Source organism: Pungitius pungitius, chromosome 7 (assembly GCF_949316345.1).
Source record: "Pungitius pungitius chromosome 7, fPunPun2.1, whole genome shotgun sequence".
Lineage (NCBI taxonomy): Eukaryota > Metazoa > Chordata > Actinopteri > Perciformes > Gasterosteidae > Pungitius > Pungitius pungitius.
The window spans coordinates 17,669,464-17,721,147 of NC_084906.1; the positions used below are offsets into that span (position 1 = coordinate 17,669,464).

Below are 51,684 nucleotides of genomic sequence, written 5' to 3' on the forward strand. Positions count from 1 at the left end.
TATTTTGATCGTGTCTCTTTTAAAAGTCCCTTTTAATGTTAAAACCATGTGGGTTTCTATCTGCTCGGCTGGAGGCAAAAGGCCCCTGCGATTGCTCCTACGTTCCTCCAGCCCCTGCAGGTAAACAAGATAATAAAGTTAAATTCAACACAGGCTGTAGAAGCAAAGGCCGAGCCTCTTGCTTCCCACGTATCCACTTCCACTCATGTAAAACCAGCTCGGGTCTCTTCCATGTCTGTGTCAGGTTCACGGCCCATTCCCTCCGCTCATTAAGTCGCTTCTTGTCTGTTGGTTTAGGGAAGTCGAGCGGGGGCACCAACTAACCGCGGCTCCATCGTGCCTCGTTCTGACTGTCACGCCCACTGGTTTCCATCCATCTGATGATCCCGCAATTACTCCCAGCTTCAGTTTAGCGTAATTCAATTGCTGAACTATTACCTTTCGGATGGGGCCCTCTTGAACAGTGAACCGAGGCCTGGAGGAAGCACCTCACAAGGGACGCTCAGTTAAGAACGAAAACATCTCAACATGGGATTTTGATATGAACCTGTCGATTTGCGCCGTGTTCTCTTTGTACAAGATCCCGCCGCACAACACTTACTGCATATTGCTTTGGGTTATTCACAGCATGCGGATAGTTGGGTGACCAAAGGCAATGAGAATGTATTCATCCAGTGGAGCGTCCATTTCATCGGCCTCATTAACCCCATCGGGCAGACAAGAGATATCTGATGAATAGGGCCTCGCTGTTCACCAGCACAGGAAGAGCTCAGCGAGGCCCCGGTCGCCATAGAGATAACGTCTCATGATGTAACAAGGCAGATATATTGTTCAGCCTTAGGGATGATGTATTCAGAAACGACACGCACATGCATCTTAAGAGAAATAAAAGAGAGTGAATCACCCCGGAGGAGAAGAAGTTAAATGGATTAAATGAATAGCCGTGCGTGTGAAACACCTTCATGTTTCCCATTTCCAGTTGTGCGGCGGCCCGTCGCACGCACAACTTTCAATACGTGCGAGTGAGTAATCATGTTTTAAACGAGGGATGACAGTGGCTTTCAATGCCGCTGCCAACAAAACTCCCACAAAACGTCCCCATGGGTCCAGTCTGGGCTTATTTAGTTATAAATACATGTTTATTTTTGTGCAGCCATTCTCCAGCAGGGACACGCTGCTGCGGCGGCACGGGGGCCCCCGGCTTAACCCCTCCCTGCATCCTCAGCGCCGCGTTTGCATTTCCCTTTTTGTGGAAGATTCGGGAATAAATGCAAATTTCCCTGAAGGCTCTCGATATCCACATAAGCCACATTTATATAATAATGTTGGAACGTTTGGAAAATCTCAAATTGATGATGTTGGAGGGTCATTTGATCAACCAAAATAACACAGATTCAGTAACGTCACTGACATTAAATCAATAAGTGAAAACAAAGCAGTATACCTGTGCGATTATATATTTATTTACAATTTCTCTAGGTTGGAGCCTGTAGATAATTCATGTTTAGTAAAAAGGTAAACAGCTTTAATCACACCCACATTGGACACATAAACAGTCAGGGTTAGCCGACCAGAGAGTCGACTTCCTCGTCCTCTTTTGGAGTAACGCACAGATGGTTTAGATGCGGGGGGGGGGGGGGGGGGGGCATCGCACAGATCCAGCTGTTTTTCATTGCAGATGTGTTTTAAACGTGCAGGAGGTGCCTCGGGCCAGTGGTTCACCATGGGATACCCCCCCCGAAGTACACCGCCTTTCTCTGGTCCCCCCGCTACAATCACTACCAGGTGATATTCTGTCTGCCCCCCCCTTCCGATCAGCTTTGTGTTCTGTCTGATCTGGTCCTCCAGGGGTCCGCATTCTGTACAGGAGGCCGCATTCACAGATTAACCTCGTCCATCAACACAGGAAAAAAGGGGGGGGGGGGGGGGAACACAGGAGGAAGCTTTGAAGTGGGAACATGTTTGGACCTGGATCCGTTTGGTCTGAGAACCCGATGGCCGAAGCACAGGGTGAAACAAGACGTGACCTCCAAGCAAAAAACACCCGAGCATATCTGTGCATCCTTCATACAACACCAAGCACGTCTCATAGCATTAGTATGCACAGTAAGGGGGGGGGGGGGGTGATTGCACAAAAACCTTAACATTAGCGCTGGTGTTTCCAACTTTACAAGAGTAAATTAAAAAAAAACGTCTTGTTTTTAAATAAATTAAAACACCATTTTCAAAATGGTCGTCTCGTCCTCCTTTGATTAATAGTATTTGAGAAGTTAAAAAAAGACAGAGGGCAGAGTAGATATTTGATTGGCAGTGTGGTAGTGGTACGGCACATTAAGTCCAACGGTACGTTTCTAAACCCTGCAGTGAAAATCCTTCACAAAACTACACAATTCAATTCAAACACTCTTCAAAAAAGCGTCACCACTGTCGAGGGTGACTCTGCTCACAAAATCTGCCTTTAAAGCTTAAGTCTCCGTATCCTTCACTCCATTTGGATTCAGACCAATTAATGAGACGATTCAACAGGACTGAACTAAGACACACACACACACACACACACACTAAGAAAAGAGGCACTGGAATGAAGCAGATCTTCGGCGTGCCTTTGCCAACATTCATGGGGATTCCTGCCTTTCTTCCTCTTTTTCTTTCATCACCACAAACACGTTCGGTTCTCAACATACAGAGATAAAAATAAAAAATACACAAAAGCAGGCTAAAGCTACATTAAGTGATTTATGTGATAGCCAGTTCAAATCGATCTGGTAAGTCAAACAGTTGTTAGTACTATGAAATCAACACCCCCTAACCCCCCCCCCCCCCTCCTCTCCCCTCCCCTATGACCCGGTGCACAGCGAGAAGGCGACTCAGGCTGGTCAATATCAAGGCTTACATTAGTCAGGTCGGCACAGGGAGGGGGGAGGGGGGGGGGGTGTTTCGGGGTCTTTCGCTCAATGCGGCTGTAAGCGCACGCGGTTCAATACGCTCCTCTCGCTCTCTCTCTCTCGCTCTCTCTCTCTCCCACAGGAGGAAGGGAGTTCATCGCGGCGAGAGGGGGCTCGGACGCCATGTCGCCCCCTCAAGTCAGTCTAGTGGTTGTTGTGATGGTGGGAGAGAGGGGTGGGGGAGGGGGGCTTAGAGGCTGCGAGCTGCAGACCCGATAGTTCAGTTCCATTCCTTGGGACACACACACACACACACACACACACACACACACACACACACTCCCAAATGGGACACTCGTCGAATGCACAATCGAAGGCTGAAGCACCGGAGTCTGATCCGGTCACATGTTTGACGCATGCAGGCTGCAGCCTCCGTTCCCCGCAGCCCCCCCCCCCACCCCCAAACCCATCACACAGGACCGTGGTTGTGGTTATAGTTGTAATGGTTCCCGCGTTCGGAGTCTGCAATCTGCAGGCTGGGTTTCCTCTCCGGCTCCTCGCTGTCCGCCGCGTCCGGCGCTTTGCAACGTGGAGGACGTTTCTTAAAGAAGTTTGACACAAAGTGCACCTAGAGAGGAGAGGAGAGGAGAGGAGAGGAGGGAAGAGGAGACGAGAGGAGGAAACAGGAAAGAGAGGAGTTTAACTTCGGTCATGTGAGCGATACAGAGGAGGTAAGGGCTGGGCTGGAAACTGTGATTATATGAGTCTCTGCAGGTCTATGCGCAGCTGTAAAGTGACACACACACACATATCTGAGAGGAACACACAGAGCGCAGGCACAACCCCTGAAGGCCATAAAACACTGTGCCCAAGAGGGTTTCAACACTGTGAAGGCCAAAGGAGCAGGGCTCACTTCCCAATCAATCACACATGGACACACACACACACACACGGACACACACACACACACACACACACACACACACACACACACACACACACACACACACACTACAAACAGTGTCAGTAACAATCAGGACGCCCAGCTGGATGAAGTGAGCAGAATGGACTTTTGTGTGTTGGTTTGTATCAAGTCCCACTTTTCTGCTGCCACTCACTCTCGTTCTTCTTCTTTACTGCCAGACTGAAGCAAAGCTCTGCACTCTGAAGGGCCTATAACTAATAAAAAGATTTTTTTTAATGATCTGGACCCACTTACGCTTGCTCTTCCTAAAGCCAGAAAGCACAGGAGCACGACTCAATGTTTGAGGCCGGAGCTTCTTCACAGTTAAATGGCCGAGTTAGTTGTGTACAATTTCAACCTTTCTGTCAGTTGCCCAGAACCGTGACCATCTCGATTCACAGGGACCCGAAGCGAAAGGCGCACTGATTTAGAAACGGCATTTAGGAATCCTTCAGTTTCGCAACGTTTGTCCTTGAGGGGCGTTGCCGTGGAGACTCACATTGAGCACGGCAACGAGCGCTCCCTGCAGCAGCCCCACCAGCACGTCGCTCCAGTGGTGCTTGTAATCAGAGACTCGGGTGTAACCCACGTACACCGCGAAGGCCACCAGGAAGAACTGGATGGTGGGCCGGAGAAGTCTGGCCCACTTGGCCACCAGCCTCGCCTGCACGTAGAGCTGTAGGAAGTGAGGGGGGGGGGGGTAGTGGAAGGGAGAGAGAGAGAGAGAGAGAGAGAGATAAGGGGATAGATACTACACTGCAAACATTACAACACCTGACAGACTCACAAGTCTCTCACAGCGGCCTTTGAACACGAGTGAACTTTTGGTGCTGCTGCTCCTTCGAAAAAGTGGGGCTGAAACCATGTGGCGAATGGTACCGGTCCTTGGATGAGACCAGCTGGTAGGGCACAACTTGCCCTGTGTACTGGGACGTTGTTCCCCTTTTCCTGCTTTACATACGCAATAAAGAGAACGTGTCCCTGTTTTCATGTCCCTCGTTTCTATTTGCATAGTTGTTCCCATTACTTTTTATACGTGAAATAGGTCACAGACTACATTTAGTAATTGGTGTTCCTAACATATTTTATTTAACCCTCCCAACGCCGTGTATACATGTCATTTAATACGCAGTGACATAATGCAGCGGTCACATTTATGGCCCTCTGAAGCTTTCAGGGTAGATGGTATCACGCCACCGACACCAAGCACAGAAGAGCCACCGCGAAGCGCTCAAAAAGCAAAAAGCGACGCCTCCAGCCGAGGGATTTCCTTGTTTACCGTGCACAGAGATCAGAGCTCACGTGCTTGTACTCACCGCCAAGAAGAGCATGCAGTACATTCCAAACGAGGAGTGGCCGGAGTAGAAGGACAATCTGGAGAAGAGAATCAAAGGGGGGGCATTTAAAACCGTCCGACACAGTCGGCGACATTAAACGTGTCCGATCGTCCCGCCCAAAAGACACCAGCATGCACTGATGGGTTGAGTTATACATCAGGTATTCTACCACGATCAGGGATGCACAGACACCTAAACGGGCTGATACTCGAATAGATGTAAATGACTCGATAAGGACCGGTATGAGCTTGGTACCGATGCACTCAGGCCTCATATCGCCATGGGGACCGTACGAGTCAGGCCGGTTCATCCCCCCCCCCCCCCCCCCCCCCCTCCCCCGGGTCCACGTCGCGGGGGGATCTGCCGCTCCTACCTGGACTCTGTGACGTCACGCGGCGCCCCGGTGCAGTTGATGGCCTGCACGTACCCCGTGCAGACCTTGGGGGCGCACACGGCCATGAAGTTGGGTCTCGGGCGGCCGATGGTGAACTTGGCGAGGTCGGTGAGCGACTGGCTGACGGAGGCGCCGAACAGGAAGGTGCCCACTACCTTGTAGAGTGCAGCTACATACTGGTTGAAGTCAGAATTGGAGTGAATCCTCTTGCTGTAGACCAGGTAAGCCTCCCCCGAAGAGATCTGAGGGGGGAAAAAAAAAAGAGTTTTTCCTTGAGGCCCTCTTTTTTTTTTTTAAAGCATCATTAGATTTTAGGAGGGGGATGAAGTTGATCTTACGATGATGACGGTGCAGGAGATGGTGACAGCCGCCAGCATGCCGTGGGTGATGGTGTCTGGCTTTAGGGGGTACATGATGCTCTCGTCGTCGCAGTAGACCCCTCTTTGATAGGGCTTGAACACGATGGTCATGATGATGAAGGGCAGTGCCGCTGCAGCAGAGAAACAACAGTGTGAGCGGTTCGTTTGCCGCGTTTGGAGAAGTTCTGTGCGTTCTGGTGCAGTAAGATGAACGCAGCAGAGATCTTAAGGGGGGGGGGGGGGGGGGGGGCGCGCAAAAAGACCAGAAGGCAAGGTTCATCCAGGTGTTAATTGACATTGTAATTCTAGAAGAAAGAAAAGTGGAATAACATTTTTTGTGCCCTTTTCAGACATCATTTCAAAAGGGAGCTGGGATGTGAAAATGTTTTCCTAAAAAAGGATCGCCATGGAGTTTTCTCCCTCCCTTTTGGACCTCAAAGTCTAAAAACATAAATGACAAAAACAAGCCCTACGGAGAATGAAAAAGGAAAACATTCAGCAAGTTAAACGTCTGGGTAAAAATGCGGAGCGGGGAATAACAAAAACAGAGAGTACAAAATAGCATTTATGTACACACACACACACACACACACACACACAGGCATGTTGGCATGTGCACAAATCAAACATCACAAACATCCTCAGACACAAGAGGGAACATACATTTACGAGACAGACACAACTGCAGCTCTTTTGAAGGATGTGGCTGAGTGAAAAAAAACAAGGCCGACAAGTATAGCAGACATCTGTCTATCTGTCTATGTGCAAAGGCACATTTTAATGAATACATTCAAGTTCCTCCCTAATTGTAATGACTGAGGGAAAATTTGGTGGGGAAAAAAAAAAAACACACACACTGAGGATACTTTAGATTTTGAGAGATTCTCTTCACTCTCAGGATCCATTGTGGGCCACAGCTTCAAGCTTTTAACCATTAACTGATAGACGGAAATGATCACAAGTCGCAGCCCTGCGGAGGAATGCGTCTGATGTCCACCGCCGGTGTCCATAAATGGCGGCCAGACAGTCTTGAGGCCACGGTGGAAATGCCCCACGGCCGCGTACAAGAAAAAACACACGTGGGCACCCTTGAAATGTGCTCTCATTAGTGGTATTGTGTTTCTGTGTAAATGAGCGGTGCTCCCTCTCCCATTCTTAACAGTCTGCGGCTGATGAGAGGCCCGAAGACCAAAAGAAAAATAAACAACTAGGCGGCGGATGGGGATTCAGGCGGAAAGTGAACTCCGCCCTAAAAAAAAAAAAACCTGCTGTGAATGGAGGAATACCGGCACCAGACAAGAAGGTGGACGGATCGCACGTTAGCCGCTCATTCAGAGAAACAAATCCAAACACAGGCGCACCCCGATGGCTAAAAGCGTCTTCAGTGAACGCTGGATGACACCCAACGTCTCCCTCCATCCAAGGGGGACATGAGGGGGGAGTTACATGCTCCTCACGGGACAGCGTCGCTTTGTGCCGAGAGGAGCGGAGACAACGGTGCTCCGTGAGATGAACACAGCCTCCTCGCACATCGACTCACGGGAGCCCGACCTGCGAGGAGTTTGGGCTTCGAACCAGACAAACCGGGAAGGAGAAACCACCAATTGAGAGGCGGGGGGATTGCAACAGGACACTCAAAAACACTGAAAACTGATAGTTTCAACACAAAGTGTTAAAGGGGAAAGATCTAAAAAAATGTTCTTCTAAGCAGAGTTAAACAACTCCTGGACGTTCTTAGTGCATGAGACCACTTGTGGATGTCTGCACCCATGGGTGCAGACATCCACAAGTGGTCTCATGCACGTCTCCTGCATTTGACGCCCCTTCTCTTTTGGGTGCAGCAGCAGCTGGATGAAGCCTGTTCCTGCAGAAGCGACCTCCCACAAGCCACCGGACGCCGACTGGGTCGCTGGTGTCACATCTACCAGCCGCGTTGGGGAAAAAAAAAAAAAGGGCTATGGAAAGTATTTTTTTCCCACAAATGTTTCCCTCAGGCACCACAATAGTGGTGTTTGTGTCGACCAGAGCACAATGCATGTTCTCCTGCATTGAACCAACATCCTGCTGGACCCCGATGGTGAATTCAATGATGTGGCAGCTTCTGCAGCTGTATCCTGCTTTGCAGCTGGCGGAAGACGTTCCACAACTGATAGTGTCCTTAAAAAGGACCTTATTTCCAACAGCTGTCTCTCAATAACGCTATTTTCAAAAAAAATTTTTTAACTGTGGCTAAAAAATAAAGAAAAAAGACAAAGAAAGAAAAAAGTCTTAAACGTGTTCACTGTTCAGACTCATGTGTCTGGTATGGACCCAAATGTAATAATCAACTGTCTGATTTGCTATTTGGTAGCATAATATTATAGGGCATGAAAATAAATATCGTTCTTTGGGTTTAGAGGCATAAATCCATTGGTTCGGGGGGGGGGGGGGGGTATTATGACAGGAAATCTGTTTCCACTCAACATATTTTTTCCGCCAATACCAACTTTTTAAGGCCTGGAGTAATGTGTGCATTCAACACAACCTTAAAAATCAACTGGAACAGTAGACTAAAGAAAAGACTTTCAATCCAACGCATATTACTGCAGAAGTACATTTATATAAAAAGGGGGTGTCACGGGGAAGTTTATTTACTTAATACAGCATGGTAAATGTCCCTTTAAAAAGGGCCGGAGGACATATTAATTTCTATTGATGTGGTACAGCAACTTCAAACTGTTTTATGAAGCTTTTAGCACCTGCCAGAGCAAGCCATTCATCACGGAGCAGCCAGGGGAGAATTAAAGGGGGGGGGGAAAGGCGTCGGGGAGAGGTGTCGGGCCGCTAATGAAATATCCCACCTCCTTCAGCCTGCCAAGCGCTCAGCTGTTGCGACATTGCATTCGTGGGCGTCATTTGTATTTACCTGTGAATTAGCCTCTTCGCCATGACTAAACCATCTTAAAAAACAAACTCGGGGCCAGTCAGCCCAACACATTCCAGGGGATGAGGGAAGTCGGGACACCGGGCCTTAAATAACCCTCCCATGGCTTGTAAAAAAAAAAAAAAGACTGTGCTGACACGTGCTTTCAGCTCAAAAAAACCCCTCATAAATCACAAGTTTGGATTGAAAACAAAAGCGCTCGTATTAAACGACGTCGAGAGTCTGGATGTTCGTCAGGGGGCGGAACGAGTGGTGCATCCTGAGGTGGGCCTCATGAGAGGTGCCTCTGATCATATCTGCAGAGGAACAAAGCAGCCACTCACACTGCTCAAAAATAAACCCTTTGGCAGACGAAATAGGTCACTGGGACACCACGAGCCGACCTCCGCAGGCCGAGCCGCCTGCGCCTTCTCCAGAGACCAAGTTGATTTATGCGGCGGGAAAACGCGAAAAGAACGTCGACGTGGAGGCGAGGTTTGGGGGCGTGGGAGGAGAACCTTCTCCTCAGACACCTGCCTCTACGGACGCAGAAAGGAAATCGCTGCCAGTTTGGAATGCAGCCAGGAAGCGAATCTCCAGCTGCCAGTCAGGCCCCCGCAAAAAAATAAAAAATAAAACCTGCCCCGAGCCTTTCCTGCCTCACGTTAAAGAAGTTCCATTTTAGAGGCTTTAGTTGCATTCTGGGGCTTTTTTCATTTGACCTGGTGGGCAGATAGGCCTCCGTCCACAGTGGCATCTCGACGACTCGGTGTCTCGGCGGAGAGCCGAGCCGATGCCGATGATGATGATGATGATGATGATGATTTGACACCACGGACAAACAAAGATGCCAGTGAGAGAGAGGGCACTGTCCTCCGTTCCTTCCGACACTGCTGATTCACATCCTCCATTTCGGCTTTTTTTTCCCCCCCTCCCCCTCGTCTCTTATTCAAAGTCCTTCATTCTTCTCCCTGGAGCTGCGTCTCTCTGTCTGTCTGTCCCTCTTGATCGCAGCGTCCTCCCACACACTTCTCCTTCTGTTTTAAATATAGAGGCCTCCAGGGGACGGCGCTTTACTTAGCTGGCAGATGTGCAATTACGAAAAGGACCACTTGGACCACAATGGCACCCTCGGGGCAGCGGTTTGAGGCCTTTTACGTCCGGTCTCTCTCTCTCTCTCTCTTTTTGGCCTTTTCCTTTTTCTTCCTTTTTCTAATTGCAGTTTGTCTCTCTTTGTCCCAGGTCACAATGGCTGCTCACGGAAAAAAGCCAACGCCTCGATCATCTCTATGTTGCTTCAGCGGTTAGAGACTTGAGTGCTTCACACCTACTGGTCCATGTTTCCCTGACACAACCTGCTGCACCTGTAAAACCATGTGGACGGGCTATTATTCTCCTCACTTGGAACAACATTTAGTCTTGGGTTTTCATTATGCTTATTTTCAAGGCCTGTAAAACCTGTGTGTGTGTGTGTGTGTGTGTGTGTCACAGGGGTGTTCTCATGCCCCGGGGCTGCTCTATTTGGTCTAAAACGATCCCTCAGGGTCACAGCTGGAACATTTGCTCCTCCAACGAATCCCATTTCTCCTCTTTCCAGGGCGAGGGTTCCTTCTTTGAGAGTTCCTTCTTTCCTCATCCCTCTTTCCTCATCCTAGCTCTCGTTTCCCCTCCTCGCTAACCCCGCTCTCTTTCTTTAATGTTCACCCCCCGGGTGTCTTTAATCGTTTGCCCCATCCGCCTCCCCAAACTCACACTGTCCCTCCCCGGCTCTCCTTTTCGTTTCCCATTCAAACACGCACGACTTAACACGCCATCAACACGCCGTTACAGACCTTTACAAGGTGGCTCACGGCTTAAAACAACTAGAGGCTCCCTCTTCCTAACGGTCCCCCCCCACCCCCCCGTCCAAGCTGGACTGACTAATACGGAAGGTATGTGCTGAGCCTACAACCTCTGCCGCCGTTGGGCCTGAGGAATTCCACTTCGCACGAGGAACGCCCAACCTCCGCCAGCCAAGCGCCGGGCCCTCCTCCCGCCGGGGGCCCGTTCTTCGTTTCTAAAACACTGCCGCCTCGCTCCGTCCATCATTTATCGCCTGCTCGGGGTCTGAGCACTGCAGAAGGAGACGGGGGGGGGGGGTGGCAGGCGAGGGAGGAGGAGGAGGAGGAGGAGTGGTGGTGAGTAAGGAGGTGGGGGTGGGGGGGTGGGGGGCTAAATCTGGGAATCAAAGAGTCTGGCCGTGTGGAGGGGATCAAAGCCGTCGGCCACACAGGTCTAAACCCGAAACCATGAAAAGGTCCGCAGTGACAGTTAGAACGACCATCAACGGGGCTGAGCTTCTCTGATAGGTCGCTAAATGTGTTGCTGTATCGTCTGCACATCATTTCTATATATATGTAGACACACACACACACACACACACATTTATATACAGAGTATTCAGTATGCAAATGACTATGTTTAGCGGTTGCCTGAAAGCCGTTCTTGTTTCTCCTAATTAGCACCACACGATGCAAAAGTTCTGGTCCCTGTCCACAGAGTAATCTTCCCTGACTCTGGCGTCCCTTTCCTACGCACGTTTGCGTTTCACCGGAGAGGATGAACACGCTTTGAAGGCCTTAAGCTCCTCTGCTTCTAAATAGACTACAACAGAACAGAGGACGGGACCCGGTTTTTATGAGATCGAAAAACAAAATAAAAAGTGATTGAAGCTGTCGATTTTCATCTCATTCAGGTCTTTAAACAAATAAAAACGACACCAAAAATGCCAACAGTGCCTCTCCCGCACATTCCTCCATTTTCCACCAGCTCATTTTTTTTTTTTTTTTTATTTGTGTACTTTTACGTCTCAAAATGAATGTGGTTTCTCATCCACTGTAGTGACTGAAGAAAGACTGTGGAGGTTTACCCCAAATCCTTAAGCAACTAAGGTCATTAAGCCCGGCTCACACGTCCCTCAGGAGGGACGAGCCCTGTTTGTTGAAAGGGCTTCAGTTTCCATGACACAGCCCTCCCCAGGAAAACAATTCCCATCAGGCGTCTTTGCAGCCTTTTTCGCTGGGAACTCGGGGGCCATCAGTCTTCCCGAACACAGCGGCGCGAAGAGGTTCCGGCTCCCTGGGGACGCAGCGGCACCAACAAACTCGGCACGGGCTTCCAGCGCAGGGGGGGGGGTGGGGGGGGGGACGTTCACACGCCCCCACAATCCAGGAGGAAGGTCACGCGAGGGAAGACGCAGCAGCTCTTTGTTTACTGCCGTGGGGCTTTGTGAGCAAACTCTGTTGTAGATCCGGTATAAAACTAGACGCTCTTACAACATTGTATAACTTAGTAAGTGTGTGTGTGTGTGTGTGTGTGTGTGTGTGTGTGTGCTCAAATCCACAGGAGCAACTTAAAACTAATTTATTGACCCGTAGTCAGTCGTGTCTCTAAATGGAAAAAGAGAATCACATGACCAGGAAGATGTCATTTCAGCAGGTCTTTCTGCCTACGGAGACAATGCGTGTGTGTGTGTGTGTGTGTGAGAGATAGACTTTCAACAGAACTGGTTTGTCATTACTCGGTGTGCAGCACAAAGCACACACATGGAAAAAACTAAGTTGTCCTGCACTCATTTGTTGCCTGGAGACCTTCTTAGTCCCACATCCTCACTTTGTGAAGCTTTGCTCATAATCACACGGCTCGCAATTAGCACCTGATTCATGCAGAGATTATTAACCGAGGTCCGCAGCAACACCTTCGGGTTAAACCCCGGGGCCTTCCCCCCCCCCCCCCAAAGGAGGGATAGAACGAAGAACGAATGGAGGAGAAGAAGGGAGGACGGAGCTTCGAAAAACAAACAATGGACCCAGGACCAAGGCTCATGTTTGCCTACAACCAGTTTGTGTCTTGCCTTTTTGGTCACATTGTTAAAACACAAAAGGAGGACACATCCACAACAGCTTGATTAGGGCAGGGAGTGCATGTCAGTCACATTATAGCCACACCCTAAATATGACAATACGTTATTAAATGAACTTCGTGCCGTAACGAAGAACATTTCAAACCAGCCATTGAGAAAATAAACTGGAGGTTTCCAATGTTGACTGAGGTAATAAATAAAGAGTGAAAAGTCGGGTCATTTTCTAAACACCCGGACTATCTGCTGAGGGAGGAGGGATCAACTGCTGACGTTTAAAGGGACTCGCACACGGACGTCACTTGTGTTCACATAAATGTTTACACCAAAGAAATGTAAACAGCTCCAAAACGCAGACCGAACCCATCTCACAACCCTCCGGTTAGCGCGATCCCAAGCCCTCCCGTGTTGCTGCGACAACGATCACACAGGCTTGGGGTGGGTTGACTTAGCACTTTTATTGTGGTGGCGGACGTGGGTGGCGAAAGGGGAAGGGCGATGCCCCTCACCCCACCCCACCCCACCCCACGGCCCCCGAGCTGCCAAACCCAAACACAGACTCTAATCCCAGTCCTGTGACCGCAGAGCGGCGAGGCTTATCAAGCTCAGCAGCCTGTGGACGTTCCCACATACGAGGGGGAACCCCCCCCACCCCCACCCCCCCCACGGCGGGACATTCCACACGCACACAGGAGCTCTGGGATCCACGGGAGGAGGCTTTTTATCACCGTTTGGGCTCTGTGAAGCACGAATGCACGTGTCGTGGGATCCATCCCAAACGACAGCGTGGCTGCCACTGTGGCGTGTTTGGGGACCGCTCGCCGTGGCGCTCGGGGCCTGCTCTGCGGCTCTGCAGTCCGGACAGAGAGGACACATTCCATCACAACAACAGCAACAACAGGTGCTCCCATCAGACGCTCTCTAGGTTTCTCTGCGCAATAGTCAGTTTGCTTCCTGCGTTGCTGTCCAGTCAGTCAGGAAATGGCGTCCGTGGCAGCGGCGTGTGTCATGTCGCAGTTATTTCCATTCATTAAAAGATTAGACAAGATTCCTCAGAGGAGGAAGGAGACACAACGACTGTGGTTTAGTTGCCAGCAACAAACTAGTCCTGAAGAAAGCTGAAGTTAAAAAAGCCAAACACTCCTCGTCCGTGGAGCGTGGATGGAAGCAGGAGCCTGAGAAATGAACCGTACGCGGGATGTGGAGAGGATTCCTGGCTTACAAAATATAGAATAACCAGCACAGACACACACACACACACACACACACACATATCGAATTTCCATAAACAAACATTGAGCTTCCTGAGACTCTGTAAAGTGCTGCAAACTTTCTGCTGAGTAGTTTGGAGCATTCTGCAGGCCTGGAGGTTATTTCCTCCTGGGTTTCACTGTCCCATTCCAGCCTGGACAGTATTTCATGTGGGATAAACACACGGGACGACTTCTCTTTTTGAAACTCGCATCATTTGCATTTTTATAGAAGGGAGCGGTGCATTAAGCTGACTTTTAGCGGTAATGCTTTTGTTTATCACGGTGGTCTGCTCACCACTGTCCGCATATAGGCATATCGTCATGTCGCATGCATTGTAAATGACCGGCATCGTTACACTCACCGACCACAACGCACAGCACGTCCATCAGCACGTACAGCGTCTTCTTCCTCGGGTTCTTCATCTTCTTTCCGTTCATTTGCTTAAAACAATCAACAACTTGGAACTACTTTCTGAAGCCCATCGGCTTTGGAACAGAAGCGCAGTCACCGGCACTCCGAGCTCTTCCGGGATCCCCTTCCCTTCCGTACCTGTGCCGACATTGACAGCAAAAGAGTGTTTGGCGACCGGTGGGTTAAGGACGCGCCTTTGGGCAGATCCGCAGACGCACTGGAGTCTCGCGTCCCTCCGCGCGCATTAGTTACACTGCTTTTTGGGAACAAAACCAAACCAAACCAAACCAAACCAAAAAAAAAAAAAGAACAGGAATGGGGAGATCGTCCAATCGCGCAGCGCCGGAGGCGTCCGGAGAGTCCAAGTGCACGCACCGAGCCGCAGAACTGGTGCCTCCTCCCACTTCCTCGTCTGGCTCCTCTCCGGCTCGCTCCTCATCGCCAGCCTCCATGAAACGTGCACGCGCGTGCTGGCAAAGCGCGCTGGAGAAAAGCGCTCAGTGGTTCAGCCTTTTGTTTTTCTCTCTCTCTCTGCTGTGTAACTTTGTTTTATGTCATTTAAATTGAGAGAGGCGGTTAAAAAATACTTTAAACGGGGGGGAATAAAGGATTATCTTGTGAATAATTACTTTCATTGCACCTGAGCTCATTATCTGGAATAATGTGGAATTAATCAGTGGATTTAAAAGCACTGCAGTGGGGCTGTGGCTTTAATTCATTACTTAATGAAACAATTACCAATTCATAATTAATTGAGCAGTGACCCAGTTTAGCCCAAATTGCTGAACTCCTCACATAGATGAGAACCCTTTATTATCTCATTCCATCACACACACACACACACACACACACACACACACACACACACACACACACACACACACACACACACACACACACACACACACACACACACACACACACACACACACACACACACTTTTTGAGAAGTTCTATGAGATCTATGTTGAAACTTACCAGAGAACAAGCGTGTTCTAAATAAGGCGCAGACACATTAGTGAAACCATGACGTCACTGAGCATACATGGGGGGGGGAAGGAAAGCTAGAGGACAAAAACTATGGCTTCATTAAAGCAGGAAGACCTGCTGGGGCTGCAGAGGGCATTAGCATGACTTAGCATCGGCATGAGTCCATGAAGTCATGATGCCACCCCCCCCCCCCCCCCCCCCATACCCCCCTGCCCCAAAGTCGAGTACCCGAGTCTGTTAGTTCCGCCCCATTTGAGTTTAGGCAGACGACACAAAGGGACTTGTGTATTTCTGCTTCGTTAGAGTCACTGGAAGGAGGTGGAATTAAATGCACTGGAGTATGTAACGCTGTCAATGACAACTTGAGTTTGGGAGTGAAACAATAACATGGAGAAGAATATCAGATGTGTGGAGGAACAACCAGGCCAGAGTAATGTTTGAGGGGGGGGGGGGGGGGGAATTGATTGGAAAACTGAGCCTTTTCTGCCTCCATCTGGTTGTTTCCAAAAGCAACAGCAGGCAGAACGTCCCATAAAAGGAGACATGGACCATCTCGGCCACAGGTGTTAACATGGATGTGGAGAACTTCTCCACTAACAGAGTGACCCCATTGTTACGGCTGCCTGACGCCAACGTCATGTGTGGAAATGGAAGGTATGTCGAGCAGGCAAGATGATGTCAAGAGAGTGACATTGTGAGCGTGAGGAACCCTTTGTTTTCCATAAGTGACACTAATCGTCTTCCTTTTGAGGATCTCCTTTTTAAAAATATTCTGGTGTTGATTTCCACGGCACCCATTGGTCCCTTTTCTCTCATTTGTAGGCCTTTTTGTTCTTTTGCCTGATTTTAAAATAAATATCCTTTTAAAATTAATTAATTAGATGGTAACACCATCTTAACGTTCAAAGTAAGGAAAGTATTAAGTGTCCTTATTAGAATAGATGTACACAAAAAGGTCAAATCGATGCCTGTCAAGATTTGCTCTCCGTTGTCATGGCCACAATGAAAACACAGCGGCGACGAGGCATTGCTTCCAAATATCCAGGAATTTATAAATTAGAACGGGATAACAGAGCAAATGTTTCTGATATTCTTATTTCTACAAAGGCGTCCATGAATTACCTTTAGACACCGTCCGTCTGTGTTGGATCTTTAGTCGTCCTCTTACCAGCAGAGGGCGCTATAGCCATATGTACACACATGACAGCACCAAAGAGGCATTCAATAGATAACAGAGATGAGCACAGTCACAATTTGATTTCAATTCAGGTAAAAATATCTTTCTAGGCTGTCTGATGTAAAGCAATGAGACAACTGGAACTGAACTGCACATTTTGGAACCCTAATCAGCTTGGGAAGTGTCCTCCTCGTCTTAAGAATACCTGTTTTTTTGTCTGAATGAATGTTTGAATAGATGTGCAGGCAACACGTTAGAAAAACTCAAATCACGTGGATGGACAAATATATCTTACATGTTTACTTTGTAACTGCTGTCCAGTGGCATGTCCTTCTATCAGAGGCGATGGAGACACTGCGGGGGAGAGGAGGGGGGGGCTCAGGACTAACTCTGCTGGGGACAGAAGGGGAGACAGGAAGGACATTTGGTTTATGATACGTGTTTTCTAAAGGGTTTCACATTTGAGTTTCATAGAAATTTGATGACACCACAGCTTACTTCCTTGAGTCGAATTAAATCCCCAAAAAATGTTAGCAACAGCACAACATAGAAGTACCTGAAGTGCCCGATGGGTCGGGTTGACTTTAATTTTCAAGAGACGCACACAAATTGTGGATCTCAGTTTAAATTGAAATACGTTACCAGTAATGAGTTGATCAAATAAACATGTTTATCACAATACTTTTTCTTGTGTACATGAAGCAAACAAGTAGCCGCTTTGAAAAATAATTTATAGTTCATTTTGTTATTTCACATAGTTCTTTAACAAAATATAATTATAAACAAACACAACAGAAGCAATACAATATATAAATTGCTAGAAAATGAAAGTAAAAAAAAAAAAATTAATAGAAAGCAGTGTGAAAGCTGAAAAACGCCCTTTTCCTGCCCTCAGCTCCCAAACACAAAACATATGAGACCGGTTTGGCTTTTAACGAGTTTCACAGGCAGAGCTCCCACATCTACAAAACAAACAGAACCAAGGAGGACGAACACTGAGCAGAACCATGTCCTTCCCTGTGACTCTCCCTCTACCTTTTTAGAGCGGGACCAAAATATCCCGACATTTCATGCAGAAGAAAATACCACATGTGTACAACATGAATAGATACGCAAATGAAGTCATTGAGCATTTTAAAGCTCATCCGTGTGCGGCTGTTTAAATGCAGATAATCAAATATTTAATGCAATAATCTTTAGTTTTGTATTTACACCATCACGTCAAGATGTTAAGTCTCTAAACTATTCTTAACCTGGAAGAAGCCGATTCCTCGGAGATATGAGACAGTAAGTTAATCATTTATTTTGTAGTCCTTCACTTGAAGGTCTGTCTGTTCTTTAGGAAATACAAGATGCACTTTCAGATGTTAAATGACAACGGAGTTTATGAATAATTGACAGGGTTATGGACGATTTGAAACACTGCTTTCAATATATACATAAAATAATTAGAAATTCCAAGGCTTCTACATATGTGACGTCTCTCTCTACGTCTGGTAGAAGTCATTGAGAAAGAGAAATCTGTGATATTCTGTTAAACCCACAATTCAGGGTCGACTTCTGCACCTTTGCGCACAAATCACATGTTACTTGAATGTAGATATAAGAACCAGTACATTTCACATTAGATCTTTGGACCCCAACCTCTGTCATCACCTCTCTGAAGAGTTCATGAATTCAGTTAGTCGGTTTGTCAGCAGGATTATTGAAATTATTTTTTCATTAAACTTGGTGGGAGGATGTTTCACAAGGGAAAAAAAAAGAAAAACCCAAAAGAATCCCATTCAAGTTTAAAGTGGTCCCAAATCACAGGGGGGAATACATCCATTATTTTGAACTTATTCCAATAAACGGCTAATACGCGCCTGTTCTGACGCTCACTGACTTTGGGGAACATTTAAGTCGCAGAACCTGAGGAAGAGCGATTGCATTCAGTGACTTAACTATGTTCGCATGTACAGTTTATATTTACACATTTTATTTTAAGTCCACTCTGCAGGTCAATCCGGGTCTTCATGATACCTGATATTCAACATGATGAAAACGGCGATCAGAAATCATGACAACGCACCTTAATACACCTTGATGTGGACTTCAAATGAGGAACCAAAAATAAAATAAAACCTGCCAAAACACTGAGCTTGTTTCTCCAACCATGTTCACATATCTACCTCAATAGTTCCGTTTCAGCGCTTCATATTTAACCAGAATTATTACGACAGTTTCACCCTTTAAGCCCAATGTTTTCAGACGGGTGTGATAGGAGTGCAAATAAAAAAAAACAGGTAGGAAGAACCAAAAAAGGGAGGATGAAAATACCCAATGGATCGAAGACGTTTAAACTTAAATGTTTAAATAAAGTTTTCTTCACATAGTTTCAACGGAGAGATTTTACACAGATCTCAAAGTGCCGAGCGTTGAGCAGAACATACCAAAGCAAGGACGCGATTGGTTCCACACGGGCGAAGTTTTTGATTAAACGGGATGCATTGCCACCCTGATAAATAAGAAACAAACTGGTAAACATAGTTGATCATAGATTCTGTTCATAGACACTAACGGACCGCGAGCCACTTAAAAATAGCTCATCAAAAGCTCCGCCGTGGTGCAGGTTGTAGTAAAAACTGTTCATGAATGCCTCAAAGTGGGATTAACACTTGACTCAGTTTAAAAAGAGTGTTCAGACAGACGAGTAAGACGCCGCCCCCCCTTCATCTCAGCTAGTAGGTCCATCCTTTTTTCACAAAGTTAGGTAAAAGCTCTTTTTGTCACAGGTGACGTCCGCACAGGGGAAAAAAAAAAAAACCTTCAGAGTACAACCCGGTGCAGAACCTCCCATTGTCCCGTCACTGTGTGAGCGAGCGAGGGACGCTGGACGGGAGGAGCAGGCCGCCGAGGGCCTGGAAGCGTGGCGGTCGGGCCGGAGACGAGGGCGGCGAGGCGGACGGCGAGCCGGATTCCGCCGAGCCCGCCGCCTCGCAGTCGGGGCCCTCCGAGACAAAAGGTCCGCCGCACATGTGCAGCTGGTAGAAACAGGAGCCCGGTAGGCAGTGGTCGTCATGGCAGGACAGAGGGCTGCCGCCGCCGCCGCCGGCCCACCGGGCCCGGCGCTGGACGAGAGCTGAGGGACAGCAGGTGTCTGAGGCGGGGTCCCGCAGGTCGTCCGTGGGCGGGAGGGAGAAGGGGCAGCCGAACAGCTGCGGGGGGCGCTCGTCACCGCACGCGCCGGGCGACCCCGTCCCCGGCTCGCCATCTGAGAGAGAGAGAGAGAGGGGCGCAGGAGGAGTCCATGAAGATGCCCGATCGACTGGACGTCGGAGTTCATTCCACTTATTAGTAGAAAAATAAACCCTTGTCAAATACATCAACTTAATCGTTATATTTATGATCATTTTATACATTTTGTTCTCTTAATATACAATGTAATTTCTAAAAGACACTACAGCTATGGTTAAATGTTTGCTACATGAATATTGATCTTGAATTCAAGGTCCATTTGTATACAGCAGAGTGATTGAAAATGATCAAGTTAAATCAACATATCTGTTAGATAATTAGTGGCATTAACTGAATAGCCAGAGGAGCCTCTATGGCCGCCTACATTAGCGTTGTGCTTCTGGGAGGTTTAATCACATTGAACTGAATTGCCTCCGATCGGCTCTTCTTGCCTTGTTTACCTGCAGGCCGGGCCTGCTTTCTGTGGCCTGTCTGGACCGAGTTCACGGCTTTAAGAGAAAGCGGGGAGTTCGTCTGAGGCAGGGGCGCCTTTCTTCCTCTGGAGCACCATGTCAACAGGTGTGCATGCACACGCAGGTACAGACATGCACACGTGCACGCACAAACACAACCACACAGGACACACAAGCAGCAGGAAAATAGGGGGGGGGGAGGGGGAACAAAAAGGAGGAGAGACATAAAAATGATAACATAAGATAATGAGTATGTGATGTCAAAAGTAAAAGTCAAACCATGTGATCAAAATAAAACATTCAATGGGAGAAAACTGAATGTATGCGACATAATGGGTGATGTAAATGGCTTCTGTAAAGAAAAGAAATGCACATCTAATAGCTGTGACACTCGCTTCATTATTACTTGTGTTGGTCATCTACAAAGAGAGCGTCCAGGACCCGAGCCCCCACACGCGGCGCTGGTTTACCTTGTTTGTGTGGATCCAGGCCGGACTGTGCGGGCAACGGGGACTGCCGCTGTCCAGTGTCCACCGAGCTGAGAGACAACGAGCTGTTGCTGCCTTCCAGCTCCCCGACCTCCCCGTCCTGCTCTCCATCCTCCCTGCGACACACCGCCGCCGTTAGCAAGTACTACAGACGCAGGGCGGGTGACAAAGCAGCGTTCCCCCAAGTGGTGATCGAGGCTTTGAAACGCAGCGCTCCGGGCAATACGTACATGCTCCCCGACTGCAGGCTGAACTTCTTGCGGCCGAGCCGCGTGGCCTGCTGGGTGAAGTACTCGTGGCGCTCAGACTTCTTCCACATGTAGTAGTACGCCACACACTCCCCAACGGAGCGCGTCCGTACCTGAGGAGGAGTCACGTCAAGTCGGGTTCCACCATCAAACTCGACAAAAAAAAAAAAAATGTCCCAGCACTCACCTTATTAGCCTGAATGAGGTGGAAGTTTTTCCCGTAGACCCGAAAGCCGTGCTCAAAGCTCCTACACTCCTCCTCGCTCCAGGCACAAAGCTCTTCTAAAAAATAAAAATAAAGGGAGAGAAGCACGGAGGAGTATTTCAGCAGTGCTTTTCATTTAAAAGAAATAACATTTTAAATTAAAAAGAAATGACACCACAACTCACAAATTTGAATCTTAATCAATATTATATTGGGAAACAAATTAACACATTACAAAGAAATAAGCCAGATTTTTCCATTCTGAATCAGAATTACACAAAATAAATCCTTGCGTTGAGGGCACCCCCTAATGTTCCCCTTTTAACTTGACCAAACCAGCTGCAGGAAAGATGGGACGTGTGAAAAACGTGACAGTGGGGTCACGGCTCTTTTCACACGTGGGATTGATGTGTTCTGCAGTCTATGGAACTCGTGGGTTGATTTCAGGGTCCTAAATGAGTACACATTCCCCTCTTTAGAACCGGTTTCATTTTTAGTTTATTTGTGAGGGTTCTGATTCTAAAGGCTGTGGAAAGTGTGTTGCATCTGCAATTTCGTTAATTGCGTTTCTGTATGATATCGCTTTGTACGGACGACTCTGACTGTCGTTCCTCCCTAAAGACTTTTCAGTAGCGCTCGTCCGCCGACTGCACCATGCGAACGATTCACTTGAGCATTTGGGAGCCTTTGTTTCCCTTTATTCATCTGCAAAACGTTGATAAATTGCTACTTGCTAATTTCTGTGCATAAAACGAGTAGCTTGAGGGAGGATTATTATTGTTCCACTTGTTGTGTTTTTGTAAAGCTCCCTTGGATGGAGCGAGTGAATTTTCTACCAAACAGCGGTCAGAGATGAATTAAGGCAAAACGAATGAATGAACTTGATCAGTCGTCGTCTCCGTCACTGGGTGGATTATTGCCAAAGTTCAATGGGAAGTACGCTGCAGGACAGGAAGGTTCTTACCACTGAACACTTTCACGTTGAAGCGTAATCGTCGCAGCGCCTCCTCTGCATTAAAGTTGCATTTCACCAGCTCATACAGCGCCTGCCGATCAAGAGAAAAGTAGGACGATGAGACGAAGAAAAAAAAAAGGGGGCGGGACTAGGGTTAGACCAGGATCCTCTCGCAACGGCCGTGCCTGTTGGTTGTCCCGCACGGTGTCCCTCTGCGTTTGCGTGCGCGCCGTCCCCTGCTGGCCACGCGGCCTCTGTGCGTTCAGCAAGAAGTCTTCCACCTCAAGGACGGAGAGAACTCCTGGTCTCCACAGACACTGGTCTTCACCGCTGCAGGCTAGAGGATCAAAGACAGAGGGAGATAAGCGGCCGGGGAACACTGACAAGGAGACGGTGCAGGCAGACGGAGGCGCGGCCGGCTGGAGACGACGGAGGCACGTTTCCACTTTGAATCATCTGGAACGACGTTCTACAAAAGGTTTGCTTACCTCTCTCCTGGTAGGTATATGCACTGAGTGGAGGGATTTTGGCCTGATACATAGAGCCAACCATAATCTCCTGTCAAAGAGAATTCAAGAGGGAAAGTCAGTCATAGCGCTCAAATGGGACGTATTCAGTTCAGAGACTGAGGTCCAGAGTTTCTCTCTGAATTGACAATAATATCTGGGGTTCCTGAGTTTAAAACACATTTTGCTGCCGATCGTCACATAATCTTGGTGAAACAAATTGCAAAAGAATAAGACTTGCTTCCTGTTGCTGCCCCTGTGGCCCGGTCTTCAATGTAAATTAGAATGTGTTGTCGATTGACTTAACTAGTTAAATGAAAAGGTTGTATAAATAACATGTGAATTAAACGTATAGATCAGACTCAAGTTGTCTCGACCGACTGATCGGGAGCCCACCTTGTGTTCGTCATTGGAGGGAATAGATGCATCGTCAGAGTCCTCGTTTGATGAGCTGACTAACGTGTCTTTGTCTTCACCTGAGACCAAACATCACAGAGGGGTTTAAGGAAATCATTTCAAACACATTTGGCACGTCGAAAGATTTAAAAACAAATACAAATAACAGTAACTTATATTTCTGTCGATATGTGTATATTTCTGCAACTTTTTTTCTTCTTCTTATTATTATTATTGAAAGCCACCCAACACAGCAGTAGGAAGCATAAAAATGCAATATATGTAACGCAGTACGAAATACGGATTTAGGAGGAACCAGCGATCATCAGGGGAAGATTTATAAACTCAGTCTATGATTGAGTCTTTGACATCATTAACATGGAGTCAGATACCAGGAAGTCCCCTATATCACATTTCACAGAAGTAAACATATGAAAGCTTTTATTTCATTTATTGACACTATAAACTCTGGCATGTCATGTTATTGGAATGTAGCCGCCTGGCTACAAGTGACACGCTGCAGACTCAGCAAAGCACGGGTCTTACACTCAATGATGAGGAAATGTTCCAGGGCTGTTTTGTTTCTTTTTATTTCCCAGACTCGCTATAGAGTTTCATCAGAAGAAAAACCTTAGTGTGCATATGGCGTTAAGCTTCTACATCGTCATAGAAACGTGTGTAAATACGTGCCTGCGTGTTCGTTACAGCGGAGCAGATCTGAGGCATTCGAGGCGACCGACGGCCTGAGATCATCCGCCAACGACTCCTCTTCCTCCTCCCCAGGAAAGATATCCTCCGTCATTTGATCCAGCACAACACAAATTAAGAGCGCAGTAGAGCAGCAGCGCGTGGCAGAGCACATCCGGAGTCCAAAAACGGCACAGCACGCACTGATAGGCAGTCTGAAACGAAGCGCGTTTCACCTCACCTTGTCCGGCGGCATGTCTGGCAGGCTGGCGGCCACGTGACAGGTCTCCTTCTCCGGATCGGACACCGCGTAGCCATACAGAGCCAGCAGCTCCTTCAAAGGAAGCTCACCGGCCTGCAAACACACACACACGGAGGTACTCCTCATCAGACGATTCGTTCTATTCGTAATTTCCAGAGCAAACATTGACGCTAGGTGAGGATGTTTTTTTTGAGCGTGTACGGGCGGCATCCGTCAACAGGTGTTACCTTGACGCAGAGCTGTCAAGCTCTAACGTCGACTGCGCCGGGGTGGGGTGTTTGGAACGTGTTTACCAAATTGAAATCAAAGCAGAAATCTCCAGCACAGGCGCGTGAGAGACACGAGGAGCCGTGCGGCTGTCAGGTTGACGTAATCAAAGAGAAAAGAATGTTTGGTTTGCGGCCCCTTGGCGTAAACGCGACGGAGATGGCTGAACCGTACAGTGTGGGACCGCGCTGCCATCCTCATTGGGGGTCGAATGCGCTCCTCTTCATCGGCTGGGGGCCTCACATCACTGTGCCGCGTCCGCTCCCCACTGGGTCACAACCGCCGCGCCTTGCTTCAGGGGCTTTTTGCCCACCTGCAGACACACACAAAAACAAACAACAACAATAGAATGCAGAGTGCCATGTCAGCGCACACACGAGTAAACGAGGGATCACGTAGGGCCGGGGCCACATCAGAAACCACTGTTTTCTAACAGAAGAGCCAGAGGGACGGAAGTAGAACCCCAGAGTGCAGCTTTCCATTGAAACTTAAATCTTTCCAAATGGCCGACAAAATTATTGAGACAAGTCTGCAGATTTGTCTTGAGATACGAGTTATAGGCCGGTGCTTCGTATTAAAACACATCCACTTTTCCCATGCTTGTTTTCATGTTCCTGTAAAGGTTTAGGGCAAGAATGAACGAATCGACGCCAGCTAAGGCCACCTAAAAGTTGTGTAAACAACAACAACAAACTTACCTAACCACGTATAGACCACGAGACAAAAGCCCCCGCAGCGCACGTAACGCTGAGAGACTGATTGCATGCTACTTCTCAGAAGCCAGAATAAGTTTTTAGTTGTTGTTTTTTTGAAAACCCGAACCCTCTCGCCGCCATTCGGTCGCAGCCCGCCCGGCGCCGCGTGCCCGACCAGGGGCGCTTTCCTGCGACTCGGTGCTGAACGCGTCTTCCCCCTCCGCGGCACGAGAAGGACACACAAACGGGGCTTCTCAAGAGAAACAGGGTCGGAGTTCACCGCCGCCGGGACATCTTTAAACAAACCCTGCTCCTCCACCACCACCACCACCACCACCACACCCCGCCACAACTTTTGCCGTGCCACTCAACCCGGTGATATAGTTCGGCCGCTGGGCTCCCCGTCGTTTCTCTCTCCGGGGTTTTTTACTACCGGAGGGAACGGCTCTTCAACGCGAGGAACGCGGCGATACGCCCGGAGAGAGAGAGAGAGAGCTTCTCCATTTCTCTCCCCCCCCCCCGCGTTCCCCTCCGGTTAAAAATGCCCTCCCCCCCTCGCCGTTAGCCCCTCGTTCAAGCCGGCGAAACCGGCGTCCGAGCCTCCCGCGTGACGAACCGCGGGGCACAAAAGTGTCCAGTTCGGTCTGCTTTTTTTTTTTTTTTCTCGAGTCGTTGCATTCCGCGTTTCTCTCTCACTCACCTCCGCCATTCCGTTTCTGCGCGAGCCGAGTGTTGCCCGGATGTTGAAGGTCTGCTGCTCCGCGCGGCTCCGTTTATTGCAGCGGCTGCTCGTGAGTTTGGGCGCAGAGTATTGACTGTTTCACACAAATAATTCAGCTAATTTTTTTTTTTGTCCCGCTGCCATTAAATTATTCCTCTGTAGTTTTTTTCTTCTTCTTCTCATCTCCCTCCCACTTTCGATATCAGTTCATGCATTCTGCTCTTGTGCAATGTTTTTTTTTTTTTTTTTTAAACATCAAAACAACGTGAAACGTTTAACAAAAACCCTCACGAGACGAGACACTCTCAGTTTTTCAAATATATAAACAACAAGGTAATATAACTTATAATGTTTAAATGTCCGTTCGGTCCCGGCTGGTGCTGAACACGCGACGAGGGAGCGCGCGCGACATGCTCGAAGCAGATAAAGACGTGAAGACGTGTCTCGTGTCTCTCGGGAGATATGGAGAGGCAGGGTGGAGGTAAAGGTTGACCGCAGACAAAGTTCGTCTGTCCTCTGTGACACCAGTGCGTTTAGCAGAAGATAAGACACTTAACTAATTTGGAAAGACAGCACGACTAATGTGACTAAAGTGAACACGCCACTTTTCTTGCACGTTATTTGTCTTGTTCAATGTCATATTGTCTTACTGTCCAATGTTATGCAACAACCGCCATGTCAAATTCCTTTGAATTAAGGAAAGGTCAGAAGCCAAGAAAAACTGAAACTGCATTGAGTAGTGTGAAAAGTGTTTAAATATCCATACATGTACTTTTATTTCAACAGGACTTTTATGATAAGGTCAAAGAAATAAAGTTCTAGTCCATGAACAAAACAAGGACGCCGTGCACTTAAACATTGAATCGTTATCCTTCGTCACAACGAGGATGTTGGCTTATTGTTGTGTCTGTTTGTTCTCTTGTTTGACGCACTCGAGTCATTCAAAAGCACTTCTACAATGGACCTCGTCCGAGCAAAACCAATTGTAACCGTGCATTGCGACCCAGTCGCTGTGTGTCGAGAAAGGTGGCTTCATTGCAGAGAAAAGAACTGGGTTTGTGTGTTCAACAAAACGACCAAACCGCTCAGGGAAAGCCCAGCAGAGCACATTTTGCTGCCGTTTGCTGCGTTGGTTTGGCCTACTTTTAGCCCCCCTGTGGGCCATTTGTACGAGCGCATGTCCCAAGAAGGGTTGCATCTCTTGAGAAAGTGTTTTTTTTGAGGGGGGGGGCCGTCGAGTACGTCGATACACAGAGGTGAGCTGCTTTCGTCCTTCGCTTGTGGTTGAACAGCTGTTTTGAAGAATTGTAGCTGGTTTAGTTGTTTTTGGCTCAACGACAATATCCACACAGACAAGGATACACGGGATGTACCGTTGAGAACAACAGAAGTGCACAATTGTGAAGGTGGGAAGCCAGTTTCTTGGGGGGGGGGTAACAGAAACTCAGTTGTAGTGAGTTGAGATACAAACATTCTCCACAAATCTGCTTCTTTAATCGACCTGCATCTGGGAACATGTGTCTGTGCTGGAGGCGCCCATTCGACGGGCCGCTCCTCCCTGGGTGAGAAAGGGTCCTAGTGGGGTAAGGACACTTCACTCTGGTTGGGTGTTCTGTGTGAATAAGAAATTAGCGCCATGGGGTGTTTGTTGTTGGGCTTTGACTATATTTACCTCGCCATTAGGAAAATGGAAAGTACAACCGAAGAAGACGGCTCTTCCGTTTACAAGAGACGCAGAACTTGGAAAAATGGAATCTTGACATTTTAAGAAAAAAAAAAGTCTTTATTTTGAAAATAAGATTCAAGGTCCACTTGTTTGTTCAGTGGTTTGAAGATTTGCCTTCGTGACTTCTTGTCTATGTCGGCCTTTGACATCCGTTCATCCAAACCTTGGAGATAATACTTTTTGAAGATATTAACAACTGAAAGCACGCTTTGTAACTCGACTAAAAACACTAACAAATTGTGGCACTTAAATTGTAGGCCTACTTTAAAAAAAAATCTATAACAAGTTGTAAATTCACTCTACAAAAAGCGTCAGCTAAATGACGTGTGATGGAATGTAATATCTTCTTACAGAAGACTTCAAGCATTTCACAATAAATACCCGCTGAAATGAGAAAAGAGTAAATGATGTTATAAGTGATGCTTCACTCTGGAGTGTTTTCTGAAAGTACTATTTAAAAAATAAGCTTAGGATTGTGAATGTTATTAAGTAACTTAAGGTGTCATCAATGTCTTTGAAAAGAAGGTTACTAAGGAATTCTTGGCATATACTTTGAGATGTAAAATGAAGACCCCGCCAGCAGTCTTAAGCAAATACAGTGTTTGTGTGGGGAGGGATTGTGTGTTTTTGTCTGCTGGTCAGGCCTTTAGTGCAGTAAGCGGTCGGATGAGGAGTTCTTCACACAACCGATCCTTCTGCGGGATGCGAATCGATAGATCAGTGAGGAGAAGACGTGCCCTCCGTGCTAAGCAGTGAAGGCTTCCCAGGGGACACAAATATTGATGATCTGATGGGAATATAAAGTCTTACTTTCTCGGGCAAAGTACGCCAAGATACTTTCCAGAGAAAAAATCTTGATTTTGTGTGCCTGCACTGTGCAAATGTTCTGGATGTGGCGATGACACGGGGAAAAAAAACATTTTCGCTGCTTCATGAGGAACTGGGTATTGAACGATGACCCATAACATCCGTGACAGACAGCACGCTATCTGCACTCACAGCGATCAGAGAGCACATGTGGTCGGTGGTAGTTTTCACCTCCACACGTGAAGTGTACTGTACGTTCTGTTGTATCAGCTGTTTGGCCGCTACTGTGTGTGAGAAGCCATAACACATTCTATCATGGTTGTCTCCATTCTATCATGCATTGGTGGGGGGTGGGAGGGGGGGGGGCTAAATGTCTCAGACGGAGTGATAGTTACATTCCAGGCCCTCACAGACGTTCCGTGCTTCGGGGGCAGAAAGTCGCAGGAATGCAGAGCGATAAAAGAGAAACACAACCGGGTCCCCGGAAACATTCACACTCTTCAAATGTTCTCTTCTGTGTGCAAAGGTTCCACCGGTTTTGTTTTTGTTTACTTCCTCCTTTTTTTAGGCGAGATGCCTTTTTGAAAAGAGGATGGAGAATTGAGGACTGTGGCGTCTGGTTTCCAGAATATTCTATTTCATCTGTCCCACGGCAAACACACAGCGGTCACATGAGCCTGCCACAAAATGTCATCCGTGTGTCACGAAGGAGTGCGCTGCCACCCACGGGACTCTGTACATGTCACCATGTGACACTTTGTGGAACTTTTCAATGGCTTCTTTTTTTGTTTTTTACCAGAAAGGAGAATTGCATAATTGAAATTCCGGCTAATTGGAAATGAATGGGAGGAAGAGTCCGTTTCTCATTTGTCAAGTAACTTCCTGGGAATGACAGTTTGCAGCTTTCGTACTTTCTCTTTCTTTTTGTCACAGAGCCCATCACATTAGCAGACTAAGGCAACCCCCCCTATGTTAGAACAACATAGAGACTTTTCTTTCTTTGAGCACAGTTGTTGTGTTCATAATTTAAGATTTAAATGTACTAAATTATAAAAAAAATACTATAGGAATCGAAATGTACAGGTTCCAAAGTAATGTGAACCGCATATATTCCTAAAAATGCTGTTGGAATAACAACATTCTGCAGGAAAAACCATTCCACTTAGTTTGTAGTTTTCAAGGATATTTTATTTTGGGAAGCAGTGGAGATCGGTGTTGATTTAATGGTACTTATCTTTTTTATCAAAAGTTGCTCATTTTGTTTTTGTCCTTAATAAATATGATGTGCACCAGGGATTTGTACTATGCCTTTATTAGTCTTAATGATGAGTTTTTTAACATCCCTCGGAAGGTCTGGCTTTGTCTGAAATGTAAAACCGAATGTTTTAGAAAAGTACTGATGAACAGCGTAGAACATTTAACAATTACTTACAATTACTACTTTGAATTGATATCACAATTACATTTATGATGTCTTGATGTCTAACCGGACACAAATATCTACAGAATTAGAATAAAACATGCACTCTGCACCTGTTTTTTTGCAGTATAACTTGATTATGTGTTCCAGCTCTGTAACTACCACACCACAAGGGGGCAATGCTGTCCTGTGCATGGCTCGACTCAGGAGTTGAAAACAATTCTCCTGCATCTCTTTCAATTTCAACTAAAAGCACATTAATATCAGGTGTCAAAACGGTGCAGCTGAGTGAGGCCACTGAGTTTATTCTCTATGTGTTCTCGAGCCTCAGATATCACGAGCAGTACAGCGGATACATAATTGGTGGTTGAATCCCAGCCTGCTGTCTGCCGGCTGTTTGCTCCTAATGCCAGACGCCTCACACCTCTGCGTCTGCGTGTTTGCGGCTTTGAAAGAAATTCAGTTGTAACGGCGAGTAAGAGCCAACCCATCGTGTAAACCCCTCCAGCCTTTCCTTGCACCGACGCTCCAAACCACCTCTTTGCCCATCCAGTGTCCATTTACGCCACTACTCCTCGCTCTCTCTATCTGAGATTTAAACCGGATGTTTGCGTCTCAGCGGCAGCAGACCAGTACAAAGCTGATGACCAGATAGCGTGGCTTTGCAGTGCCCAGTTCTCCCAGCGCTGTGACAGATTAACTAGGATTAGGGGCCTTCCATTCGGATTCCCCGCTAAACCAACACAGCAAAAGACGGCCTGCTTCACCCCTTGTAAAAAAAAAAAAAAAAAGGTGAAGCCCCGGCGCAACTATTTGATTCGGCCTCACGTGCGCGGGGCGATAAGCGCCCTGATTGGAACAACATGAGAGAGACCTCTGAGGTTCACCCTTGTCTTGTAACGGAGAGGCGATTGTGTCCGTTCTTTCGGGCAATCCTGACCTCACAAGAGGAAGCGAGTAGACGTGCTTTTATGCTCCCTAATAATTCAGGCCACAATGATGGTTAACATTCAAAAAGGTGATATCATGCGGAGTCAGGGGACTTGGGCTTCCGTGTATTGTGCTGCTGTGCGTGTGAACTGGCCACAGCGAGTATCAGATGCCTGACCGGGCCGCAGGTTTTTTTTTTTTTTTTTTTTTGGAGAACAGGATCTGAATCATGAGTACAAGTTGTTTCGCTGCTAAAACAATGTCGTAAGTGTGAGGTATCAAAAGAACAATCCAGTGCTGCGTAGATCCAGAGAAAGAGAAGTTTCACTTTGACGTTAAAAAAAAGGGGGGGGGGGGGGGCTTTTTCTCTGCTATTGCAAATCATTATTTGATCAATTGTTGTGATAATCAAACGCCGCTAAATCCATGTCGTACAAAAGAATGGAGCAGAGTTATTTATCAGGTTGTTCTGTTTCACCACAGAAGAACAACACGTTTCCATGGACCCAGTGTGGGGGGGGGGGCACTTCCTGAGAGACGCAATGAGCTCAAATAAAAACACAGGAGTGGAAAGATGTGTGTGACTCTGCCATGTCCTGTTTTAGCCCCTCACTCCACCCTCCAAGCACCCCTCCCGTATCACTCTCTCTCTCTCTCTCTTTGTAGCCAAAACCCTCCCTTTCCTAACATTTACCATTTTTGACCATTAACCACTTCACAAAAGCAGCCGCAGAGCAAAGTTGGGCATTTGAAAAGTTGCCGACGCGCAAAGCACGCCGAGCACATGTTCCCGGGGGTAAGAGCAACGACGTGATGTAGGGAGCGTCAAACCCTGAAAGAGTCGCCCCCTTCCACCTGACTGACACAACGGATCCTCTGTCGCAGGGATTCCCTCCCGTGTTGCATTTTTTAAAAATGTGCACAAGAAGCTGAGTGTGTATTGGGCTAGTAAGTGGTCCTATTAAGTGACGCCCAGACACATGGGCCTTTCACACCCACGGCTCACCCTCGTGTGTGTGTGTGTGTGTGTACACACAAGTGCCATAGATACAGCGCACAACCAGTCCACTGTTTAAATCCACGGTTAACCTGCGATCACCAGCAACCCCCTTTTCTACCTGCGCGCAGTGGGAGTGGAGAGTGGCCGTTGGAAACGTTACATCACGGAGTCCCACGAATCACATGATCTTAACACACTCGTGTGCTTTGCAACCGACCTGATTTCCCAATGACTCTTTGATGTCTCTTATATTCATGAGGCCGATAAGTAACCCAACCCTGACTTCCTGTCATTCAACAGAGCTTGTTTGTTTGTTTTCTTTGAGCTTTCCCCCCCCCCCCCCCCCCCCAAAAAAAAAAGTTTGTCCTTCTACCCTCTAAGGCTATATTTGAACAGGCATTCTCAAGATTACCAAGTGATGGAGTGCCTTCGTGGTGTCGGGGCTGGTGGAACCGGCTGTCCGCTGGGAGGTCAGGTCTTTTTCTTCTGGTCCTCATCCATGGAAAACAATTCAAACAAAACAATTACGTCCGAAAAGCATTTTTTGTAAAAAATACACAAGTTTGGATTTGTTCAGTCCGTCTTAATAGAACTTTCTCCCGGTGATGACAGGCGGGGTGAAGCTGAAACTTGTGGCCGTAGCCGAACACAGAGCCAAATGCACAAGATAAGATCTCCTTTGCCAGACCTTGCATGTCAAAACGTTTCAAAGATAAGAGCCAGAACTCGACCTTTGTTTGAGAAATATGTGTCACAATAGTTTTGTGGCTTGTTAAGGCCTGGAGACACATGGCTTTCTTGTGTTGGGTGGGTTAGGGTTGTGTTTTTTTCTTTTTTCTTGGCGAGGTCACAGCAGCCGTGCTGAGCCTGTGTACGTGTAGGATTTACTTTACCTCTGATGTGAAGGTTTCGGTTTGCTTTGTGGTGACCAAACTGTTGGAAAAAAGGATGATCTCAGAGAGCAGTCAAACATTCGGCTGTTTATACAAAGAGCTCATAAACCCTAAACAGACCTGAACCTGACACGCCAGTGTTGGTTCCACTGTTCCCTCCAACAACCCCGCCCCCCCCCCATCTCTTCTCCCATGTTCACTTCACTCCATCGATAAACAGAGCATGACCATCTCAGTCACCTTTTGTCATTCTCCCCGGTTGAAGCATGCTGCTGTCGGACCCCCCCCCCTGCGGCTACAGCACACTGGCAGGGACAGGAGGACAGATGTGGGCTGGTTTGGATGAGGTGGGAGGAGGGTGGGGGGGGGGGGGGGGGGGGGGACTGCAGCAGCGGGCTCAAAGGTCGTGCGTCGGACTTAAAAAAGGGTGGACCGCAGACCAGCGACTCCAGCCTGCGTGTTAACATTTGCCCAGCAGATGCTCTGTGTCAGTGTGCAGTGGTCAGACCTGCACAAAAAGCACGCACACACACGCACACACACACACACACACACTTGTTTGCACCTATATTGTGTAGATGCTCTGAATGTCGTGTATTTTCTCCTTTGTATTTGCTCCTTTAATGAACAATCCCTCCACGAAACGGACGTTTATTTTCATCTTCTCTGTTCTCGCAGGTTCTCGTGTTTTTCGACACATCACGTGACATTGACGGGACGATTGTGACACCGGACGTTACATCCCGTGAGCCCCTGAAGAACGCGGCAACGCTCCGTGCACACTGGCTTTCCATTTTGGGGTGTGTGTTGACTGCGACTCGGCGCCAGGGCTCCACATGGCGTGAGAAAGTGACGCTAAAGTGGGTCAAAAGGGTCAGATTGTAGTCGGGGTAGTAGTAGTAGTAGGGAATGGTCCTCATGTGGTCCAACCCGTCCCCCTCGGGCCGTGAATGCAACACAACTCTCTTATCAAACACGACACAAGAAATGCTCGGTTACAACATTCTCATGAACCACTTCAACGATTGTGTTCGTCATTCACAAACATATTTTCGGGTGTTCTTGGTCGGGTGGGTCCGCGAGCCGTCACAGGGGCCTGGTCTGATGAAATGTGAAGTGTGTGTTTTTTCAGCCTTTATTTTGTCCAGCGTGTCACCCCCCCCGGAGCCAGAGGGCTTTAGGGTGTCCGCGTCTGATGGCGGGCCTGTCTTATTTGTTGTTGCTGGTTCAGCAGCCTTTTACCACCGCTGCAGATCTCTATCGAGCCTCTCTTTTTGTTGGACGTCGCCGCGTCACGGGGAGGCGGGGGGGGGTCGGGGGGAGGGGCCACGGAGCCCGCTGTCGTTGACCCGGGCTGTGACTGTGTGACCGTTCCCACAGTGACCCGTTCTCAACGTGGCCCGCGGCGTTCGTTTGTTTCACACAGCCGCTGTGGCGAGGTCACGCGCCGGGGGAAACACCTCTGAACATCGAAACAAGAAATGAGGAAGCTGGTCGCGTCTGAAACGGCGAAGATGAGGCTACAGCCAGCGGCCAGTTAGCATCGTTTAGCACGGGAATTGGGAGAGTGGTCCATCAACTAGCACAGCTCAGTCCAAAGGAAGCAAGCCCCACCGGCGAGAACATCTAAAGTTCACCAATTACTCATTACTTGTGAATTTTCCCATATATCATTATGTGTAGTTAAATCTGTGCAAAATCACAGTTTAGTAACATTGTGTAAGTGGCTGTGCACAGGAACTTAATTCAAATTACTGCAAAAACAAACATGTTTCTGGAACACATGCAGTTGAGTGATTTTGTGTGTTATTGCTGTGCATTGTTTCTTCTGTAGAGACCCCTCAGGGTTCTCCAGAGGTCAGGTGGTGTAGTGTAGGGAGCGGCAGATGGGTGGGTCAAACATACTGTATGTGACCAATGTTTGGTATGAAACTGCATAAGCCCCAAACTATAATCTTTTATCTGGACTAAGCTAACTATTTTTTTTTCTGAATTCACAACGTCAGCGTACTCCAAGTTGGGAATGAGACACGTGTTAATGATGCAGAAGACTCAGAACTGCATGACACCACACTCGGTTGTACCAACGTCTCCTTTGGTAAAACCCGTGACTTCGGGCCACACAGACACTACGGGAGTCTTTTGATTCTAAATCTGTACCGATGGTATTTGGAGACGGAGTCTGTTTTTTGCCTCTGTCAGTAGGTTATTTCTTTCTCAGGCTCCAGACGCATTTTTTTTTGTGGAAAGATGCTGATGTGGGGTTGGGGGGGTAGTCTGTGAGTTTTGACAGAATGGTGGTGAGGTGGGTGTTTGGGCTGGTGGATGGTTTAAGTTTAGGGGTCAGTTGAACATGTGGACTGTGTGACGTTTAGTCCTCGTCTCGAGGGAAACGACCCGTCGACCCGTTTGTTTAAAAAAATTTAAAAAAAACGCAGACAGACAAACTTCCAGAAATACTTTGCATATTTCCTGCCTGTAAAGGATGCATGTTTTCGTCTCCGAGGCCTTCTGCGGTGAATTTGAGAGGTTCACACAACCCCCAAAAAAGTGAATGGGAAAAGAGATGCCTCATGCTCACAGTTTCTACAAAAAAAAAAATCAATTTCCATTGCATCCGCCAACGTGCACACGCACAGGAGCCTTTTCAAGCTTTCCCAGACATCGCAGAAGGAGTTCTGAGAAAAACAGGCAGGCTTGTTGACATGACTGAGGTCAAAGTTATTTTTTACATATTAACTAAGGCTGTGAGGTCTATTTTGGGTTTGAGGCCCTCTGTTGTAAAGATTAAAAAAATAACATAAAGCTATTTAATTCAAAAAGTACCAGATTTATTGAGTGAGATATGTTTTGTGAGATAACGGTCTGATTTCTTATCATTCCAAAACTGTGTGTGTTGAGGCTGAGAAACCAGACTATTCATTCAGTGCTGCTAGACTTTGTTTGAAAGATACAGGTTCATCTTCTTCATTTCTGATATGACAACTGCTAAAGAAATGGATAAATCTTTGAGTTCCACGTGTAAAAAATAAAGATTTGAAAATGGCCAATTTACCATGCAAATACATTTTACACCTCTGTCTTCCATCCATCCGTTCATCCTTCTATCCATGCACCCTTTGATGTTGCTATTCTGAGCTGGATGCAGATAAAAAAAAGGTTATCTGAAAGAACCAGGAAGGCTGTTTCTCAGACAAGCAGTCACCTTGGGCCCTTAAAGACTTCAGACCTTCCACTGATAACCCACCTCCGCTCCAGACACACTATCTACTCATCACCTTTCGAAGGAGAGGTAGCCCCTCCCCGAAAAATATGTGATGCTCTTCAAGATAGAGATCAGGTTGTTTCTTTTGTTGTCATATCATGTAGAATTGTAAATGAATAGCAATACAACTGTATAGCAGCGTAGAAGCGGGGGCAGGTGCCGTGTTCTTCCAGGACTTCAATATTTGCCCCTTCGGACCTTGAGCTTGATTCAAATGATGCTGTTACTTCCTCATGTGTGCAAGATCCAACTACACGCACTGTTAATGTGTTTGTTTGCCCTCTACTATCAGTTTGGGTCGCTCCGAAACAACAACTGTGTTCTGGCCCATCAAAATGTTTTTACTCCTTGAAATGTTTCTGGGCCTTCAAATCAAATTCCATTTGGAACCCGTTGGTATTGCATGTTGCCTCCCGAGAGGCCTCGCTTTTCCACCGCTGCAGCTCGTACTTCGTTCCCACCACACTTTACATTCCCCACCGTCTAACTCACCACCGCTCGGAGCCTACGTCAGTGTGCCCTGACTCACAATGCAGCGCCGCAGCAGAGAGATGCGGAAAGAACAACCTTTTACAGCACATGGCCTTTCTTTTTCTTTTTCTTTTCTTTTTCTTTTCTTTTTCTTTTTCTTTTTTTTTTCTTCACGATCTAGTGACCTGTAGCAACATTTCCTCTTTCCACCACAGCACCCACCAAACAGCCAGGAAGTCGGCATCCAGCTTGCAACAACACAGAGCCGAAGGGTATTTTCAGAGGGGGTTATAAATGGGTTGTCAAGAGAGTGCCTGTACATCTCTTGCTGCTCAGGGTAAAGTCAACAGCTCTGGGGGTCATTCATTAATCTGCGATGCCTGGGCTGACATGTGCAAGAGGGCCAGACTGCCTGTGAGCTCACACAATCAGTGATACCGGTAGGAGAGGGAGGGGGGGGGAAAAACAGTGTCCTCCTCTCTCTATTCTCTTCCCATCTAGCTTTCTTATTGTCAACATTCTTTTTGATCAACATCGTTAGCCCGCCCCCCCCCCCCCCCGTCATCCATCACAGCCTCATTTTTATGGCCCGTTCCGTCCGATGGATCCATCAAAAACAAAGAGCACAGAAAAACGAAAAAGAAAAGATCAAGCAAAGATGGAGGAAACAAAGTGGCCCGTCACACCATGCCTGGGCATCGCCTTATAATTGAGCTCCCCGGGGTTGAATTGATGTCGATGTGCGATATCTGCAGACAATATTCTGCTAAAATACATACATTTTCTTGCCTCAAGCAGAAATCAATGCAGTATCACTTTATCTTGGACGCAAAGGTTGCTAAAACAAAAGCATTACAACATAACTAGTGACTACGTTGTGTTCCTACAAGTGACTCTGCCTCATTTCTCTCCTGCTCCGTCGCTCTTCTTCCCGTCCTCTAAAGCTTCCCGCCCCCCCCCCAGGAGCTTCTGGAGCTGCTTTTGCTCGGCCCCTGGTCGGACTTCTTTTGACCCCCTCTCCCATTGTCCGTCTTGCTTTCTCAATCTCACATCGCGGTGCACAAAGCCAGTGGAAAACCGTAAAAAAATGCAACGCATCAACGATGAGAAGACGCGACCCTTCTGTTTCCCACCCGTTTCAACATTCAGTGGTTAGAATAATCAGGGGAGTGGATGAGAATGTGCGATCCACTTTTAAACACGTAATGGATCTAGCTCAGAGGGGGGGTGGGGGGGGCAAAATTGTTTTTTGTCACATTTGCCGTATTTTACAACATGGCGCCACTGGCTCAGGCGCCATGTTGAGAGCGGTTGGGAGACAATAATAAAATCAATCAATCAATAAAAGCTTCATATTTTTTTGACAGTCCATTCTTTTGTCCACCAGTTACTGCTCATTATATTCCTACAGTGACGGCACGTCACACTTCCTCACGACCCGAACTACTCTGTATTTCATCCACATGTTCTGTACGGAAAATCATTTAACCTCTCAGAACCGTGTTTTCTTCTTACAAGCAATACATTTTTTTTTTTTTTTACTGAATAACACTAAGAAATGGCCTAAAAAGGAGAAGTGTGACTGGCTCCAATGGGAGAGGTCTGACCTATCTCACACTCCGAAGGAGCAAAGGGATCCAGTAATCTTTTACTGGAACATGCAAAACAATGAGTCATCAAATTGACAGATATGAAACGGGTTGCGATTTCTTGGCCGGCCTGTTGGAGACGGTGCAAATAAACACACAACTCGGGTTATTTAACAATCGTGCGCTCGTTAAAAGAAAAACAATCATTATCATCAACCCTGGAAAACGTGTCATCCACTAGGATGACACAACTTCATTTAACACACGAGGCCTCGAGGCAACACATCACATGCGTCAGTACATGTACGCGCAGCAGGTCTATGACACAGGCAAATTAGGGATTGTTGTCTCAAACAGTCTGCTGGTGTCAGACAAAAAGGAAAACCCTTCAAAAACGAAACACCAATCAATCAATCAATCCCGGCTCTGGCTGAAAAGTGACCCATCTGGCAGAAGGATACACGCGAGGCTCCCACCTCTCCACTGACCGAATGGAAAGGTGAGACCCCGCCCACCCGGAGGAGGGGGGAGGAGGGGGAGGAGGGGGGAGGGGGGGGGGGGGGAGCGAGACGGTCCAAACGGGAGGGAGTCACTGCGCGAGAGGAGGACGCGACGCTGAAGTTTCAGGACACAACAAGAAGTGGATGTTTGGAGGCGAATTCCTTCCGTGGTTGCTTTCATTCGTGGAAGGAAGAAAAGAAAAGAAAAGAAAAAGTAACTTATCGACGTCGGAGTTAATCCGTTTTCTCTGTTTTTTTTTGGGAACCGGGAGCGCGTCGTTACGCAGGAGAGAGAACAACTTCAGACGTGGACCCATCCACCGGGATGTTTACATGAGAGCAGCAACTCCCACAGGTAACCACACCGTAGATGAACAATAGTTGATTCACACACACTTTTATTCGGACAGGTTTACTCCAGCTCACGTTTCCAAATGATCTCTCCTTTTGACTTAAAGCTCCATCAGACCTCCATCAGTAAACGTGACGTTTCAACGTAAATGGGCTGAAAAGCAAACATGCCCAACCATTCTATTTGATACAAACAACAGCTCAATAGAATCAGTGTTTGTTTTAATTATGAATTGTTACTCATTTGGGCTACACACTGAATTTCACATTACATTTTGCGAGGCTTGTTCACCTAAAAATCATAATTAAATGTAGCCTACCTTAATGATTATTTTTTGGAAACTTATAGATCAACAGTCCCAGTACATTTCACTGGACATGAAGACAATCACATGGCACATGATTTATTTATAACAGAAGGAACCAAAGCGACTGTTTGATATCAAGGTGTAACGCCCTAAACTGCAGCTCTTTCTTATGTTATTTTTTTATTATTGTTTAAGATGTCATCTTCTATCTTGGCAATCTCAGTCCTTTGATAAATGATCATGAATTAAGGCTAGTAAACACTTAAACACCCCAAATATGTGCAATATAAGCACTCTGGGCAATAACAGTTGTAATAGAACACTTCACTATATTGTTATTGTGGATTCTTGTTTTAAATATTTTCTTTACCATTTTGTCGTTTGCACTTTAACCCTTTTCTGTTGCCAACCTGTGCATTTCCCCGCTTCTGGGACTAAAGAATAGATTATTTAATGCAGTCCATTCTTTCCCCTTATTTAGCCAAATGACGTTGCATATAACTTTTCAAAATCCCATTTGATCCGGCAAACAGGTTCCTTTCGAGCTCCGAGATGCCCGTTCTGACGCGGCGGCCCAGTTGAGCGGCGGCCTCTCCTCCCTCCAGCTGCGCCCCGGTGCCGTGGCGCCCTCTGCTGTGTGAACCGAGGAAGGCCAGTCGGGGACGGGACTGGGGGGGGGGGGGGGGGGGGGGGGGGGAACCGACAGAATGGCGAACCACCTGAAGGACGGCATGAACGCCGTCATCGTCAGCCACTACAACCACTCGGGGAAGTGGGACAAGTCTCGCGGCGGCGGCGCCTGCAAGACGGCCCTGCTGCTCTTCATCTGCGTGCTCATCGTGCTGGAGAACGTCACCGTGCTGCTCACCCTCTGGAGGAACAAGCGCTTCCACAGCCGCATGTACTTCCTCATCGGGAACCTGGCGCTGTCGGACCTGCTGGCCGGCGTGGCCTACGTGGTCAACATCTTCACCTCGGGGAGCAACACCTACTTCCTGACGCCGGCGCAGTGGCTGGCCAGAGAAGGCAGCATGTTCGTGGCCCTGAGCGCGTCCACGTTCAGCCTCCTGGCCATCGGGATCGAGAGGCACATGACCATGGTGCGCCTGCGCCCGTGCGAGACGGCGCGTCGCGGCAGGCTCCTCGGCCTGCTGGCGGCCTGCTGGCTGGTGTCGGTGCTGCTCAGCGCCCTGCCCAGCATGGGCTGGAACTGCCTGGGCAACATGGCCTCCTGCTCCACGGTGCTGCCGCTCTACGCCAAGAGCTACGTGGCCTTCTGCATCAGCGTGTTCAGCGCGCTGTTGGTGGCCATCGTCATCCTCTACATCCGGATCTACCGCCTGGTGACCTCCAGCGGCCGCCGGGTGAGCAGCCGGCCTTCGGAGCGCTCGCTGGCCCTGCTGCGGACGGTGGTGATCGTGCTCGGAGTGTTTGTCATGTGCTGGACGCCCCTCTTCCTCCTCCTGCTGCTGGACGTGGGCTGCAGCCCGGACCGGTGCCCGGTGCTCTACCAGGTGGACTGGTTCATAGCCCTGGCGGTCCTCAACTCGGCCCTCAACCCTCTGATCTACACCCTGTCGAGCAGGGAGATGAGGGCGGCTTTCTTCAGGCTGCTGTGCTGCTGTCAGGGCGGCCCGGAGGCGACGGGGGCGACCCCGGGGGGCAACCCCAACCTGGCCACGGTCATCCCCACGGTGGAGAACAGCAAGACCAGCGCCGGGGGCGGCAGCGGGGCCGGCAAGTCCACGCTGAGCAGGGTGGAGAAGCGCGGGGACCCCCCGGCCACCGCCGCGCCCCTCGCCACGGGGGCCGCGGACCTCCTCTCGGCCGTGCTGGGGAAGGCGGGGGCGCTGCCGGCCCTCAGCAAGTTCTGAGCGGAGGGCGACTTGCCGCGCGGACACTTTTTTTTTGGGGGGCACGCACTACGGCCAGTGTGGGATTGGACGATATTCAGTCCGAACGGCGATGATGCAGAGGAGAGGACAAAATCAAAAACACTTTAAGCCACTATTTACAGACACTATTATTCGCAACACCGGAGTTACTGAAACGTTGGGATCGTCCTACACTATGATTAAAGTTGGACAGTTTCTTAGAAATGGTCAAAAAAGCCCAAATTGAATCGATTCAGGTCTGACAGTAGACTTGGTAATGCTTTAAACAAAAAGCATATAATTAACCCTATCAGGGTTTATTTTATTGTGTCGTTAGAAATAATGGAGATTAACCGCTTTTTTTTGCATGCATTTTACATCGCAATTGGACTTGGTAAACTTTATTTTCTGTGAAAACATTTGCCACACTAATAATATTGGTATACCCGTTTTTAAATAGTTTGTGTGAATAGAAAACACCACGGTACTAGGACTTAATTATTGTTTTTTTTGTCATGATTTGGGATGCACTGTGAGAGTAAAGGACCAAAAGTAGGTTTCTCAGACTAGCGGCCTCCGGAGGCTGTGACACACATTACACACCAGAAATAAAAAAAAAGAAAGTTGTGGATAAAAGTCAAATGACAGGAACATTTATTCTATTATATTCTTACCACCAGCGGGCAAAGGCGTAAAGATTGTCCTCGCAGTGGTGCTTCAGGAAAACCCCCCCCCAAAAAACTGTCAAAATCAGTGGGATTTGACATCTGTAAAGAGGCCATTTTGGCACGAAAGAGGCTCGGTTCTACATAAGCAGGACTGGCTCGTGTCTCGTCGGCTTAAGCTGGACGCAAGAAACCACTCGCACGCGTCGACTAACCACTAGTGAATGAGAGTGTTGGATGTGAACTATTTAAATGGCGGTAGACTGTAAAGGGCGGTGTAGTGCCTGATACTATTAAAGAGCAAATTAAACTAGAAAATGCATTTCCTGCTGAAAATGCGTTGGAATGCAGAAAGCTGAAATTAATTTCAAAAAGTTGCTTAAAGTACAGAAATGAAACAAGCTGGAATTATTAAAAACATTGCTGAAAGAATGGAAAAAGCTGAAATACATTTAAAAATGGCTGAAAATACAGAAATGAGAAAAGCTGAAATGAACTTGAAACAATTGCAAAAAAACTGAAATGGGAGAAGCTTCTATGAATTTGAAATCACAGAAATAATAAAAGCTGAAATTACTTCTAAACATTGCTGAATCTTTTTCATTCAAACTTAATGAACTTGTACACCGCTTTGCTAGTCTTCTGACAACTCAAAGCGCTTTAATACTAGATGACATCTCTCACCCATTAATACACTGATGACACAACCTACCATACACAGTGGCACCTGCCCATGTGCACAGAATAAACAAGACAGGAGAAGATCCTGGCAACAAGTCAAAATAAAATATAAAAACATTTTGCATGGTTGGTGAGTGCCTCAAAAGTTTGCAAATAGTGTAGAAATTACTGAAAGCTTCGTGGCGGTGCCATCAAAAACGCTCCTGGATACTTCCGGATAAGTTAACCGTCATGTCTTGATGATGTCATAAAGATGCGCGGTTTTGTGAAATAAACATGGACGCTTACAGCGCCAATGACTAATACAAGTACTACGTGTTTCACTTGGACAATTACATGTTAGTGGACACACACAAATACTACAGCCCCCATCTCGATTACAATTGTTCACTCCTCAGTGCGCAGTTTCGCCCACCAGCGGACCCCCTCCTCCCCCCTAACCCCGGCTGGTCCACCGTAACTTTTGACGTGCTTATTAACTGACGGACCTTCTTGCGGTCCGATGAAGGTTATTAATAGTATATTAAGTTGACGCTTTGTTGCGTAAAATAAAGACCAAACGATCTCCTGTCATTCGCGTAAGAAAACAAACTCACGTATCTGCAGCTCAATCCACGAAGGAACAACGTCACGCCACTCCCCGTAACTTTTGACGTGCTTATTAACCTACGACCTTCTTGCGGTCCGCGAAAAGGTTATTAATAGTATCACTCGCGTAAGAAAATAAACTCACGTGCCTGCAGCTTAATGACAACACCGAAGGAACAACGTCACACCCACGGTTTAAGTCTCCAGCGGGGAGTAGCCTCGTTAGCAGTATAGCTAGCTAGCACTCTAGTACTTATGGCTCTCACATGTCTCAAATATCTTACGGTCCAGCCTCCACATTACTTACGGTCTGCTCATCCCGGGTCTCCGTCCCAACTCACGACACGCACGTCCATACGTACCGTTATCTAACCACGGTTAAACCTGCACGTCCCTGAGCTACGTCTTTATGGGCATCGATCAACAGCTGGTCGCTAATTAGCTCACGGCGAAGAGAGTGAAGAGATTTAGACAAAATCCACACCTCAAACAAATGCTTCTAGGAGCAAAACTATATGGGGTAGCCAAAAAATTATGACATTTTGAGAGACCCAAGACCCTACCAAACGCATGAGTGTAGTTTTTATGTCTCTATGTGTTTTAAAACGGCTCAAACAGCCGTTTACAAAAAGTGTACCGGCTGTGTTTTTTTTTTTTTAAATGTCGCCAGATTTGTATGGAAGCTTATGGGGCTCGGGGCAGACTTTGTCTCACAATCAGGCTCCTCACGCAAAAAGTAAATAACTCTGAGATTCCAAACTTATACGAGTCCAACCAGCACAAGCACGGCTAATGTTTTCTTTTTAAATGAAGGCTGAAAAGTGAATATTGTGGCCGTAAAGATAAAAGTGCCTCTTTTTTTTTTACTGAATCCTGACACGGCGCTCACTCTAAATCGCGGGACAATCCGGAAAACTCCACTCTAAATTCTAAAGAAACCCCAAAACTACTGAAACATAATTAGTGATTATAAAAAAACTATAATAGATATCAACAAGCTGTTTTTTTAATGAAATTGTTAAGACTTGTGGCAACATTTTAAAGTTTAAATGGTGTCTCTAGCTGAAAGATTGGAAAAGCTGAAAAAGTTGAAAGTTGAAGAAGTTTTGAAAGGATTTGAAAATTTAATCCATTAGGAAACCATGTTAAAAAGGTTGAAGATATTAATTTATATTAATTCAATTATAAGAGCTAAAAAGCTGAAAAGTCATAGCACCCCTCCCCTGAATGAGCTGAACATTTTAATATTTGAATGGTCTTAATAGCTGAAAGTGTGAAGGAGTTGAAAGGTGCGGCGGAAGAAATAGAAGAACTAGAAAATGCATTTCCTGCTGAAAATGCGTTGGAATGCAAGCTGAAAATAATTTCTAAAAGTTGCTTAAAAGTACAGAAATGAAACCAGCTGAAATTATTCTAAACATTGCTGAAAGAATAGAAAAAGCTGAAATACACTTAAAAATGGCTGAAAATACAGAAATGAGAAAAGCTGAAATGAACTTGAAACAATTGCAAAAAAACTGAAATGGGAGAAGCTTCTATGAATTTGAAATCACAGAAATAATAAAAGCTGAAATTAATTTCAAAAAGTTGCTTAAAATGCAACAAGCTGAAATTATTCAAAACATTGCTGAAAGAATAGAAAAAGCTGAAGTACATTTGAAAAGCTGAAATGAACTTGAAAGAATTGGAAAAAACAGAAATGGGGGAAGCTTCTATGAATTTGACAAAATACAGAACTAATAAAAGCTTAAATTACTTCTAAACATTGCTGAATCTTTTTCATTCAAACTAAATGAACTTGGTAAATGGACGTGTACAACGCTTTGCTAGTCTTCTGACTACTCAAAGCGCTTTAATACTAGATGACATCTCTCACCCATTAATACATTGATGTCACAACCTACCATACACAGTGGCACCTGCCCATTTGCACAGAATAAACAAGACAGGAGAAGATCCTGGCAACAAGTCAAAATAAAATATAAAAATCTTTTTGCAAATAGTGTAGAAATTACCAAGAGCTTTGTGGCGGTCCCATCAAAAACGCCCCTGGATACTTCCGGATAAGTTAACAGTCATGTCTTGATGATGTCATAGAGATGCGCGGTTTTGTCAAATAAAGATGGACGCATACAGCGCCAATGACTAAAATAAGTACTAAGTGTTTCACTTGGACAATTAAATGTTAGTGGACACACACAAATACTACAGCCCCCATCTCGATTACAATTGTTCACTCCTCAGTGCGCAGTTTCGCCCACCAGCGGACCCCCTCCTCCCCCCCTAACCCCGGCTGGCCTACCGTAACTTTTGACTTGCTTATTAACTGACGGACCTTCTTGCGGTCCGATGAAGGTTATTAATAGTATATTAGGTTGACGCTTTGTTGCGTAAAATAAAGACCAAACGATCTCCTGTCATTCGCGTAAGAAAACAAACTCACGTGTCTGCAGCTCAATCACCGAAGGAACAACGTCACGCCACTCCCCGTAACTTTTGACGTGCTTATTAACCTACGGACCTTCTTGCGGTCCGCGAAAAGGTTATTAATAGTATCACTCGCGTAAAAAAATAAACTCACGTGCCTGCAGCTTAATGACAACACCGAAGGAACAACGTCACAACCACGGTTTAAGTCTCCAGCGGGGAGTAGCCTCGTTAGCAGTTTAGCTAGCTAGCAATCTAGTACTTATGGCTCTCACATGTCTCAAATATCTTACGGTCCAGCCTCCACATTACTTACGGTCTGCTCATCCCGGGTCTCCGTCCCAACTCACGACACGCACGTCCACACGTACCGTTATCTAACCACGGTTAAACCTGCACGTCCACACGTACCGTTATCTAACCACGGTTAAACCTGCACGTCCCTGAGCTGCGTCTTTATGGCCATCGATCAACAGCTGATCGCTAATTAGCTCGCAGTGAAGAGAGTGAAGAGATTTAGACAAAATCCACACCTCAAACAAATGCTTCCTGGAGCAAAACTATTTGGAGTAGCCAAAAAATAATGACATTTTGAGAGACACAAGACTCTACCGAACGTTTGAGTGTAGTTTTTATGTCTCTATGTGTTTTAAAACTGCTCAAACAGCCGTTTACAAAAAGTGTACCGGCTGTGTTTTTTTTTTTAAATGTCGGCAGATTTGTATGGAAGCGTATGGGGCTCGGGGCAGACTTTGTCTCACAACCAGGCTCCTCACGCAAAAAGTAAATAACTCTGACATTCCAAACTTATACGAGTCCAACCAGCACAAGCACGGCTAATGTTTTCTTTTTAAATGAAGGCTGAAAAGTGAATATTGTGGCCGTAAAGAGAAAAGTGCCTCTTTTTTTTTTACTGAATCCTGACACGGCGCTCACTCTAAATCGCGGGACAATCCGGAAAACTCCACTCTAAATTCGAAAGAAACCCCAAAACTAATGAAACATAATTAGTGATTATGAAAAAACTATAATAGATATCAACGAGCTGTTTTTTTAATAAAATTGTTAAGACTTGTGTCAACATTTTAAAGTTTAAATGGTGTCTCTAGCTGAAAGATTGGAAAAGCTGAAAAAGTTGAAAGTTGAAGAAGTTTTGAAAGGATTTGAAAATTTAATCCATTAGGAAACCATGTTAAAAAGGTTGAAGATATTAATTTATATTAATTCAATTATAAGAGCTAAAAAGCTGAAAAGTCATAGCACCCCTCCCCTGAATGAGCTGAACATTTTAATATTTGAATGGTCTTAATAGCTGAAAGTGTGAAGGAGTTGAAAGGTGCGGCGGAAGAAATAGAAGAATAATATGAAGAAGATGAATAAGGCGGAATAAAGATTAGAAGAACAATACTTGGAATGCTTGAAGCATTCCAACTAATAATAATATGAAGAAGATGAATAAGGCGGAATAAAGATTAGAAGAACAATACTTGGAATGCTTGAAGCATTCCAACTAATAATAATATGAAGAAGATGAATAAGGCGGAATAAAGATTAGAAGAACAATACTTGGAATGCTTGAAGCATTCCAACTAAAAAGTTGCTTAAAGTACAGAATTGAAACAAGCTGAAATACATTTAAAAATGGCTGAAAATACAGAAATTTTCTAAACATTGCTGAAATAGAAAAGGCTGAAATACATTTAAAATTGCTGAAATTACAGAAATGAGAAAAGCTGAAATGAACTTGAAAGAATTGCAAAAAAAGAAATGGGAGAAGCTTCTATGAATTTGAAAACACAAATAATAAAAGCTGAAATAATAGAAATAGGAAAAGCTGAGAATTAAAAAATACATTTTTTGTAGTAATATAAGGTTTAGTACTATAGTTGTACTAGTGGTACTAGCAGCAGTAGAAGAAGTAAGTACTAGTTTCACTAGTATTTGAAAGCAATTGTGGTGTACCCATTGTTGAGGTACAGATAATCATTGAGGCTTTTATTTTGAAATAATGGAATTGGGTGGGGGGGTTTGAGAGACAGACTGTTTGTTATTCAAACCAAATGGACTTGGTAAAATAGATTTGTACAGCGCTCTTCTAGTCTTCTGACCACTCAAAGCACCTTAACACTACATAACATCATTCACCCATTCACACACCAATGACAGGACCTACCATACACAGTGGCACCTGCCCAACCAGTAACTAACATTCACACACACTGTAGTCACAGCTAGAGGAACAATCCTGGGATTAAGCGTCTTGCCCAAGGACACATTGACATGCAGGTTAGCCGGGCCTGGGATCAGACCGCCAACCCTCTGATTGGAGGACGGCCGCCCGCGCTCCCCACTCACCCACAGTCGCCCTAAGCTAAGAAAACTAAAGTTATTAATTGATGGGCCTCATCAAACATTACAGTAAGAATTCCCACCATTGGGGTTGAAATACTAGTAGTACTAGTAATATTAGTAGTAGTAAAAGTCATTTTAGTAATACTACCAGTTGAAATACTAGAAGTACTACTAGAAGTACTAGAAATATTAGTAGTGGTTGTAGTACTATTTGAAAGAGCAATACGTATTTAACAAAACAGCTTCATCCTAAGCTTCATGGCTAAATTAGATAATCATTGCAGCTTTTATTTTGAAATGATGGTATTGGGGGAGTGGGTGAGTAGGTGCAGGGGTTGAGAGACAGTATATATTATTTAATAGGCCTCATCAAACATTACAGTAAGAATTCCCTCCATTGGGTTGAAATACTAGTAGTAAAAGTATTTTAGTAATAATACCAGTTGAAATACTAGAAGTACTACTAGAAGTACTAGACATTCTAGTAGTGGTTGTAGTACTATTTGAAAGCGCAATAAGTATTCAACGAAACAGCTGAATCCTAAGCTTCATGTTTAAATAACATAATCACTGCAGCTTTTATTTTGAAATGATGGTATTGGGGGAGTGGGTGGGGGGGTTGAGAGACAGTATATATTATTTAATAGGCCTCATCAAACATTACAGTAAGAACTCCCTCCATGGGGGTTTGAAATGATGAGAGAAGGTGGAGAGAAGGAGGTCATGTCAGGCTGCACTAATCAGCTAATTAGGATCAGCTGTGAGTCACAGAAAGAGCCCCAGCTCGTTGGCGCGGCAACGGAGCAAGGTGCACTTAGCTCACAGACAGTTACCGAGAACCCACACCTCAAACAAATGCTTCCTAGAGCAAAACTATTTGGAGTAGCCAAAAAATAATTACATTTTGAGCGACACAAGACTCTACCGAACGTTTGAGTGTAGTTTTTATGTCTTTATGTCTTTTAAAACTGCTCTACCAACAGTTTACAAAACATGGACCCTCTCTTGTCTTCCGACTTTGCCCGCACTCTAGCGCTCACTCTAAATTCGAAAAGGACCCCAAAACTAGTGAAACATAATGAGTGGTTATGAAAAAACTATAATAGATATCAACAAGCTGTTTTTTTTAGGAAATTGTTAAGACTTGTGTCAACATTTTAAAGTTTAAATGGTGTCTCTAGCTGAAAGATTGGAAAAGCTGAAAAAGTTGAAAGTTGAAGAAGTTTTGAAAGGATTTGAAATTTAATACATTAGGAAACCATGTTAAAAAGGTTGAAGATATTAATTTATATTAATTCAATTATAAGAGCTAAAAAGCTGAAAAGTCATAGCACCCCTCCCCTGAATGAGCTGAACATTTTAATATTTGAATGGTCTTAATAGCTGAAAGTGTGAAGGAGTTGAAAGGTGCGGCGGAAGAAATAGAATATGAAGAAGATGAATAAGTCGGAACTAGAAAATGCATTTCCTGCTGAAAATGCGTTGGAATGCAAGCTGAAAATAATTTCTAAAAGTTGCTTAAAGTACAGAAATGAAACCAGCTGAAATTATTCTAAACATTGCTGAAAGAATAGAAAAAGCTGAAATACACTTAAAAATGGCTGAAAATACAGAAATGAGAAAAGCTGAAATGAACTTGAAACAATTGCAAAAAAACTGAAATGGGAGAAGCTTCTATGAATTTGAAATCACAGAAATAATAAAAGCTGAAATTAATTTCAAAAAGTTGCTTAAAATGCAAAAAGCTGAAATTATTCAAAACATTGCTGAAAGAATAGAAAAAGGTGAAATACATTTAAAAATGGCTGAAAATACAGAAATGAGAAAAGCTGAAATGAACTTGAAACAATTGCAAAAAAACTGAAATGGGAGAAGCTTCTATGAATTTGAAATCACAGACATAAAAGCTGAAATTAATTTTAAAAAGTTGCTTAAACTGCAACAAGCTGAAATTATTCAAAACATTGCTGAAAGAATAGAAAAAGCTGAAGTACATTTGAAAAGCTGAAATGAACTTGAAAGAATTGGAAAAAACAGAAATGGCAAAATACAGAACGAAAAAAGCTTAAATTACTTATAAACATTGCTGAATCTTTTTCATTCAAACTAAATGAACTTGGTAAATGGACGTGTACAACGCTTTGCTAGTCTTCTGACTACTCAAAGCGCTTTAATACTAGATGACATCTCTCACCCATTAATACATTGATGTCACAACCTACCATACACAGTGGCACCTGCCCATTTGCACAGAATAAACAAGACAGGAGAAGATCCTGGCAACAAGTCAAAATAAAATATAAAAATCTTTTTGCAAATAGTGTAGAAATTACTGAAAGCTTCGTGGCGGTGCCATCAAAAACGCTCCTGGATACTTCCGGATAAGTTAACCGTCATGTCTTGATGATGTCATAAAGATGCGCGGTTTTGTGAAATAAACATGGACGCATACAGCGCCAATGACTAATACAAGTACTACGTGTTTCACTTGGACAATTAAATGTTAGTGGACACACACAAATACTACAGCCCCCATCTCGATTACAATTGTTCACTCCTCAGTGCGCAGTTTCGCCCACCAGCGGACCCCCTCCTCCCCCCTAACCCCGGCTGGTCCACCGTAACTTTTGACGTGCTTATTAACTGACGGACCTTCTTGCGGTCCGATGAAGGTTATTAATAGTATATTAAGTTGACGCTTTGTTGCGTAAAATAAAGACCAAACGATCTCCTGTCATTCGCGTAAGAAAACAAACTCACGTATCTGCAGTTCAATCACCGAAGGAACAACGTCACGCCACTCCCCGTAACTTTTGACGTGCTTATTAACCTACGGACCTTCTTGCGGTCCGCGAAAAGGTTATTAATAGTATCACTCGCGTAAAAAAATAAACTCACGTGCCTGCAGCTTAATGACAACACCGAAGGAACAACGTCACAACCACGGTTTAAGTCTCCAGCGGGGAGTAGCCTCGTTAGCAGTTTAGCTAGCTAGCAATCTAGTACTTATGGCTCTCACATGTCTCAAATATCTTACGGTCCAGCCTCCACATTACTTACGGTCTGCTCATCCCGGGTCTCCGTCCCAACTCACGACACGCACGTCCACACGTACCGTTATCTAACCACGGTTAAACCTGCACGTCCCTGAGCTACGTCTTTATGGCCATAGATCAACAGCTGATCGCTAATTAGCTCACGGCGAAGAGAGTGAAGAGATTTAGACAAAATCCACACCTCAAACAAATGCTTCCTGGAGCAAAACTATTTGGAGTAGCCAAAAAATAATGACATTTTGAGAGACACAAGACTCTACCGAACGTTTGAGTGTAGTTTGTATGTCTCTATGTGTTTTAAAACTGCTCAAACAGCCGTTTACAAAAAGTGTACCGGCTGTGTTTTTTTTTTTTAAATGTTGGCAGATTTGTATGGAAGCGTATGGGGCTCGGGGCAGACTTTGTCTCACAATCAGGCTCCTCACGCAAAAAGTAAATAACTCTGACATTCCAAACTTATACGAGTCCAACCAGCACAAGCACGGCTAATGTTTTCTTTTTAAATGAAGGCTGAAAAGTGAATATTGTGGCCGTAAAGATAAAAGTGCCTCTTTTTTTTTTACCGAATCCTCACACGGCGCTCACTCTAAATCGCGGGACAATCCGGAAAACTCCACTCTAAATTCGAAAGAAACCCCAAAACTAATGAAACATAATTAGTGTTTATGAAAAAACTATAATAGATATCAACAAGCTGTTTTTTTTATAAAATTGTTAAGACTTGTGTCAACATTTTAAAGTTTAAATGGTGTCTCTAGCTGAAAGATTGGAAAAGCTGAAAAAGTTGAAAGTTGAAGAAGTTTTGAAAGGATTTGAAAATTTAATCCATTAGGAAACCATGTTAAAAAGGTTGAAGATATTAATTTATATTAATTCAATTATAAGAGCTAAAAAGCTGAAAAGTCATAGCACCCCTCCCCTGAATGAGCTGAACATTTTAATATTTGAATGGTCTTAATAGCTGAAAGTGTGAAGGAGTTGAAAGGTGCGGCGGAAGAAATAGTAGAATAAGGCGGAATAAAGATTAGAAGAACAATACTTGGAATGCTTGAAGCATTCCAACTAATAAAGATTAGAAGAACAATACTTGG

At 46.0% G+C, this 51,684-nt stretch overlaps 3 protein-coding genes across 5 annotated transcripts; 1 reads left to right on the forward strand and 2 right to left on the reverse strand.

Moving 5' to 3' along the window:
* Window positions 1–1,448: 1,448 nt before the first annotated feature.
* On the reverse strand, window positions 1,449–14,801 carry plpp2b (phospholipid phosphatase 2b). The gene is made up of 6 exons (XM_037470602.2): window positions 14,355–14,801; window positions 5,919–6,070; window positions 5,560–5,822; window positions 5,166–5,223; window positions 4,349–4,525; window positions 1,449–3,513 (listed from the first exon to the last, which is right to left on the reverse strand). The coding sequence occupies exons 1-6, from the start codon at window positions 14,428–14,430 to the stop codon at window positions 3,355–3,357; spliced, it is 885 nt and encodes a 294-aa protein (XP_037326499.2). The 5' UTR covers window positions 14,431–14,801; the 3' UTR covers window positions 1,449–3,354.
* A 4,040-nt stretch (window positions 14,802–18,841) lies between these two features.
* mier2 (mesoderm induction early response 1, family member 2) lies at window positions 18,842–25,882 on the reverse strand. 3 transcript variants are annotated; one of them, XM_062563585.1, is made up of 13 exons: window positions 25,670–25,875; window positions 24,449–24,587; window positions 23,987–24,100; window positions 23,749–23,833; window positions 23,059–23,138; window positions 22,645–22,714; window positions 22,342–22,493; window positions 22,166–22,247; window positions 21,184–21,278; window positions 20,979–21,109; window positions 20,731–20,864; window positions 20,249–20,346; window positions 19,687–19,824 (listed from the first exon to the last, which is right to left on the reverse strand). In XM_062563585.1, the coding sequence occupies exons 2-12, from the start codon at window positions 24,473–24,475 to the stop codon at window positions 20,291–20,293; spliced, it is 1,026 nt and encodes a 341-aa protein (XP_062419569.1). In that variant the 5' UTR covers window positions 24,476–24,587; window positions 25,670–25,875; the 3' UTR covers window positions 19,687–19,824; window positions 20,249–20,290. The 3 variants fall into 3 exon arrangements, with proteins under 3 accessions (XP_037326138.2, XP_037326137.2, XP_062419569.1); XM_037470241.2 differs by lacking the exon at window positions 20,249–20,346 and having other exon boundaries at window positions 18,842–19,824; window positions 23,749–23,830; window positions 25,670–25,882; XM_037470240.2 differs by lacking the exon at window positions 20,249–20,346 and having other exon boundaries at window positions 18,842–19,824; window positions 25,670–25,882.
* Window positions 25,883–39,654: 13,772 nt separating this feature from the next.
* s1pr3a (sphingosine-1-phosphate receptor 3a) lies at window positions 39,655–41,550 on the forward strand. The gene has a single exon (XM_037468596.2). The coding sequence runs from the start codon at window positions 39,658–39,660 to the stop codon at window positions 40,822–40,824; it is 1,167 nt and encodes a 388-aa protein (XP_037324493.1). The 5' UTR covers window positions 39,655–39,657; the 3' UTR covers window positions 40,825–41,550.
* The last annotated feature ends 10,134 nt before the right edge of the window (window positions 41,551–51,684 follow it).

Bases quoted from the DNA above. Each gene is read 5' to 3' on its own strand.
- plpp2b (XM_037470602.2), bottom strand. From the start codon at position 14,430: ATGAACGGAAAGAAGATGAAGAACCCGAGGAAGAAGACGCTGTACGTG. The intron at 6,071-14,354 runs GTGAGTGTAACG...TCTCTGCTGCAG, and splicing joins CGTGCTGTGCGTTGTGGTCG to CGGCACTGCCCTTCATCATC. The intron at 5,224-5,559 runs GTAGGAGCGGCA...TCTCTTCTCCAG, and splicing joins CGTGACGTCACAGAGTCCAG to ATTGTCCTTCTACTCCGGCC.
- mier2 (XM_037470240.2), bottom strand. From the start codon at position 24,475: ATGAGGATGGCAGCGCGGTCCCACACT. The intron at 22,494-22,644 runs GTAAGCAAACCT...TTGATCCTCTAG, and splicing joins ATATACCTACCAGGAGAGAG to CCTGCAGCGGTGAAGACCAG. The intron at 20,865-20,978 runs GTACGTATTGCC...GGTGTGTCGCAG, and splicing joins AGCCTGCAGTCGGGGAGCAT to GGAGGATGGAGAGCAGGACG.
- s1pr3a (XM_037468596.2), top strand. From the start codon at position 39,658: ATGGCGAACCACCTGAAGGACGGCATGAACGCCGTCATCGTCAGCCAC.